The sequence below is a fragment of the Nothobranchius furzeri genome, chromosome 14 (genome assembly GCF_043380555.1).
Source record: "Nothobranchius furzeri strain GRZ-AD chromosome 14, NfurGRZ-RIMD1, whole genome shotgun sequence".
Lineage (NCBI taxonomy): Eukaryota > Metazoa > Chordata > Actinopteri > Cyprinodontiformes > Nothobranchiidae > Nothobranchius > Nothobranchius furzeri.
Window position 1 is genome coordinate 44,160,986 of NC_091754.1, and position 72,089 is coordinate 44,233,074.

The window sequence follows — 72,089 nt, forward strand, 5'->3', positions numbered from 1 at the left end:
CGAGGATTTACGGAATTTCAGCACAATGTATAATAATTAAAAGTCAATCTGAATATTCAAGCTGGGAAGCTGGATAATGAGCTTGATTAGATGTCTTCCACCTGGTGGTGTGTGATTAACAGCTGCCCCACAAAACAGGAAATCTGAATGACACTTGACTTGCAGATGAGCTCCTTAACAATGTCCGCCCTCTTATATTTCCATAGATGAACAGAATATGACTTGAGGGGACTGGTAATGTGGTGGTCTAAACTTCAGCTCAAATAGAATTGGAGTTTATTGATTGGACAGTCGTCGGAGGAGCTGCTGTTAGAAAGGTTGGCTGTGCTCATGCTCTCAAGCTGGACACAGCTTCTGTCTGCTACGAACTGAAGCGGTTTAAGGTTATCGACTCATGAGACTCTTTTATAAGACAGACCATTGCGTCATTACAGAGTGATGAATCCAAATTTGTGGGTCTCGTAAATGCGGCAAGGAGCAAAGGGGAAAGGTGATAAAACTCGATTCTGATGCGCTTACCTTCGTAGTAATATTGCCGCATGAGCCTCTCGCCTCAGATGGCTAAAAGCATGTCCGCCCCGCTAATCCCTTTAGAGCAACTTCTGTCTTATTACTCACAGCAACAAGTAAACATCACGTAAAACGTTGCCTCGTGATTTCTGCGTGCTGCCATTTATGTGTTTTATGATCACAGCAATTAACCGGCTAAGCTGTATTTAATTTTTAGGCAATGGCTGATCAATTGTCAGACACTTAAAAAGCACTTTGGATTGCTGTTATCTGTCTCACCGAGACAGATCTCAGACAGATCCTGAGACGCTCCTGCCTGACATATTTGTTTTATTCACGGAAAAAAAATCAAACTAGTGATTTCTCTTGGCGTTCAGTTTATATATTCAAACAGCACAGCACTCTATTTAAACTACTTACGTGTAAATCTGTTATTTGTCCATCCATCCATTTTCATCCGCGTATCCGGAGTCGGGTTGCGGGGGCAGTAGCATCGAGAGGTCCTGACTTCCCTCTCCCCAGCCACCTGAGCCAGCTCCTCCGGGGGAATCCCAAGGGGTTCCCCGGCCAGGTCCAGTAAGAAGTCCGCTCCGACAGCTTCTGGCGTTTTTAAAAAGTATCCCAGGGGCACGGTAATGTTCGGAGATGTTTAGTCTATTTAATTTCTGACTATATAAAATGATTTCTTTGGTTTTAAAGTGTGAAGTAAACTCCGACGAAGTAAAATCCAAGCCGATCCCGTTCATGTTCATGATCCGTGTTTGTTTACCTTTTTTCCTGCCAATATGGCGTCTACTAACTGAGAGTCACGTGGGGTCTGGAGCTCTATAAGTGCCAGTATCCTCCCCAGGGAGCCGCGGCAAATCCCGTTTTGCAAACTCTATGGTCCTGTAAAAACAGCTTTAAAGTCTTTTTTTTCTGCCATAGCCACAGTGGCATTTGGATTGTAAAGACTTTATTGTGCAGTACTTGCTCATGTGCACCACCGTTACTTTTAGCAGTTAAAAGACTCACAAAAGAAATAATTTCTTTAAGAAAATGGCGTGCACACGGACTGTGTGACAGCCCCTCCTGCCCTCGGTGGACTAACCTCCCAGCCTCTGCCTCCATCATGAAGCTTGCCAACTGCCGGGCCCAGCACGTGGGAAGCCTCTGATGCAGGAAACCACGCAATCTAATGACGAAAGGCACCCGAGAGTGTCACATCTGCTAATTACAGCAAATATCATCGACTAAAATGTTACACAAGTGAACCGACACAACGCGAGACTCATGCTCATGCCTTCAGCCCCCCTCCTGCTAATGAAAGCATAATCAGTAATCAAGCCTGAGAGAAAGATTTCCTGTTTCACTTGGCTTCTTTAATGTCCTTCCCACATCACACCATCAGGTCTCAAAGTTGCATCCTGAGATGGCCGACTTTGGAAGTTGTTGCAGGAAAGATGTGTTTTGGAAAATTCATATCCAGTGGAATAAAGAATCAAACCCGAACAAGAAAAGAGAGCCGGTCCCCTGAATGGGCGAACACTGCAGCTATTTTCTAATGTTGACATTACTAACATCTGTTCTATTGTCTGGCTTTCTTTGGGAATGTCTATTACCATGATAACACAAAAAATGGAACTGGGCTTGGCAAATGTACGGAAAGCAAAGTAATTCTAGCCTAGTGAACTAGACCAAATTCTTGCTTTGCAAAGTTCGTAAATAATACATTTATTTAGTCTGGCTTGCCAGGCTAAAGTAATTCCTTTTTAGAAGAAAATAATTATTTTGTGTCATGCCTTATTATTGTAGCACAGAAACATTTTTCTCTTTGAAAGAACATTTTTATTTAATTAAAAACAAATAAAAAGTCCGGTTATCTCCCACTGAAGTTATGAAACACTCAAGTTGGCTCATTTTTCCATCACTATGAGCTCGAGTGGCTGTGGTTGAAAGGAAAAGTGGCTGTTAGCCATTCAAAAGGTCGCTGGTTGAAACCCAGCTTCCCTGCTATTTAAAGAGCAAGTAACGTCTAAATTAACTTTTTTTGCTGATGAACTGTATAAATGAGTGTCTAATAGTGTTTTAAATGTGTGCATTCTTTATTTTAGCATTTTGGTACATTTTCTTTAAAAATTTAAAATTCTGTCTAAAAACCACAGTAATGCGCCACCTTCAGCTGAAAACATAGAATTTGAGTCATTTTGAATAAATTTTAGCCAATGGCTAAAGAGTAAAATACTACGTAAACCAGTAGAGTACTACGTAGCAGCTCTGTGTGAACGTTATAAAAGCAACGAGCGTCTCGGCCACGCCTTGTGGCGAGTGGGAGTTGGATTTGCAAGAGAGCGTAGGAGGTCAGCGGTAGTTCAACATTAGCATATAGCATTAGCATATCCTAGTCTTTAGCATATCTTTAAGTGTTATAAATACTTATTTAGTGTTAGCTTGGCTGTTGGATATTGTAGTTTAGTTAGTGTTTGGTTGTTAGTGTAATTGGGAAAGTAGTTCGGGTTTAGTGTTCCATATCGTCTAAGTATTGGTGAGTAGGTGTAGTGTAGTATGGTTGCGGTGACTCTGTGGGCATTTTACCCGCGATTCTGCACGCCTCCGTTTGAAGAGGGAGGCTGCCCACCGTGGTTCTTCCGCGATTTAGATGCAGCCCACCGACTCTGCTCCCCCACCACGGCGAGCTCCAGTCTGAGGTGAGTAAGCTAAATAGACGTTTTAACATCTTCTAAAGACAATTCCCTACCTAAATGCAAAGTCTGAGAGACGTGGTTCACTTCCTTTAGCTAGTCAGTCGGCAATTCTGCAACAGTGGCTCTAACTGACGCAGCACTAGTTGACAGACAGCATTACAGCGTGAAATCCAGCTTGTGACCCGGTTCTGTAAGGAATTCTGTTCAGGAGGTCACATTTCAGGCTCTCCACATCATGTGTGACTGACTTTTACGTTATAACAACGATCACACACTAGGAATGTTATAAAGCGCCTATATAGGAGATTCTTTTGTATATTATCTGACTTTATAAACTCCCAACAACAATGTGCTTATATTTTTTTTTCAGGCTAAATCTACCCAAGACATAGGCTGTCAGACTGATTTAGCTGCAAGAATGCACTTGTCCAGGCTGACGTGAAACCTTCCCTGTAGCAAAGGTGAATTATTTTTAATAATCTTCTATGTAAACATTTTATTATTACCTTCTAGTTTTAATTTGTTTTACAGATTATTGTTACACGTGATTTTATGCTCTTTTAAACATTTATAAATGTGCTGCTTCTTTGTTTTTACATAGCCAGCCAGAATGGAGTTCACAGCCGCAGTGTGTCTGGTGACCCACGGGGACCATGATCAAAATTCATCTTCCAGAAGGTCCCAGAGCAGCGGCCACACCCCCTGAAAAGACCAAGGTGTGAGGTGTCTGCTGTTGATTCCAGCTTCCACCTCAGTGACAGTGCAAGCTCAGTGAACTGTTCAAGGTAAAAAAAAAAAAAAATTAAAGCATTTCAGAATTTTTAAGATATTAACAATTAAATAAGTATGTGATTACATCATGACGGAGGCTACTGATTCTGCCCCCGTGACACTTGGTGGTGACGTGTGAGCTGATTCACCTGGAAAATAACTTTTACATTAAATATTTTGTTTTTGCTATCAAAAGTAAATTAACTAATAACCTGCATTATTGCAGGACACTCAGCAAAATATAGACTCTACACCATGAGGCAGGCACACGTTAATATTCTATAAGAGCACATAAGGTGAGCAACACCACATATTGTACACTGTCCTGAATTTGTTTTCTTTCTGCATCTCATTAGCCTGGCTGATCACCTGATAACTCCTGTAATCTGGTTATGACAGCATGAGGATGTCCTCACACACCTGTAACCTATCAGCTCATCTGGCAGAATAGAGAGAGAAGAGACAACACCACATCTCCTGTTCCTGGAAAGCCTTCAGCCGTCCTTCGATGACTGAGAACCTCCATCAGCTCTGTCTCCTGTCTGCCTACAATTATTATAATAAATATTGTGTTTGACAAGTTTTTTGTGCTGCCAAATATCTCATTTAGATTCCAGTTTTGATATTTTAATGGATATTTATAAATTACATTAATTGAATTATCACAATGCATGTTTAACTAGCTCTATTGTGCTGAATTAAACAAGCACCTCACTGTTAAAAGCTCGTTTTAATTTCAAGCATGTTTAAGTATTTATGGACATGAACAAAAACAGAAAATATATAAATTGAGATTTATTTAATTAATATAACAAATAAGGGGGAAAGAGTCATTGAAAGGCACATTCTTCTGGAAGCTCCTGATCCTGACGACACCAGACCAGCTGCAGACACCAGAGGACCTAGAACCAAGAGAGCAGCTGTTATCAGTAAATAAATAAATCAGGGCAGTTTTAGTGAGCTGAACACATTACAGAATAATTTTCTCATGGGGTATTTTCATAACTTTATATGCAGCAGACTGTAACTTGAGCCCAGGGCTACCGGAGAGCTGCTATCCAGCACGTTTCAGTGGATTTTCCTGCTTTAACAGGTTAGATTAGCTGTTAAGCAGCTCAGCTATTTGTTGCTGATTAAATCCAGGTGTGCTGAAGCAGATAAACCTCTAAAACATGCTGAATACTAGCTTTTTAGGGCCGTGGAGCCAAACACTGCAGCTAATCCAATGCTATGGCTAATGGCTACTTACCATTCAAAGATGGTTCTGTTGGGTCGGTTCTGGGAGTTTCAGGCTACTCACAAGCTCAAAACAATAAGGCTCAGGTCCGCTTGTCTCCTCCAAATAGACTTGGTCCCTTTCTTCTCGAGTGTCTGGGTAAGGAGGGGGAGAAACGTCCTCCACTTCTAATAACTGCATAGAGTGAAGGGAGCTAGCATCGTCTAGTTAGCTGTCGTCTTCGTCACTGCCGCTGCTCTGCCCTCTCGGTCCTCCAGGCAACGCCTACTAATCTTGCATTTTTTAAAATTGATACGTGGGTGGAGAAGGACTCCGAGGCTCAATTGACCCGCTCTTTAATGCAGTGTTCTTGGGCAAGACACCATGTACAGTGAGGCAAATAGAGTATTTGGCAGCCACCAATGAGAATGTTGTTCCACTTAAAAGATGAAAGATGTCTGCAATTTTCACCATAGTTACACTTTAACAGAATATGAAAAACAGGAAATCCCATTGTGTATTGGTCAGAAAATAAGTATTTAACTCTGACAAACTAAGCCTTCACAGACCTGTTACGTCTTCTATTCTACCCACCACTCACTACCTGTACTATTGTGTGAACTTGTTATCCATTCAAAGGACACCTGTCCACACCTACACACAGTCAGACTCCAAAATCTGTCAGTTCCATGACCAACGAGCTGTCTAAAGACTCCCGGGATGAGACGAGACTGGGATGAGCCAGTCTACATAGACTAGCAGCTGGGAGAGAGGAGATCAACGTTTGGAGCAATTATTAGAAAATGGAATAAATACAAGATCACTGACAATCCCACTGCACTTGGGACTCCATGTGCCAGAAATTAATACACAGCTCCGAACATATGACATGATACACACGAGTATGTGTGCAGAGCAGCACACACTCATCTCTCTGATTGCTAAAAAGCAGGGATGAGGTTGGCGCGCGCAAATTGTCTCGGACAATTATTACATTCACATGACGGGATCTGTATGTACTGGTGGGGACGGATCAGTAAGAGAGGCGGAAGTAAACAGCACTTCAGAAAGGTGAGGAGATGAGTGAATACAGTACAGGCAAGACAATACCAAGGAAACGGGAAGCCGTTTAAACTTTAATCAACAATCGGACCACTCTAATTTGGATAATTGAATTTGTCCTAGTACTAACTGTATTCGTATTAGTCCAAATAGCAGATGAAGACATCAACAGCTATATTGTTACCAGTAGAAACGATAATCCACAATAAAAACTGCATAGTATGAATTAAGTTTGCGACATCTCAGAATACCTAAAAACTTACGGTGCTCTTTTTAACGTTAATTAGGCAGACTGGATATGTATTCCAGATATCTATAGGAAATTTCTCACTGAATGAACTTTTCAGATATATGAAATGTTCATTTTAGATTGTGAGAATCATTCAGTTAAAACATCTTTCACTATAGATGTTATAGAACATAACTACATTATGGAACAAAAAGTAACGTTACAGCTAAGCTAGGTAACTAACTACTTTTACAATGTGATAACTGATTTACCAACTCCATAACTTTTTGGGGAAAAAGTAATTTGTCACTATAACTAATTACCTTTTTAATGTAAGATGCCCAACACTGCTGATTAGGTTTATGAATAAATACAGGTGAGTATCATCAGCATAACAGTGGAAGTTAATCCCACACTGTCTAATGATTTTACCAATTGTACGCATATTGGAAAGGAGGATGTTGGGGAAGATGTCCTCCATCCTAAAAACCCCTCCCACCCACTGCATTCTACTGTGAAAACCATGGACAGCTCCTTCAGAGGCAGACTGAGACATCCCAGATGTAAAACAACGCTGCAGTGGGTCATTCATCCCCTCTGCAGTAAGAGTGTAGAACTCCTCAGTTTACATTATACTGGCATTATCCTGGTACACAATAACACCAGTAACAGCATGTGTGAAATACTTGTACAGTATTGGATTTACAGTGTTATGGCCACCAGCCTGCCCTCTTCAGTTCCAGGAGCCAGGATCACTCAGCCCCTGTGACACCGTCCCTCCTCCTTCTCTTCTCCAGGCTGCTGATGAGCACAGCTGAGCTGAATCCGTCAAATGACCCACATCGGAGATAAAAAGGCGGTGCCATCAGCAGTCTGAGAGGCAGCGGTTTAGGGTTTCGGCTGTTCTCCGGGCCTCACATTCTGTTTTAACCCCTTTGTTGGTAGAATTCTGACTTTTAAAGGCAGGGTCCGTAAGTCAATGTCATCAGGGTGAGGAGGAGGAGGATTTTAAATTCGAACGGCTGTTGCTCACTCCCTCGCCATTCCCGAAAGAGCCTAAAGCCACACCTCCTAACATGCACCTGCGGGAAAAGCTGTGTCAACAAAGACACAGCTTTTCATTGTTAGCAATGAAGTTATCTGAGGTAAGAAGGTTGTTTTTGACCAACACATTAGACATTTACTGTTTACAAAAGGTGTTTTATAAAGATTATCTATAAATATATACACTCAACAAAAATATAAACGCAACACCTTTGTTTCTGCGCCGATTTTTCATGAGATGACTTAAAGATCTAAAATTAATTCCAGATACACATTATTACCATTTCTCTCAAACAGTGTTCACAAATCAGTCTAAATGTGTGATAGTGAGCACTTCTGCTTTGCTGAGATAATCCATCCCACCTCACAGGTGTGCCACATCAAGATGCTGACCTGACATCATGAGTAGTGCACAGGTGTACCTTATACTACCCACAATAAAAGGCCACCCTGGAATGTGCTGCAATTCATTTTCAGGTACTTTCTCAGCAAAGCCTTTCGATTGTTCATGAATGCAACATAATCAGCATAAAACTGCTCATTATTTAGACTTTTTTTCTTCAGTTGTATTGCACGATACTCCACCAACTTCCTGTTATTTGACGTGTTGAATTACTTTGTTCTCAAAGGCAGAATGATTTCATAATGTCCGTCAACCAGCTTTGTTGAAATGATGACCAGTTCCATGACTCTTTGATCCTCTACAGACATTCCAAGCTTTTCGTCAGTGCTGCATTCAGGAAAGTCTGTCCTGAACTGTTTCTGCCAGAGGTCATCCAGGTTCTCAACAGAAACTTTATTCGCCATCGACTCAGGCTGTCGACATTCTTCTTCATTTCCAATTTCTCCTGTCAGTGGTCCATTCACAGTCCAGCCTGTCATGGTTCTGCTGTCTTCTGCTGTGTGTTGTCATTCATTGTTTGCAGGTGAGTGTGTTGGGGAGCTGCAGCTGAAGCCAATTAACTCCAGCTTGGCCAGAGGATTTAAGGAACAGCGCTCCCACACCTCAACGCTGGCTGATACTCAATTGTTGGGTAAATCCTGTCCTGAATCAGAGAGACCTGAAAACTAGTTTGTCTGTTCAACCTGTTCTGCGTTTTTGTCTGCCCCAGTCCTGGATACTCTCCGCCTGCCTGAGGTGTGTGTTTTTATCTCGACGCTGTTCGATTCCCTGGCCTCCGCTCTCCACCGCTCACCTGCCTTTCTGGATCTAATCGTTCTCCTGCGACAACCTCCACCCCTGCATCAGCCTGACTTGCCTCTCCCTCCAGCTCGTACCCTGCTCGACTCAGTAAGACCGTTCCTCTTATCTTATACTTTCCTGGTTCTCGGTTTCTGCCACTCACACCATTGTGTTTTTCTTATAGTCGGATTCGTCCCGGTTCCCTGTCCTTGTGGATCTGCGCCCGTATTTATTATTCTTTGGTTTCTTTGTTTTTCTTAATAATAAAGACTTTTATATCATCACTCACCTTTTCCGTGTGTGATTCTCTCATGCGGGTTAAGAGACTTCAGCCCACCATGACAGAATCAGCCAGCCAAAGAACTCCCGATCCCATGAGTGAATCACTTCCTCCGACGTTAGTATCCACGTTAACCCAACATGAAAAGTCCATACAGTCTGTGATCGAACAGTTGAATCTCACTAATCAACGGTTACTTCACCTCGACACCGAAAACCGGCAGCTGCGGGCTCAACTCGGCGCAGCAGCCTCATCCATTTCCTCCCCTCCACCTGCGCCGCCTCTTCCGGTTCCGCCGGCACCAGGTCATTTCCGGGTTGCCGATTCGCCCACACCAGACACCTTCTCAGGTGAGCCTGGCAGATGTCGTAGTTTCCTTTTGCTATGTGATTTGGCGTTTAAACGATCTCCTGACACGTTTTCCAGCGATCCTATAAAGATTTCGTTTATTGTGGGATTGTTACGTGGGAAAGCGTTATTGTGGGCTGAGGCTAGAAGTCGCCAGCCTGGTTTTCTACTCGGTCCTCTCCATGAATTTCTGTCAGAATTTTCTCAGATATTTGATACACCCGACAACCCTGCGGAAATAGCAAGAAAAATCTGGAGTCTACGCCAGGGGAGATTAACAGTATTAGATTTCGCCATAGAATTTAGGACCTTAGCTTCCATATCTACACTAGATGACGCGTCACTCCGAGCTGCTTTTTCTCAGTCCCTATCTGATGATCTTCAGGATCAGTTAGCCTTCTGTCCAGATTCTGAGAACCTGGAAAGTCTCATCTCCTTGGCCTCACGCATTGAGAGACGTCTCAAGGACAGACGTAGGGTTTCACGGCATCTACCTTCCATCTCCGCCCCTGAAATGTCCTCCCGCACCCCGGTAGCGCTAGTGTCGCAACCTGAACCTATGCAGCTGGGAAGGGCTCAACTTACTCCTGAGGAGAAACTGAGGCGGAGGACGGCTGGCCTTTGTCTCTACTGTGGTCAAGCGGGTCACATGATTTCACACTGCCCTGTCCGGCCAAAAGATCGCACCCACCAGTAGGTCCAGGGTTACTGGTGGGTGGCACCACAAATCCAAGATCCCTGTGTTCCGTGAACTGTTTGGTCTCATTTAATAATCAAACCTTTTCTGCAGACGCCCTGGTGGACTCCGGTTGCGAGCGCAATATTCTGGATCTGGCTGTGGTTCAACAGCTGGAGATCCCCACGGTACGTCTCACCACACCCCTTCGTGCGTCCTCCCTGGACGGCTGTTCTCTGACCACCATAACCCACCAGACGGTTCCCGTTAACCTAAGGGTATCCGGAAATCACCATGAGGTACTCTCCTTTTTTGTTTTTCCTTCCCCACAATCACCTGTTGTTTTGGGACACGAATGGCTAAAAAAGCACAACCCGCAGATCGACTGGAGAACAGGGAGCATCAGTAACTGGAGCTGTTTTTGTTTGTCTAACTGTTTATCATCCGCATCGATTCCTATACTCAACCCCAAGGCCAAGATCCCAGAGCCTCTCGACTTGTCGAGAGTTCCCACTGAATACCATGACCTCCAGCAGGTCTTCAGCAAGGATAATGCCTCTACGCTACCACCCCACAGACCTTTCGACATGTGCATAGATCTCCTCCCAAACGCAAGATTACCCACCAGCAGGTTGTATAACCTTTCTAGACCTGAACACGAATCCATGAAACAGTACATCTCTGAATCTCTTGCAGCAGGCATAATAAGACCCTCCACTTCTCCACTGGGAGCTGGTTTCTTTTTTGTGTCTAAAAAAGACGGCTCTCTACGTCCTTGCATCGACTACCGGGAACTAAACCAGATAACTGTCAAGAACAAATACCCTCTTCCCTTGCTCTCATCTACATTCGACCCAGTCAACGACGCTTCCATATTTACCAAACTCGACCTCCGTAATGCATATCATTTGGTCCGCATCAGAGAGGGAGATGAATAGAAGACAGCCTTTAAGACCCCTCTCGGACATTTTGAATATCTTGTCATGCCTTTTGGTCTTACAAATGCACCCGCGGTCTTTCAGTCTCTAATCAACTCTGTCCTCAATGATTTCATCAACAAATTTGTCACAGTTTATCTCGACGACATCCTCATTTTCTCCAGATCACCATCCGAACACCGTCTACATGTCCGTGCAGTTCTCCAACGTCTCCTAGAGAACCGTCTGTTCGTTAAGGCAGAGAAATGTGAATTCCACTCCTCATCTGTCAAGTTCCTCGGTTTTGTTCTAGAGAGCGGAAGGCTGAAGGCAGATCCAGACAAAATCAGAGCTGTGGAGGAGTGGCCCTCACCAACGAACAGAAGACAGCTGCAACGATTCTTGGGGTTTGCTAATTTCTATCGTAGGTTCATTAAAGACTACAGTTCCATAGCCACCCCTCTCACTCAACTAACTTCTGTTAACAAACCTTTTTCCTGGACCCCTGAGGCAGAAGAAGCATTTCTCACCTTAAAGAACCGTTTCACTCAGGCACCCATCCTCACCCGACCAGATCCGCTCCGGCAATTCACCCTGGAGGTGGATGCGTCTGACACCGGTGCTGGTGCTGTATTATCCCAGGTCTCCTCAGTTGATAATACCCTGCACTCGTGTGCCTTTTTCTCTCGTCGTCTGTCCCCAGCCGAACAGAATTACGACGTTGAAGACCGGGAACTGTTGGCCATAAAACTGGCACTGGAGGAGTGGCGTCACTGGCTTGAGGGGGCGGAACATCCCATCCAGATCTTGACGGACCATAAGAACCTAGCGTATCTGAGGGAGGCCAAGAGGCTTAATCCCCGCCAGTCCCGCTGGTCTTTATTCTTCTCCCGATTTAACTACCTCATCTCTTACAGACCCGGAACTAAGAACACCAAACCCGACGCCCTATCCCGCCTTTACGCCCCGGACAAGGAGGTCGAACCCACCACTATCCTTCCTCCTTCCTGTGTCCTCGGATCTATCACCTGGGATATTTCCACCAAGGTCTTGGAGGCTCAGCAGACGGATCCCGACCCAGGTACGGGGCCCCCTAACAGAACCTATGTCCCCTCCTCTGTTCGCAGTGCCGTAATCAAGTGGGCTCACACCTCCAGGTTCTCCATCCATCCCGGCGTAGGTAGAACGCTGGCCCTCATCCGTCGGACGTTCTGGTGGCCCACGCTCTACAGGGACACCAAGGAATACATAAGCGCATGTCAGGTTTGTGCCCGAAATAAGTCCAGCAACCAGCCACCTCAAGGTCTCCTGTGTCCCCTGTCTATTCCTTCACGCCCCTGGTCCCACATCGCATTGGATTTTGTCTCTGGTTTACCGGTCTCCAAAGGTTTTGACACCATACTCACCATTGTCGATCGCTTCTCCAAGTCCTGTCATCTAGTTCCCCTTAAACATCTCCCAACCTCTGCAGAGACGGCCATTCTCCTCGTCACTCAGGTTTTCCGCCTACATGGAATCCCCTCAGAGATCCTCTCAGACCGAGGCCCTCAATTTGTGTCACGAGTGTGGAAGGAATTTGCCAACCATCTGGGTGCTCGAACCGCTCTGAGCTCTGGCTTCCATCCCCAAACCAATGGCCAGTGCGAGCGGATGAACCAGGAGCTGGAGGCCATGCTGAGATGTGTCTGCTCTAAAGATCCGTCTGGATGGAGTGACCAGATTGCGTGGATAGAGTACGCTCACAACTCACACATTTCCTCCACCACAGGCCAATCCCCATTCAAGATCTCTCTGGGTTATCAGCCACCTCTGTTTCCCTCCGACTCCAATCCTCCGACCTCAGCTCTCCAGTTCATCCGCCGCGCTAGACGCACCTGGACCCAGACCAAGGCCGCACTCCAACGGACCGCCGACCGCAACCGCCGGCTGGCTGACCGGCGCCGCCGTCCAGCCCCTGCATACGCTCCTGGCCAGCGGGTCTGGTTGTCCACCCGGGACATCAAACTGAAGGATGCTAATAAGAAATTCTACCCCCGGTTCATCGGCCCCTACGCCATAGCTGAGGTCCTCAGCCCAGTTTCTGTGCGTCTGTCCCTGCCTTCCTCCATGAGGGTCCATCCGGTGTTCCACGTCTCATTGGTCAAGCCCTTTGTGTCCAGCCCTCTGTGCCCTCCTACTGAGCCTTCTCCTCCTGTCCGGCTTGCTAACGGCGGTCTCTGCTACCGGGTGCGGCGCATCCTGGGTGTTCGTCCCCGGGGTCGTGGTCGCCAATTCCTGGTGGATTGGGAGGGGTACGGTCCGGAGCATCGTCAGTGGATTCCCTCCTCCTGGATTGATGACGTCTCGCTCATCAGGGATTTTGAGTCCTCCTCCTCCTCCTCCTCCTCCTCCTCCTCCTCCTCTTCGGCTGGGCCGCCGGGTGGCGTCCCTTGAGGGGGGGGTATTGTCATGGTTCTGCTGTCTTCTGCTGTGTGTTGTCATTCATTGTTTGCAGGTGAGTGTGTTGGGGAGCTGCAGCTGAAGCCAATTAACTCCAGCTTGGCCAGAGGATTTAAGGAACAGCGCTCCCACACCTCAACGCTGGCTGATACTCAATTGTTGGGTAAATCCTGTCCTGAATCAGAGAGACCTGAAAACTAGTTTGTCTGTTCAACCTGATCTGCGTTTTTGTCTGCCCCAGTCCTGGATACTCTCCGCCTGCCTGAGGTGTGTGTTTTTATCTCGACGCTGTTCGATTCCCTGGCCTCCGCTCTCCACCGCTCACCTGCCTTTCTGGATCTAATCGTTCTCCTGCGACAACCTCCACCCCTGCATCAGCCTGACTTGCCTCTCCCTCCAGCTCGTACCCTGCTCGACTCAGTAAGACCGTTCCTCTTATCTTATACTTTCCTGGTTCTCGGTTTCTGCCACTCACACCATTGTGTTTTTCTTATAGTCGGATTCGTCCCGGTTCCCTGTCCTGTGGATCTGCGCCCGTATTTATTATTCTTTGGTTTCTTTGTTTTTCTTAATAATAAAGACTTTTATATCATCACTCACCTTTTCCGTGTGTGATTCTCTCATGTGGGTTAAGAGACTTCAGCCCACCATGACACAGCCGAGCATGGTTCTGATGGCAAAAGGTCCATTTCCTGTGCTGTAGATTACTTCTAATGGTTCCAAAGCTTTAGAAACATTGGTTACAATCAGCAACTCAATGTCGGTGTAACAGAGATGAAAATGTGAATTTCACCAAAAGTAATGTGCAGTGATTGTTTGTGTTTTTGGAGCCGCCTACTGGTGGTTAGGCGCAACTGCATGCAACGGGTCCTTCAGGCGCATTCACAGCCCCTCCCACCAAAGCAGTAATGAAAGCTGGTGGAGGTAGGTGTACTGTGAAGCCACTCTGCACTTTAAGTCATTTTAACCTTTAATTAATATATCAATAGGACTTGTTACAGATATTTAAGTGTTGTTAGAGCATATTTTGAAAAAGACCGTTGTATGCAGTTGCAGCGCACACACACTGATGTATTATTGTGTGCTTGTTTTTACATCAGATCCTGCCAGTAAAAAGCTCTGAAGGACAGTCCTGTGTCTGTGGCCTGATTGTATGTGTGCGGTGATTTGAGGCAACTCCAATAACCCTGGACGGACAACAAGAGGAAGCCGTCACACTGGTGCCGTGACTCCCGGATTGCTGAGCAGCTTGATGCGGTTCACCGGAGGTTACTGTGTCGTCTACCTGCAAGTTACCTCTTCACTTCAAGACCTCCACAATTGGGTCACAAGGTTTATGAACTAAGGGAAACAGTAGTTCTATTTCTAATTACCACTGGATTTTAATTGAGTGTGTTTTATTTCTGCTTTATCTTAACATGGCAAAGAGATTTGAACCAAGTGGTAAAACTGTGAACAGTCACCCCTCTTTTGGGAGAGGTAGAGGTGTAATGGGACTTACTTTTCAGCCCGGTTGTGCTGTTGGGTTTGATTTGGGTGCATCACCTATACTACCTGCGAGTAGTAGTAAACCCCAGGGATTAGCTCGGGATCCAGATGAGACACCTACTGGTCAGATGTTATTTGGGGGCCAGAGTCACTCAACACCTGTTGTTGGTAATGACTTACACCAAATAAGTGACATGATTTATCAGTTAGGTTCACAGATTGGGGAATCAATTGCAAATAAACTGTTATCTTCTGGCGTTGCTGGGGAAAAGAAGCCTGTGGTACCTGTCAGAAACAGGACAGTGCCAATGTTGAGGACGCTTCTGTCTCAGATGGTCAAAGGTTTAATGTCATTGTAAAATCAGAAACCTCACCTGCAGTTTTCAAAGGTGACAATTCTGACAAGTACACTGTTACTGAGTGGGTTGAAATGATGAGAGGTTACCTTAGACGGCAGAACTATGATGTTTCTATGCAAAAAGAGGAAATTATGGGGAAGTTGATGGGTAGAGCCAGAGATGTAGTTAAGATTGGCCTTAGAAGTAATCCTGCCTTAAATGCTACATCCTCCCCAGATGTAATTTATAACATGCTGATACAGTACTTCAGTAACACATCCTCCTGTCTGCCTCTACAAGATTTCTACTCCACACTGCCACTCCAGAAAGAGGATGCTGTTGATTACTGGATTCGCCTTAATAAGGCTGCAGACATGGCTGAGGAAGGTCTGAAGCGTCAAGGGAAGCGCATTGAGGATATTGGTAGCGAAATTGCTAAAATGTTTGTAAAGCACTGCCCTGATACAGAACTAGTTTCAGTGTTTAAGTACAAACAGATTCATGAGTGGACCCCCAAAGACATTCAGGAGAGGCTAGATGAACACCAAAGAGAGCGATTGTCCAGTATTAAAACACCAATGCACAAACCATCTGCAGCCCAATTACTATGTTTTGAGACACACGTTGAGCCCAGAGTCTCCAGTAATGTACATATGCCTGATGGTGTTCTGCTCCATCATGTTGTGCAGCCAACCACTGAAACTCCTTTATCCTATGCACCTGCAATGGTGCAGAACCAGCAGTTCCAAGGTGATTCAGTTACTCCAGCTGCACAGACATGTTTTCCTTCCCTACAGCCTATGAAGCAGCAGAGTAAATGTACAGAAGTGCAATGCCAGTTCCAGTCTCCAGCTTCTGCCCCACTCAGTCAGCCACAAGAGGGTGCCATGCTTGGTGACATAGTGTCGATGCTCAGGGAGCTTCTCACCAAAGTTCAGCCTAGTGGTCAGCCCTCATATGCTCGTCGTGGGCGCACAAAGGGCCGGGCCAGATCTGTTATGAACTGTCGGGTGTGCAATGATGACAAGCATACAACAGAAACCCACTGCCGTTCAGACCGACTCTGTTTCACATGTTTCAGCCCAGACCACACGAGATGGTCCTGCCCAACCAATACTTCCCCTACAGAAAATATGCAGGGAAACTAGGTGACCTATGTCTGGAGGGAGGTCACATGGGTCAAGGTAAAATCTCCCACACATTTGATGCTGCTGAATTGTACCAAAATATACAGAAACTGAATGAATCAGAAAATGTTATTGTTCAGGACACACAAAGGGTCAAAAAGAGTGACAGCTTGTTTTATATGCATGTTAAAGTCGATGGCAAAGTGACTCTTGATGCCATGCTGGACAGTGGTTCGATGGCATGCTCACTGAGTGAAGTAGCCCTGCAGTCGCTAATTAATGCGGGTGTTGTTATCTCTCATCAGGAGGGTACTGATGTTGTGTTTGTGGGATGTGGTGGTGCCAGAGTGAAACCAACTTCAATAATAGATCTGGAGATGGAGATCTATGGATGTAAGCTATTGGTCCCCACCTTTGTTGTAAATAACCAACAGGCTGATCTGCTCGTGGGCTCCAATGTCATCAGGCATCTGTTACACCAGCTAAAGAATGACTCCTCCTATTGGGAAGCTATTTCCACACCAAACCTAGATCACCCTGAGCTTGAGGAGTTCCTCTCTCTGCTTGCTGGCCTGGATCGTCGTTCTGGTGAGGATGTCCCAGACAAAATCGGAACTGTGAGATGTAACACAGCTGTCACTTTGGAGGCTGGAACTGAATATCTTTTATGGGGCAAACTTCCCAAGGATACAAGGTTATCACCTGGCTTGACTGTGATGTCTGAACCCACAACTTCCCACTCTGCTCCCAGAGGCATATTGGTGGCAAGAGCGTTGACACAACTCTGGGGAGACAGATTTGTCCCTCTCAAGATCCTAAATGCTTCCAGTTGTCCTGTAACCATTCGTAGAAATGCTAAACTGGCCGATGTCTACACCTGTCTTGCTATGGAGGACTTGGTTATGCAAGATGTAACATGCTCATATCAAGCTACCACTGTAAAAAGCACTGTTGATCCTACAGCGGAAAACAATGACTGTGTGCAGGAGAGACTGAAAAGTGTTGGTCTGGGTGATCTGGACCTGCAGTCTTGTGACGTGTCAGATGGTTGGCGGAGAAAGCTGGCTGACCTTGTGATCAGCTATGAGGATGTGTTCTCCCGCCACCACTTAGACTGCGGAGAGGCAAAAGGGTTTGTGCACAGGATTCAACTCACTGATGAGAGACCCTTTCGGTTGCCCTATCGCCGTGTGCCGCCTGCTGAATACCAGAAGCTTCGTCAAGTCCTAAATGAAATGGAGGAGAAGGAAATAATCTGCAAATCCACCAGTGAGTTTGCCTCACCCCTCGTTCTAGTTTGGAAGAAGAATGGTGACTTGCGGATCTGCACAGATTTCAGATGGCTCAACAGGCGAACACTGAAGGATGCCCATCCCTTACCACATCAAGCAGACTGCTTAGCTGCTTTGGGAGGGAACACATTCTTCTGCTCAATGGACCTCACATCTGGTTTTTACAACATGCCACTACACAAAGATGACCGAAAATACTCTGCCTTTACAACACCCATGGGATTGTACGAATACAACAGGCTCCCCCAGGGACTGTGCAACAGCCCAGCTAGTTTCATGAGGATGATGATGTCCATATTTGGTGACCAGAACTTTCTCAGTCTATTGTGCTACCTTGATGATTTGCTGGTGTTTGGCCCCTCTGAAGAGGTGACTTTCAAGAGGTTGGAGATGGTGTTCGGCCGCCTGCGGTTCCACAACCTGAAGCTTGCTCCAAAGAAATGTTGGCTAATGAGAAGATCTGTGAAGTTTCTTGGACACATAATCAATGAGTCTGGTGTATCCACAGATCCCGCTAAAGTTGAGTCCATCAGTAACATGTCAACTGCAGATCTCATGGAACCAGATGGCGTCACCCCTTCCCCATCTCGTGTTCGCTCGTTTCTAGGCATGATTAACTACTACCAGCATTTCATCCCCAACTATTCCTCTGTAGCCAGGCCACTCTTTAATCTGCTTGCTGGTGCAAAACAGAAACGCAAGTTGAAGATACCCACCAAGCGTAAGCTTGTGCTTCGCAAATTGACTAAAGCTGACTGGACAGATGAACACCATTCTGCATTCATGGAGCTTAAAGCAGCTTTGGTCAACTCAGTAATTCTGGCCCACCCAGACTTCACTCGCCCATTTGTTCTGTTTACAGATGCCTCATTGGATGGTTTGGGTGCAGTCCTATCACAGGTTCAGGAAGGTGAGAGTGTGGCCCGGCCAGTGGCATTTGCAAGCAAGTCTCTCACACGTGCTCAAAGAAAGTATCCAGCCCATCGCCTTGAGTTTTTGGCACTCAAATGGTCGGTGTGTGACAAATTCAGCCATTGGCTGAAAGGACATATGTTCACAGTGTGGACGGATAACAACCCACTCACGCACATCCTCACCAAGCCACATTTGGATGCCTGTGAACAGCGATGGGTGGCAAAGCTGGCTTCTTATGCCTTTGACATTAAATATATCCCTGGCTCAAAGAATTTGGTGGCGGATGCCTTAAGTCGCGAGCCATTTATTAAGTCGACTGTAGTAAGGAAGCTGTTGCAAAGACCGTACAGCCAGCTCCTTAATGAGGCCCTCCCTGTCTCAGTTGGCTCAGTCCAGGAGGCTTTTAGGCAGTCGAACGCCAAGGACCAGCACTCCAGCATGTCGCAACTCCCTAACAGCACAAAGTTTCAGTCCTTCACAAAAGATGATGTCCATGCTATTCTCGAAACACAAAGTGCATGGGAATCTGCTGCTAGGCTACGAGCTGTTAACACCCTCGAACACCTACCTCAGCTAATCCTTCCAGTTCAGGATGACCTACCTGTCTTTTCAGAAACCGAGTTGCGTGAGAAACAACAAAACGACCCTGTCCTATCAAGGGTGTTGTACTATGTTGCCCGTGGCCGTCGCCCATCCAGAAGAGAGAAACCCAAAGAGCAAGCCATGGTCACCAGGTACCTCAAACACTGGGAAAAGTTTACAATGTCCAATGGAATCCTGTACAGACTTTCTAAAAACCCAGTAACCAACAAGAGGCGTCACCAATTTGTAGTTCCTGATTCTCTAAAGGCTGAGGTTCTCAAGGGGATTCATGACAGTGCTGGTCATCAAGGGCAGTTTAGGAGCTTGGCTATTGCTCGTCAGAGGTTCTTCTGGCCCCACATTGACCGTGATGTTAAAGACTATGTTCGCCAGTGTCCCCGGTGTGTTATTGGCAAATCCCCTGATCCAGAAGGTCGAGCACCTCTTGAAAGTATCAAAACATCTTCACCATTGGAGGTCGTGTGCATTGATTTTTGGACTGCAGAGGACTCCAATAACAAGTCTGTTGACGTGTTGGTTGTGACCGACCATTTCACACGACTTGCACAGGCCTTTCCTTGTCGTGACCAATCTGCAAAGCAGGTGGCGAGGCAGCTTTGGGACAAATTTTTCTGTATATACGGGTTTCCTGAAAGGATACATTCGGACCAGGGTCCCTCCTTTGAGAGTCAGCTCATAAGGGAACTGTTGGAAGTTGCGGGTGTGAGGAAATCCCATACAACCCCTTACCACCCGATGGGCAATGGTAGCGCAGAACGCTTCAACAGAACACTGGGAAACATGATAAGAGCTCTCCCACCTGATGCAAAACAGAACTGGCCAAAACACCTTCAGACATTAACCTTCATGTACAATTGCACAGTCAACGAGACTACAGGCTATGCCCCTTTTTATTTGATGTATGGAAGAGTGCCACGCCTCCCTGTTGATGTGCTTTTTAAGAACATTCTTAGAGATCCTGAACTGTGTGGCTATGACAAGTATGTGCTATCCCTGACAAAAGATCTCCAGGACGCCATGGCCATAGCTCTAAGTCATGCCGACAGGGAACAGGAACGGCAGGCCTGCCTCTACAACCGCCGCACAAAAGGAAAACCTATTGGTGTCGGAGACCGTGTCCTAGTCTCGAACAAACGGGAGAGAGGGAAGCGTAAAACTGCTGACCGCTGGGAGTCTACAGTGTTTACTGTCGTGGGCATGAATCCTACAACCCACACATATCAGATACAGCATCCCAACACTGGTCAGGTCAGAGTTGTGCATCGTAACCTCTTGATGCTTGTGAATTTCTTGCCCTTTGATACAGCCAGTCAGTCTGTCGACTCTTCTGCCCTTTTACCTGATGGATCTGATGTTACTACTGCATCAGATACACCGGAACCGGTTGTTGAAAAGAATGATTCAAGAATCAGAACCCAAGAGTGGGTCAGCTCCTTACCTGATGCATCCCGTAATGCTGCTCACATGAACAACTCCGTCAGCGAGATGGTCTCTGCAGTGGAGGGAGACGAGGGGCTTCTGTTGTCCCCTAGTGTGACGGGCTATGACCCTTATCCCTTGCTAGTTCCCTCTGCTGATAGACAGAGTGTTCTCTCACACACTTCACTGGTTGCTCAGTCTGCTATTGGCACTGACTCAGTCCACACAGTCAGAACCCGTGTTGGTAGGACAGTCAAGCCTGTCAATAGGCTGATTCAGGTGATGACCAACATGGCTATTAGTGACGATGCTGGTCAGCTTATGGACAGTTTTTAATTCAGTTTTTCAAATGTTTCAGTAGAGGCATGTATAATAATATGCCCTTTTCTAAACAAGTTGTATCTTGTTCTTTGTTCTGTGTTTTGTATTTTATAATAGATATATACCATAACTTAGTACTAGTCCTGGTTTAGGGGCTTCTTTTTGTTTTACACGTGGGTTATGTAGGATGTAGGCTGCATCCTGCTTCCAGGAGCTGGTAGGGAATAGGGCGCCATTTCCTTGCCACTTCATCCTTTATAGAGGATACTGTTTAAGTTGAACTGTGTACACCCACGTTGAGTAATGTGAGGTTTTGTGTCATGGTGATGGTATTTGCACTTTCATAATTTTGGCTGAAATTCAGCAGGGGTGGGTGTAACAGAGATGAAAATGTGAATTTCACCAAAAGTAATGTGCAGTGATTGTTTGTGTTTTTGGAGCCGCCTACTGGTGGTTAGGCGCAACTGCATGCAACGGGTCCTTCAGGCGCATTCACAGCCCCTCCCACCAAAGCAGTAATGAAAGCTGGTGGAGGTAGGTGTACTGTGAAGCCGCTCTGCACTTTAAGTCATTTTAACCTTTAATTAATATATCAATAGGACTTGTTACAGATATTTAAGTGTTGTTAGAGCATATTTTGAAAAAGACCGTTGTATGCAGTTGCAGCGCACACACACTGATGTATTATTGTGTGCTTGTTTTTACATCAGATCCTGCCAGTAAAAAGCTCTGAAGGACAGTCCTGTGTCTGTGGCCTGATTGTATGTGTGCGGTGATTTGAGGCAACTCCAATAACCCTGGACGGACAACAAGAGGAAGCCGTCACATCAGCATCCATCTCTGGGAGCTCAACTTCTTTCAGATGAGGTCATTTCACCAAATCTGTTTGTTTGGTAATATTTCCTTTGTGAACAGGCATGCGCTCTTGTGTGTAAGTCTTGGGTAACTGACAAAAATTATCATGTCCAAGGCCAGCCACTTCCAAGCCTGTTATCACATAGCTGCTGACAACCTGTTGTCCTCAGGAGTATTCGGCCCTTTCTTCCAGTAAGTCCAAGCTTATGCATTAAGGCATCTGTAGAAAAGACCGCTGTACTGCCTTGATCTAAACATGCATACGCATGAACAGTCATGTTGCCTTTATCCACCTTTAGTTGAACAGGAACAATAGGAAGCTTACAATCTTGATCAGTAGCCCCAGTGAGACCGCTTGACACCAGTTTGTTGTCAACTGCAACCTTTGGTTCACTTTCTGACTGATTTGAATCACTTGCATTTTGTCTGGGAACAATGTGCAATATGGTTGGATGCTTGAGTCCACATTCTTTGCAGGTTATCTATTTTTTGCAATCTTTGCTGATATGTCCAATACATAAACAGCCAAAACAGACACCTTTGTCTTTCAAGAAGCCAATCTTCTCTTTGTGAACATTCTTTCCAAACTCCGAACATAGTGACAATGCATGTTTTCTTCCACACCACAGACAGCCTTTCTGCACAGTCCAGTCATGCTCATCTCCCTTTTGTGCACATTTTTCCTCCCCAAAGGTGCAACAGTGGTGGCAAAACTGCTTCCCTTTATTTTCAAATGAGATTGTGTTTTGGGTTTGCTTGCAACTTTACTCAGTGGTTGTGCAGCATCTTTAATCTTTCCAAACACCGGATCAGTCAGGATTTTCACTTGCCTCTATAAAATTCACAATGTCAATAACGGTCACTCTCTGGTTGCATCTCTCCTGAAGCTCACAAGCTGCAGTCCTCCATCTATCCCTGAGCTTGTATGGAAGCTTTTTGATGACTGAAATCATATCTGCTGGCATGTCCAGTTCATCCATATATTGTACTTCCTCAATCACGATGGAGCAACCTCTGAGAAAAAGGCTGTACTCCTCCAAGGCTTTGACATCATCAGCTTTGATTGGAGACCATGAGAAAATTATTTCCATATATGCATGAGCAATTTTCCGTTCATACCCAAACTGCTGTTGAAACAGTACTTTAGCTTTATTGTAGCCTTTCAAGATCTAGGTGCTGACAATTTTCAACCAGCTCCTTTGGATGTCCACTTGTATACTGTTCGAGGAAATACAGTCTGTCACTGAAACTGTTGGTGTTTCTTTCAACTCCATTCTCAAAGGCTTTCATGAATACATGATATTTCAATGGATCTCCATTAAAAATGGGAATTTCTCATGTGGTAAAGAAGAAATACACTGTTGTTGAATAAGATGTGTTGTGATTTCATTCCGCTTTCTCACGATATCCAGAATTTTATGCTGGTCTTCATTTCCTGCAATGGTATTCATGTCAGTGGGAGGCTGTTGCTGATTTTGAGGTCTTTCTTGAGAACGATGAAAATGAAACCTCTGTGAAGCTCCACGACCTTCAAGAAACACAGGGGCAGAATGTCTAGAGGGAGCTGCCCTGGGTTCTTTAGGCCTTACAGCAGGTGCACATTGTTCCTTTTCAGGGTCTTTTAATTTCTTTGTTTCTGGGACAAACGACTTTGCAGTGGGACTCAACATATAGTCTTTAGTCTTTTCCACATAGGAGTTCATCCCATCTGAGATTAGCTTTGTTCTTGTTTTCCACTCGCTGAGCTCCTTATTTTTAATACAGATCATTTGGCCATTTGAGCAGCAATTTCCTCGTCAATTGTTAATTGTTCTTTCCTTTTCTGCTGTCTTTGTTCTTCCTCTTCCAGTTCATGTTTTTGCTTCATTAATTTTTGTTTCACCATTAAAGCTGCCAGATCAGCTTCAGCTTTAAGACGAGCAAAAAAGGTAAATGAGGCAAATGAATTTCCTCCAGTAGATGAAGTTTGTCTTCCAGTTGCTTGGCTTTCCACATTTGACACACTGTCACTGTGGTTTGGGAGGGGGGGCATCATCTGGCCTACACCAGCTGACACCACCACACAACCCCACTTCCCCACAGAGCCCTCAGTGTCTAGGTGCAGCTGAAAATTGGAAGTGGGCACTGGCACTGGGAGTGAGGCTGAGAGACCCCCCCCCCCACCCCCACCCCACCAGGTGCCGCTGAGTGTGCGCTCTTCGAAGGCCCTATGTGTGCATTTACATGGAATGTAATTGGTGGAAGTGTTAAATGTGCAAATTAAAATTAGGACGCATGCCACCATGGGACTGCGGAAATGGGAACCATACTCGCACCCCCTGACTTACCCACCACCTAAGGCCCTATGTGCATGTTTGTATACTGATGTGAAGGAGCAGGAGGACGAACATGTCTGAGGGTGGGAAGGTATGGCTGGGGGGCCTAGCTCCTCCAGGAAGCCAGCTCCCCCACTGGCCCAAATAGACACCCCCACTCCCAAAATCCTCCCCGAGCATGAAGATCCCAGCCTATCTAGCCAGGGCCCAAAGCAACAGCATTGCAGAGCCCCACATAATACTTAAAAAGTTTTAACAAACATACAAACTTTCAAAACAAACTTCTGGACATGAGGGACCTGCTCCAATAATTTATTAAATTATCAAAGTTACATACTAACCTACAGTACAAGTGTTAGATAAATCATTATGAAGCCAAACAGAAATGGAGCAATTTTCCTAATTTTGACCTACATGTAAAATTCAATATATATATAAATAAAATGAGTGACCTTAAAGGGATATTTCAACCATATTACAGTTCAATGATGTGTAAAGCTTTACACACATGTAATGCCTTGTACATGTCATGGCATTAAAACCACTAATTTCCCCAGCAGCAAATGTAGCCCATCCGGCTGGACTTCCTTCATATCTCTACAAAAATAAACAAAATCTTTGTAAAATAATGCTTGAGTCACTGGCTGACTAAAATTGTTTTGCTACTTTTACTTACCCTTTGTATATATATACATTTTTATCACTTCTGAAATATACAATCCCAGAAACACCTCATCCAGTTGTGAAGTCCTGTTCTTAATGACTGCTTCCTGATTCACCATCAAACTGATCTCAGACCATCCATCACCTCTCTGTTTGCACAAATCACACATGGGGCAGAGGTTGCACGCTTTAGAGGAGAAAGTGGAGCGAGGGAGAACCTTGATAATAAACCAAGAAAGCAGAAAAGTGCCTCCTTTTTCACCATAAAACTCTGCATGCTACATTAGCTAGCACGGTAGATTATTCATAACATATAAGCATATTAATGGCAGAACAAGGGGTCAAAAGTATGAGTTAAAAGGGTTGTTCAACAGTTGCGTCTGGTGTTGTACCATTTTCTGTGACCATCCGATTATGTGACTCCAGTGAGAAGCCTCAGGAAAGAGGCTTTCCCTTTATAACTGTTATTTTTCAAAATGTAGCTTGTTTGATTGCCTTTTTATAAAAACATCGACCGTACCTTTAAGGTACGAATTAAGACACAGCACATGTTCTATATCTCACCTTCTGAGATGTCTTCATTAATGTATAATGTGTTTTACATGAACTCAGCTTCACCCTGAATTCTTGAAGAACACAAGTCTGTTCTAATCCACCGTCACAGCCTAACAACTGCAGAAACAGGAAGCACATGTGTTATCATCCTCATCTGTAATCTAATGAGTCAGATAGGATTATGTCACATAATCACTGCAGAGCCTGCAGCTTCAGAGTCCAGCTTCAGTATTGGTGTGGTGCTCTTTAACTTCACTTTGACGGTTTCGAGAAGCAGAACTGAGAAGGAGCAATAAAACCAGGCTGGCTCTTCACTAAAATTCGGTCATTGACAGGAAATGAACAAACAAATCAAGCTCTGGCTGCTTCCATCCTTGTTTCACCAGCTCAGTTCTTTTGCTTGTGCTGCCCGTTCCATGTGAAGCTGTTCTCATCAAAAGCCACTTTGTTCATAACAAACTAAAGAGGAGGCTTAGGTGCAGATGTCAACAAAGAGGTGTTTGTTGGTGGAGCTAATGGCACCAAATTAGCATATCTTTTAATCCTGGCCAGTTGAGGGTACGCACCCTGCTGAGGAGAGGGCTGGTCTGTTTGACTCTGCCCAGCTGTAACTTAGAGGCTCCCAGTGTGCTGCTGCATCACATCTAAACTACACAGAGCCACCTGAATCCAGAGTTGGTTTTAACACCACAGCTTCGAGGCCTTGCTGCAAAAAGCTTCTCAGAAAACTGACTGAACTGATTGAAAATTGTGGCTTCCTTTTTTTAGCTATCAAGCACAGCTGTTGAAGATTTTATTGCATTCGAGCCCTCCCATTGGACTCTAGAAGTCAAGCCAACATGTATGCTGTCCACTGAGGTGGAAATGTAATACATTATCTGTAAATTAACAGTTTTAGTCTAAATGTGTTTCATTCATACCTAAAGATTCATGAAAAATTTAGTTAGAACAAATCCTGGTTGAAGATTTCTTAATTCCTGTGTAATGGGGTCAAAACCTCACACACACAGCTCTAACACTGTGCTATTCAATGCTAAAACTAGGATGACACAAACTAGTTAATATATGAAGCGTCTATCATATATCAATATAAAATATTAATATAAGCGATAGAAGATCATGCACCAACGAGCTTGGTCTATGATTAATATACGGATTAATACTTAATTTAAGATACTTAAATAGCTTCACAGGTAGAGTTGAACAAGTTTGTCAGGTCCTCAGTGTTATGGGAACTGGATTGGTTTATTTCAGGGTCATTAAAGCAGCCAAAACAAAGAAATAGTAACCATGAACCATAATTGAAAATATTACAGGAAGGTGGTCAGACATTTGCAGGTTTGGAATGTCACTCATATAAATTTCCAATCCAAACATCTGCACCAAATCCAATGTGTGTCCTTCTTCATGAGTGAGGCCAGCAACCCACTGTGTTGGGTTGAAGGTCGTTGATCAAAGGGTTAGAATCACAGACGATCAGGCTTGAGAACAACACCAGCCAGATCCAACCAGCACAAACCAGATTGGTGGTAGATTCCTCCTGCAACCAACATTTAAGTGACTATTTAGTTTCTGTATTTAGCATTAATGTACCTAGTGTTTTAGTTTGAGCTCAGCTAGCTGCCTGTTTTAAATGTGAACCCTGAGCCATAGCACTGAGTTTATATAAAGTACTTTTAGTAAGAATGGAGCATTTTGTATTTTAGATCCTTTTATAAAAAAACTGTTTGATTTTCACCATCTTGCCCACACCTCTGTTACACCACGGGTCGTAACACTATGTGGGATATTTTATGCACCTATTCCACAGACAAATATCTCTTCTTTAGTGCTCTCCTCAAAACCAGCTATCTTGTATGTAATTTCTGACCTCTAGTGGAGGATTTAAGTATTACAGGGGACAAATATTACAACTGTTATGTAAATACACAAGAAAAAGTAAAGTAGAACACTTCATGACACATGTGACTAGTTTTATAACAAGATATGGGTGTTAGATGGGTTTGTTTCATTTTTTTATAAGAGGAAGAGGCGCTTTGTCTAAAATTGAGAAGTCTAGGCAGTTTAGGCTTGCTTTCAGCTCCCCCTAGTGTCCAAAACCAAACCAAAAGCAAAACCCATCTTGTTGCTGTGTGTTCATCTTTTTAACACCTTAATCTAATGACTGAAACATCTCCCCAGCCTTCAGTAGTGTCTACACAAGTGATTCATTGCTAAAATAAACAAATCTGCTGTGTTCATGATCTAAAACATGCAGGAAACGTGCTGGAATCATACTGCAGCACCAGTTGAGTCAGCTCTATTTTTTAGCTCCCGACAGACTGGACCGGCACTCTGAAGTTGCCAATGGAACATTCTGGCCACAGGGTAAGGGTGGCCTTTCATTAACCCTGTAAAGGGTCATTTAAGGGCACACTGGCTCAACAAAATGATTTAAAAATATGGAAAAGTTGCTAAGTATCCCTTAGTAAATTGGAGCCTTTCCTTAAACATGAGGGATTTAGTTGAAAGAAGTAGTGTCCTGGTTGAAAAGCAACGAGGTGTCCATTTTAATTGCTGCAAAACTTCAAGCACCAATTTATTTTGTGGAAGATACCACTTAAACGAATACCCTCCTCCCAGAATCGAGTGAGCTGTAAAGCCTGTGGTGAAATCAGGCATCATCCTCCACACACCACCACCACCACCACCACCCCTGGAGGGACTGGGCAGAAATGCACTGGTGTGGAACTGGATGGTACTAAAAATACAGGCTTGTTCACTGCCTTTTGTCCTTGCAAAAGCCAGATGAGCTCTTGTTGCTGTATACCGGATGTTCGTCCGCCGCCTGCCACCATTCTTGCCTCCTTATATGTGTGGTTGCTCAGCCTCGTCATGCAGGTTAGATGTGGAAAAACATCCCTCCATCAACAGCCACAAATGTCCCTTGAGCAGCGAGTGTGGCTCTCTGGCTGAAGTTGTCATATCTCCCTCCCAGCCTCCTTCCCGGGAAGCAGTACGACGGAAAGCTGCAGAACGTGTGTGCCAGCCCATAATGTGCCGAGGGAAATTATAAGCATAGAAATGGCAGCAGCCCCCCGTCATTCACAGATTGGAAGACAATAGACAGGTGATGAACGATGAAGACGAATGTCATTCCATCCTGCCAAATGTCACGTTGAACAAATGAATTCCAGTGCCGCTTCTCATCATTCCAACGAGCTTTCCTCCTGCTATATTTCAGCATAAATCATGTTAACCTTCACATTTTCAAGTTCATTCATTTTTAAGGTGCTCTCCCTCCTGTCTCTGGGCCTTGTAGAAGAATCAAAGGGGTTCTGATAGCTGAGATTATCTTAAATCCCATAGACTGGAGAATTGTGTCACTTTTCCTGGGAATGCCAGCTCAACTCTCCGTCATAACTCAGAGCTGTCATTTCAGGGCTCCATGCAGCATGCAAATGATTGCGGTGAGTCTGTGGAGTGAAAATAGGAGACTAAGCTGCAGAGTGGCAGGAACACCCACAGATCACACTCAGAGTTGTTTTAGATGACTTTGTTAAAGGAATAATTTCATTTAAACTCAGCCTTTTGCTCTGAAACCCTCTGAACTTTAGCTAACTTTAGTGGAGAAAAGCTAGTAAACCTTTTGGTTCCATGGAAATGTTCAGATGGTAAACAAAACACAAAAGAAAGGCGTGAGTGTGCGCATCTGCTGCTGCATCTTCAGCGGTTCTGGTTCTTCTGACCCTACCGAACCAGGACCAGTAAACTCCAAATCTTCTCCGAAATGAAAAGCGTCTCTGAAAATTCTCCTTCGAGAAAGACGGAACACGAGAGCTGCATTTCCCCTCTACCATCAACAGGTTTGCTGATTAGGTGAGTTCAGTTTCTCTGCTGGTCAGGTTGTAGCTGCTGGTGTGTGTGTGTGTGTGTGTGTGTGTGTGTGTGTGTGTGTGTGCGTGTGCGTGTGCGTGTGTGCGTGTGTGTGTGTGTGTGTGTGTGTAACAGGAAACACTGACAGATGAATGACAAATGTATACTTCATTTTAAGAAACCTGCAGACGGACTCAATCCACAATTATTCAGAAAAACTGTAGGGTGGACACACACACACACACACACACACACACATAAGCGTATAACTATGCAAATACTCTTAATTCAATTCAATTCAAAAATACTTTATTAATCCCAGAGGGAAATTGATTGCTGTAGTAGCTCAGAATAATAATAATAATCAAGTCATCAAAGAGTTATTGTATATTACAATGGCTGTTGGCAGGAAGGATCTCCAGTAGCGGTCAGTGTTGCAGCGAAACTGAAGAAGCCTCTGACTGAAGACACTCTTCCGTTGTCGGACAGTCTTGTGAAGAGAATGCTCAGGGTTGTCCATAATTTTCTTGATTCTCTGGAGAATCCTTCTTTGCATTATCTCCTCCAGTGGTTCCACAGTCGTCCCCAGAACAGAACCAGGCTTTGTTATTAGGCTGTTGAGCCTTTTCAGGTCCCTGCTTCTGATGCTGCTACCCCAACAGACGATGGCTGAAGAGATTACACTCTCAACAACAGACTTGTAGAAGATCTGCAGCATCTTGCTACAGACATTGAAGGACCTAAGTGTCCTCAAGAAGTGCAGTCTGCTGTGTCCCTTCTTATAAACGGCTTCACTGTTCTTTCTCCAGTCCAGTCTGTTGTCCAGATGAACTCCAAGGTATTTGTATTCATCAACCACCTCCACTTCTTCTCCCATGATGCAAACAGGGTTTGATCCACCCTGTTTATTCTGAAGTCTAAAATCATCTCCTTTGTTTTGTTCACATTCAAGGTCAGATGATTGTTTCCACACCATGCCACAAAGCGCTCCACCAGCTCTCTGTACTCAGCTTTCTGTCCATCTCTGATACACCCGACAACTGCAGAGTCATCTGAGTATTTCTGTAGATGACAGGTCTCTGATTTGTTCTGGAAGTCTGAGGTGTACAGGGTGAAAAGGAATGGTGAGAGTACAGTCCCCTGTGGTGCTCCCATGTTACTGATCACCTGGTTTGATGTGCAGTTCTTCAGCCTCACAAAATGTGGTCTGTTTGTCAGGTAGTCTTTAATCCAGGCGATTGTTGAGGCCCCCACCTGTGTCTTCTGGAGTTTCTGGCAAAGTACATCAGGCTGGATAGTGTTAAATGCACTGGAGAAATCTAAGAACATGACCCTCACAGTGCTGCCTGTTTTGTCCAGATGACAGTGGATTGGTTGAAGCAGCAGGATGATGGCATCTTCAACTCCAACTCCATGGCAATAAGCAAACTGCAGCGGGTCCTGATATGTTCTAGTTTGCTTATTCAGGTGGACCAACAGGAGTCTCTCCAGGACCTTCATGATGTGGGATGTCAGGGCAACCGGTCTGTAGTCGTCATTGACTGATGGGCGAGTTTTCTTTGGAACTGGAACAAGGCAGGATGTCTTCCGCAGGACTGGAACCTTCTACTGGGCCAGGCTGAGGTTGAAGAGGTGCTGCAGAATCCCACAGAGCTGCTCTGCACAGGCCTTCAGTAATCTGGGGCTAACACCATCTGGACCTGCAGCCTTGTTCCTGTTCAGTCTCTCCAGCTGCCTCTTCACCTGACTTCTAGAGACAGATAGGTGGGAGGGGGAGGTAACTGGGGTAGCAGCATCTCCTGACTTGGTTGGACAGATTTATAGAACCAGAAGAGTCCATAACTGCGTTAGAGGACAAAAGAGCTGGCGTGTGACAGGAAAATGTTGGATTAGAGGAGGATGGGATGTCTGATTGGCTGGGACAGGCGAGGAGGATGCTGGGTTTGTTCCTGAACTGAACCTATTGAAGAACTTGTTCAGTTCATTGGCTGTGTCCAGGCTGCCATCTGTGCAATCCTTCCTCTGCTTGAAGCCTGTGATCTTCTTCATCCCTGACCAGACATCTCTGATATTGTTCCTCTGTAGTTTGTTCTCCAGCTAATTACCTTTTTACTTGTTTCGACCGTCGTCTGCAGTCTTCTTCAGAAGTGTCACAGGTGTTTGTGTGATGCGTCATTATCAGCTGTTCTTCTGGTGGGCGGTTCAAACCTTGGGTCAGGAAGGCAATAGAAATAAGGAAACGGGAACATTGGAACATGAACAGAGACGAGGGGGCCTATCAGCTGTCTCGCACCTGGGATTCCCTTCTCCAAGACCAGCCAGTGGAGGTGGGCGCGACCAACCCGGAACTGACAGATCCGGGTTGGTCGCGCCCACCAGAAGAACAGCTGATAAAGACACATCACACAAACACCTGTGACACTTCTGAAGATATCCGCAGACGACGGTCGAAACTTGTAAAAGAAATTAGAAACACCTTCATGTCCAAAGCAAAAAAAACAAACGTGTTTAATAGAGAACAAAACTGTTGCTATTCTGTGTCGTACATGAGGATTGGCAAAATAACCATACATTTTTTGTGATAAGAGAATTTATTTAAATTATTTTAAATTTTATTTCATTTATTTCTTCATTTTAAACAAATAGTAAGAAAATAACCAAAACGATACAAATTACAAATACCTGAATGAAAAGGAGCAGATTAAAAGAAAATCATATATGTAATCTGCCCCACTCACACCAGATTTGAGATTTCGCTTGGATATTTGATTTCACATGAGCTTTATAGAACAATTGTAGAGTCCTGTAATCAGCCAGATCTCCCAATTTTAATATTTGCAACTCATTAATATTTGTAACTCAGCCAATTATGCCCGGCTGGAGCTCTGTGACTACTGATTGTTTTTGCTCATTTTGTGTAAAATCATGAATGGATTAGTGTATGTTTATATGTAATTCCCTAGATTTCAATGCAATAAGCCATATATGGAACAGTCACATTATTATATAAGACATAAAGTGTTATAATTCAACGACTCATTGAGTCTAGTTACTATAGCAACTGCCTTTGCTATTTTTCTACCATTAATACGTTTATGACCTAAAACCTTAATGTCCCTCATTCTATCAACAGTACTGTCTTCCATAGCCAGTGACATGTCAGTAGTTACTCCTCTCTCTTTTGTACTGATCCAGTCATGAGCTACCAGCTCCCACACCTCCTGCTCGCCGTCTGCGTGCCGGCCTGTCCTCTGGCCAGTGGGATGTTTGAGTGGCTGAGGAACCCACAACCTTCTCCTGCAGCACCTCCTCCTCCTCCTCCTGTTGCTCCAGCACATCTCTCGCCTAAGGATGCTTGGTTTGAGGTGATGATGGCAGACGAGAAGCTTCTGTCGGAAGCGGAGCAGCTGGAGCTCATGACATCTGTCATTCCAAGGTGTTATGGAAATTTTATATCCATTATTTCTTGATCATTAGTCCTATTACTCTATGCCTGAAAGCATTCTTGTTCACATTCAGACACACCCACACATTCTTGTTACCTTGTAACTTCCCACACACACACACACTCTCACTCCCATACACACACAGACTATTATCTTTTGTTCTTGTATAAATAAACTCTCAGAGCAGAATCTCTTGGCAGTTACCTTGAGCTTGTGGCCCTGATTGCTATTTGGTGACTTGTCTGCTTAATTTATCTCCTTTCTCTCAGCTGCAGGTATTGGTTATTGATAAAATCCCTGATACAAGGCGAACGGGGCAGTTTGTGATCTTTAGTGTTTATTATTTTTTAATTCAAGTTCAGTTCATTTAAGCATCAGTCTTCTCTCTCCAAGTTGCAGTTCTCTTCAGGTGTTTTCCTGGGTGAGGTCCAGCTGTGAGAGCCTCTTGGAGGAAACTTTAGTAAAGCTGGGTGTGGAGGTGTTCAACTGCCAGACAGACAGCAGTGAGAGACTTTCCTGTGTACGTGGTAAATGGTAACGTTTTATTTTGTTGAAACCGATGTTTTCTCACAAAATAATAGAATTCATTCAAATTTATACCATTTGATACTCAGAGAAATAAGGAGTGCACGTCTGACATCCAGACAGTAACCAAGCTAAATCGGTTTGCTACACGACCCGTCAGCAGACCTTTTTGGACCAAGCAGAGCTCACGATTAACCGGGTAACTGCCCACACAAGCTGGAGGGCAAACCCCCGTCTCCAACCAATATACAGAGCTGTATTTCAGTGATTTAAGCTAACTAAATAAAACCTAGGGATTTAGATATTACCACTTTAGATCATCTAACACATTTTAGCTGTAGGCTTTGCCTTCATTACATGCAGTTCAGCATTCAGCCACAAGAGGCAGCACAGCACTTGTTTACTGTGGTGTATTCATAGAACAAGTCTATATTGAAACTTCGTTGACACTTGTCACGGAGGAGAAATGGATGCTTGGTTAATGAAAAAGAAAGACACGGACAACAACCAAACTACATCACATGAACGCCAGACTATAGAGACTAAAGAACAATGCAAAATAAAAACTGCTACGCTATTCAAAAATGCATCAACAAAACGGGACGTCAAGGATAGTGAACGAAGCCAAAACAAAGACGAATGCCCAGAAATTCCATCCGCCAACAGCCAACAATATGAGGAGAGTGGGAAACAGAGTCGGAGAACCAGGAGAAGAACCAGCAGCTAAGAAAAAAAAAAAAAAAAAACAGGTCGAGGCCGCATGAAGATTTTTTCTTAAACTATGGATTTGTAAATTTTTTTAAACCAAATCAAAAAGATCGGCCTATGTGTGTAATATGCCATGAAAAGCTCACAAATGAGAGTTTAAAGCCAGCCAAATTAAAGCGACATTTGGAAACGCTCCACGCTGATTTGGTAAATAAACCACCGGGCTTCTTTCAAAGAAAGGCGCAGGAGATTAAATCATCTGCTCATCTTCTTCGCAGAAATGTCACATTAAATGACAAAGCTCAGCTTGCATCCTACATGGTTTCTTACCGTGTGGCCACTGAGAAAAAGCCTCACACCATTGCAGAACAACTCATCTTGCCTGCTGCAATAGTGCAGTTATTGATGAAAAGGCTGCAGAGAAATTAAAATGCATTCCACTGAGTGACAACACAGTTTCCAGAAGGATTATTGATATTTCAAGCAACCTTGAGGAGCAGCTTATTTCTAGACTGAAGACGGCAGGGGACTTTTCCATCCAGCTGGATGAAAGCACAGATGTTTCTGACTGTGCAACTTTATTGGTCTATGTGAGATTTGTCTGGGAAAAAAGAGTTTGTAGAGGACTTGTTATGCTGTTTGAATATTCCGACCGGGACTACAGGTGAGCAGATATTTAGCGTGTTGAACGACTACGTGGTTACAAACTCCGGCCTGGACTGGAGCTGCTATAAAAGGCATAACAACTGACGGAGCTGCGAACATGACAGGCATTTCTCATTTCTCCCTCCCACCTGTCGTTGGAGGATTCAGGATGCCGCCATCGGACTCTGATGTTGTATCTGTGATGTTCGTGCTTCTATGTTGAGGAGTTTTTTTGTATAATAGAGTTACTCCCCGCTGGGTCTAACTCTGCTGTGCCTTTTTTTACCTTACCCCAATTATCCTCATGTTACACCTTTTTCATCTGATGAAATGAGCACCGTTATGGCTGCTCTCGTGACTGCCTGTACCTGTTTATGTCTACATGTGTGTGTGTTTAACCTTGGTCAGGTTGTGTTCGCGGAGTCAAGTTCCTATGCTCTGGGTCGCTGGAGCGCTGGCAATAAAGCTGATTCTGATTCTGATTCTTCTGATTCAAAAACAGCGGAGTTGTAAAAAAAAATTTAGACGCAGCCGGCGAGGACATGGTGTGGAACCACTGTTTTATTCATCGGCACGCGTTGGCATGCAAAGAAATGCCTGCTGATCTCGACAAAACGCTAAAAGAGGTTATCCGTGTAGTGAACTTCATTAAGATCAGTTCCCTGAACTGTTGGCTTTATGATCAGCTGTGCTGCGACATGGGGGCGGAGCACACGCACCTACTGGTTTCACACAGAGGTGCGCTGGCTTTCCAAAGGACGAGTTCTGACCAGAGTATATGAACTGAGAAATGAAATCCACGCGTTCCTCCAGGAGAAGAAGTCCCCTCTTGCTGATCTGTTTACTGATGAGTGGGTTTTTACATCGTCATATCTGGCAGATATATTCTCATTGCTGACTGAGCAGAATTTGAAACTGCAGGGAGAGCACGATGACGTTTTCCACAACTGTAAACATGTTCTCACTTTTCAGAAGTCTCTAAAATTGTGGCTTGCACGCCTCAAAGAACCAAAACCATGTCATTACATCTTTCCAAATGTGTTAAAACACATAGAAGAAAATGATTTCACTGACACACAAGTAAAGCATCTTACTGAACTCATTGTAACACACGCTGTAACTCTTAATAGTTTTGACCGCTATTTTCCAAAAGAGAGATTTGATAAGATGAATGGCAAAGGTGGATTCAAAATCCCTTCGCTTATGAAAATCCAGAATCTCTGCTTGAGTTAGGATCGACCCCTGGAGAAGCAACGAAGATGTAACAACTGAGCAGTGATCCTTTGCTAAAGAAAAGACATGAATGAATGCAGTTGTCCTCATTTTGGATAAGCATCTCATCTGAATATCCTGCCTTGAGTAAGGCCAGCTTTCAGCTTCTCATTCCCTTCACAACAACATACAAATGTGAAGTAGGGTTCTCAGTTCTAACAAAAATAAAGACAAAATTCAATAGTAGACTGAATGCTGCACCAGATATTAGAGTTGCATTATCCTCTTGTAAACCAGACTGGAATGCAATACTGAAAAACAAACAAGCCCATCCATCACATTAGCAAGGCAAAAAAAAAAATACATATATATATATATATATATATATATATATATATATATATATATATATATATATATATATATGTATAAACATTTTGGTAAAAACCATATTTATGACTTTCACCACTAAGCATATGTGAAAAATATTTTCTATGCTTAAAACAATTTTTGGATATTTGCGTGTTCCGAATGTTTTATCTAAAAGTTTTGTGCAATACACCGTTTAATGTCCAAAGATAAAAACATGATCCTTATTCTGAAAATGTTTTGTTTTTCAGATTGTTTCTGAATACATTAAAAATGTACATAATGTTTCAAATGTGGTTTTTCATTTTTATGTTCAAATCTGAGACATTTTTAAGTTAAAAAAAGAAGAAATGCAAAGGATAGTAAAATGCATAGGATTTTGTTTAAAGAGACTATAAGGAAGTTTGACAGCCAAAACATGTATAGAAATAATAAATTTCTTCTTCATACATTCTCCTGCAATGCCCTGGTCCTGTAGAATGAGCCCTGGCATTTTTACTGGGATTGCCTGTTTTTCTGTAAAATCACAGAAAAAGAGAGCTGCTCAGGTCGAGCAGGCTGCTTCATGCGCGTTCACGCTCAGGCATAGCCCGTAGCATTTGCTATCTGTAGCTTTAGCTGCAGAGAGTGAGGTAGTCCCAACTCAGCGACTTTGTCGCTGTTCCTAACGCCTAGTGACAAAGCTAGCTACATTTCTGAGGACACTTAGCTACTTTCTTCTTGATATTTCCTGCAAATTAGCAACAAAATAGCCATTTTCGCTCCGAACTGTTCTTTGGATTGACGTTGTTTCAGCTGTCATCAAGGATATAAATGTTACAGGTGTTATGAATGTTACTAGAGTGTAGCTCACCTTGTAAGATGTCTGACTCTCGTGCAGAAGACTTGGGTTCGATTCTGGGTGTGAATATAGTTTATTTTATTTAGAGTTTCTTTTTTACGTTAATGGTATATTTTCTTACAGTAAGATGCCCAAATTTTTATTTGAGACTCGCCGAACGGCATTGAATTCACAGATAAAAAAAGATGTGGGTTCAACTTTCATTTGGATAAGACAATCTAGCACTGGATTTGAGTTTTTAAATCCATTTTTATGATTCAGTTTCTCACTTTTGGCACCTTGCACCATCAGGTATTTTATTTCGTTTTATTTGTGCCATTTCAAATGTTTTCATCATTTGTCGCATTATTTTATTTTTATAGTGCTGTTAGCTGTTCTCCTATTTTATTGTTTTTGGTAGGAATTTTTATCTCTGACTATTTATGCTTTGTTCTTATGTATTTTGCCTGTTCTTACTGTGTTTCTTGATCAAGCATTTGGCTTTTTTATGTACAGCACTTTGGTTAGCTGCCATGCTATTTTGAAATTGTGCTTTATAAATAAATATGGTATGGTATGGTATGGTATGAAACAGTTTTTCAAGCAAGGGAAGGGAATGATCTGAACATGCAGGAGGACTGACCCATCATAAACCTTTGTCGGCTGTGCTGAAGAGAAAGGTACAGAACAGAACCAAATTATCAATTAATTAGCTGTGTGTTCTCCTGTCCTCTGTCCTCCGGGCCACACACACACACACGAGACTGTCAGCTGTCATTTTCTTTAAGGAGTGTGCACATACAGCACATGCGCTTCGTACACGAGCCTACTATTGAAGCTGCCATTACGCTTTTGGCCTGAGGGGGCAATCGCAAGCATAAAAATTCAAAAGTCTGAAAAGTCCCTTTATAGAACAGCTGCATTTACAATGAGTAATTTTTTTAATGGGGTCACAATGTTTTGTCTTTTTCAAAATGTGGGTCATCTGAAAAAAAGATTGGGAACCACTGATCTAAATAACAGAGCCAGGGAAGAAGACATGAAGGGATGCAGGAGACGAGAACACGAGACGCGACAGGAACAGGTTTGGGATGCAAGATGAGTTTGGATCTGCTTCCTCTATAACACAAACACAAAAACTTTATTGAGTAGAACTAAAAAGTCTGCATGTATCTATTTTACATTATTTGCTGAAAGTGATCATCTGAAATATTTAAATGCCAGAGATTAGTTATTTTTAAATATCTCTAATATCTCTTTAGAAACCGTGTCCTAATTATTTTTTCACCTCTTATAAATATTTGGAACCACTGGTTTGAAAATAACTCAGATGGGTCATTCTACTCTGCATTTCTGAGGACCCTTAACTTTTCAGGAGAGCACTTGCTATTGATGGAGCTTAATGTAGTCTGTGGCCAATGAACCACAGCGAATCTTATTGACTGTAGCAGAGTTATCGGGTAGCTGTCAGACTCAACAGAAGCAGTTCTGGAAAAGTTTCCCTGGAGAATCTATCCGTGGCTTCAGTTGAATTTATCTGTAATGTATTGGATCTCTACATGCAGAGTGTGGAAGCCAGAACTTAGATTATAGTGCAAGAACAAAGCCACGTTCACCCAAAATGGTTTTTTCACTCCTCATTTTCATGTAAGGCAGGTTTACAGTAATTGTGTGATAAACACTGAATTTATTTCTTACATTATGAATGCAGAATCCACCTGAAGTGCACCAACTTGGTGCAACAATAACATTTGCCTTAAAAGTCTTACATGTAAATTTTCACTTTAGCATCTTCTGTGGAACCAGATCACAAGAACAGCAGCTCCGGCAGACACCCCCTGTCCTGTGCCTCCCCAGGTGTCTCTTCCAGAGGTAGCAAATGCATTTCAGTGTGTTCCCAGGTGATCTGTGACTATGGTGCCCCTTTGGTGACACTGAGGGAAAAAAAAGATTAACTTGTTAAATTAATGTTTTATCATGAGTTAAGGCATTTCTATGAGTTATTAATGCATTGCTACGAGTTATTAATGCGTTACCACGAGTTATGAATGCATTACCATGAGTTATGAATGCATTACCATGAGTGATTAATGCGTTACCATGAGTGATTAATGCGTTACCACAACTTATTAATGCGTTACCACGAGTTATAAATGCATTACCATGAGTTATGAATGCATTACCATGAGTGATTAATGCGTTACCACAACTTATTAATGCGTTACCACGAGTTATGAATGCATTACCATGAGTTATGAATGCATTACCATGAGTGATTAATGCGTTACCACAACTTATTAATGTGTTACCACGAGTTATGAATGCATTACCATGAGTTATTAATGCGTTACCACGAGTTATTAATGCATTACCACGAGTTATGAATGCATTATCATGAGTGATTAATACATTACTACAAGTTATTAATGTGTTAACACGACTTATTAATGCGTTACCACGAGTTATGAATGCATTACCACGAGTTATGAATGCATTATCATGAGTGATTAATACATTACTACAAGTTATTAATGTGTTAACACGACTTATTAATGCGTTACCACGAGTTATGAATGCATTACCATGAGTTATTAATGGGTTACTACAACTTATTATGTGTTACCATGAGTTAATAATGCATTACTACAAGTTATTATTGCGTTACCACAAATTTTTAATGCATTTGTAGGGGTAAATATTGTTGCTTTTAAGCTTTATATATTACCTTTACTTATGACCAATAATCTGTGATATTCTATATAAATATATCAACCTGCTTGGTCTTTGGATGTTTAATCAGAAGATTCTAGGATTCTTTGCTTTTTCAGGGATCAAACACACTTCATATCAATTCAGACAGAGTCAAATTTATAAAAGGTAAGAATTTATTTTCTAAACAATTAAAAACATGACATGTGTTTATCAGAATCTTGTATCTAGAAGAACGGAGTTCTGGGTGTGAAAAGAATTTGGTTTGCATTAAACTATGAAGTTGGTTCCTATCAAAACGGCGTCAGACGCAATCTTGCTGTGTACTACGTACCCCTGAGAAGACTTACTTTCGAATCCGAGATGTCGGGGGGGTCGGGTGACCCCAAGGTACCGAAGTTCGTAGAAAAGACCGCAGTATGACCAGGTCAGTCTAGAGTCGTCTCCCAGATCACAACAGATAGATGAAATCATTTGCGTCTAGAACAGCTGTTTCTGAATAGCTGAAGGAACCGTTTTGCTGTGTCAGCTGTAGCTTGTAACTGGTTTTTGACAGCTTGTCAAGAGATGCGATGGGAGAAGAGTTTCCCTCCGATGGCCAGTCAGAGTTAGCTCAACTAACAGAATGCTGAATCTCACAGAATGCTGGAATGCCGAAACACTCTGCAAGTGATCCTGTTTTAATATTCTCATATTGTGATTTATTTGGCCAATCGGGACGTGCCGTGTTAAGAGGTGTTAACAAACAAACCCTTAGAACATCACGCATTCTCAGACACAGGGTGCTCTGATTTGTGTGTAAGAAAATATCTATGTGAAGAAATTACTTTAACTTTATCTTATGAACATTATGTCTGAGTGTAGATAATGATTCACTTGTTAAATCAAACATTACTGATCAAAATATCAAAATGTTTCATTGTAATAATAAAATTCATTTCAACCACAGTAATTTAAGCACAGATTAATAAAAAAAAATTCATTAGTATTCATATAACATTTGTTCATTCAACAATATTATTATTTAATGATTATTTAACTTGTGAGTTGTAAAAATGTTCACTTTATTCAGAGGCATGAATAATCATGTAGAAGCGATAAGGGAAGCTTAGGTCTTGAAACGGGAACCGTTTGTTGACAATATGTTACCACGTGTTCAGAGCTGCAGAACCTTGTGGCATGTTGGGAGATAGAATGTAAAATCCACCTTAGAGGGTGGAATTAGGTCTGTAGATGACCCGTGGCATGTAGGTCGATATGTACATGAAAACTGACCATTTCTGGACAGTACACATTACTACAAGTTATTATTGTGTTACCATGAGTTATAATAGTTTTTCTATGAGTTATTAATGCAGTCCTTCCATTTGTGTCCAACATGGGAACATTAGCTTAGGACAGGGGTAGGCAACCCTGGTCTTAGAGAGCCGCAGTCCTGCTGATTTTCCAACTATCTTTGTTATTCCTGCTGTTGATTACCTGGATCAGGTGTGTTCAGCCAGTTAGAAGCTGCATGGCTGGAAAACATGCACTACTCTCTAGGACCAGGGTTGCCTACCCCTTGCCAACGGATTTGAGCAGATTCCTCTGTGAGTTGCCCTTAACTAAATCTAATGGGGCCCATGTGGGAAAACATAAATGGGCCTCATTCATGCAACCATACACAAGATCCTTGTGGGTGAACTCTGTGTGTCTTGCCCACACAACCCGCAAAATCCCATGGTGGGCCCAAACAGGCAGATTTGCTGGGCTGTGGAGCATGTCATTCCTCTAAACGTCTTTCACCCTGCACCTGTGGGTCCAGTCTGCTGCCAGTTCAATGATGTTAAAACAGTGTCTCAGTCGCTAGGAGCTCCAGAGGTAAAACCCAAAAAACACTAAAGTAGTGGTTCTCAGTCGAGGTTCTGGAGGGCTGGTATCCAGCATGTTTTAGTTTTAACCCTACTTCAGCACCTGATTTCAGTCAGCAGGTGATTAACAGGCTTTTGTCCGGCTGATGAGCGGCTGCACAGGTGACTCAACCACTGAATCACGTGTGCTGGAGCAATGGAAAAACAAACGCATACAGGAACACCTTCCCTCTGGGACCAGGTGTGAGAACCATTGCACTAAAGCATACTGCACAGTCAAAGCAAGGTTGCCAGAAAGCCTACTGTTACTACCACGCTTCCTTCTAGCGGCACCACACAGACACAGGGTGAGCTTCGGAGCAGCAGAGCGATCAGCAAATATAAATAATTGAAAACATTTTAAAAAGTGGTCAGATGGAGCCCCAGATGGCAATCATGTTATGGTGTGCAAATAGATCAGAGTGGATGTTTCTCCCAAGCACACCCCCTTCAGTGTAACCATTGCCCATGCAAGCTTTGAAGTCTTCCAGAAAAAATAAACAGAACCTCGGGATTGTACCCCCTCCACCCCCCCCCCCCCCCCCCACACACACACACACACACACCCCACCCCACCCCGAATCCTTCTATCCTTCGATCCTCCACTTTAAAGTTGAAGAGAGGTGGCCCTGTTATTTACTGGAGATTCCTACACCACGGTATGAGGGTCCAGATGTCTTTCACAATAAGTAACTAAGGTTCTTCACCCAGACTAGAGGTTTCAGCTGGGCCTTGGAGAACCCAGACATGTATCCATGATAAAACCAGTCCTACCACCAGCAGGAGGAGTCATAAGTGAGACCTTCATGAGCCCAGCAAGAGGACCTGGCTCACAAATCCCTGAAAGTCGCAATATTTTTAAATTTGTTTTTATTTAAAATAATAATTTAAAAATGATAAAATACAAACATGTTCTGCTTCTTTTTTGAAGACGAACATGTTTGTATTAAAACAGAGACATTGTTGAAATAATTCACCTCTCTCGACGAATTGTGACTTAAATGCTAATTAAAGGCACAATGTGTGATATTTCATCTTATAAGTTATCAAATTTCTTGTATCACATTCTCAAATTTGTTTTTTTTTTTAAATGATAATTCAAACAAGCATTTATTCTAAACAATATTATTAGCTTTATATTTTAATATTTTAGACAAAAGAAGCAGACCGGTGCTCCATATGGCATGCGCCATCTTAAAATACAGTGACCTTTTAGGGACATACAACATATTAAGCTTCGCATTTGATGTTTGCGTTTTTAAATGATGTAACCTCAAAGAAACAGCAGGGGGCAGAAGTGCGCCTTGTAAGCATGCAGTCTGACAAAGTAACTAAGAAGAAGAAGAAACTAGCCACACCGTACTTCTAGCGATGGAGGATCACACATATTCTACAAGCAAACTTGAGAAACGGGATAGTTTGTCTCATCCAAGTAAAAGAAAAAGGATTTTGAAAAGTGAACAAGACCGGCGTCATGAGAAAACCAGAGTAAATATAGGGATGCTTGCCCTGCTTCTGTCGCATGTCTAACACCTCTGCCTCTCTGTGCGCTGGCACATGTCTGTCCTCTCCCTCTTCCTCTCCCTCTTCCTCGTCCTCTGTCTGTCTCCACTGATGAACCATCGTATGATATCTGACTCTGTTTACGGAGAGAAAACAATTACAGACTACACTACCTTGTATATTTCCAAAATGGCAAATAGAAATATAACATTTCTCAAATAAAATGAACAAAATATTGTCATTTATTGTAGTCAGAAGTCATCACTAACTAGCTGCCGTTTGCTATTAGCAAACATAACTGACATAAAAAAGTTTTTCTTATTCAAAACCTATTTAGATTAAATTAATAAAATAAGTTAGATGAAAACAACTAACCTGTTCGCTGACTTGAAAGCTGGAATTAGATGATGACATGCTGCCGTTTACAGCAACACGATTTTGTATTGTATTTGTTATATTTGTTAATAAAGTTTTAAATAATGATAAAAAAAACCTTTTTGATCCTCGGGGGCTCCAATAGCTGCAATACCGACTCTAAACTGCGTGGTGCTAAAGAGTCGGATCTTTTTACTATGATTTCTGTGAATTTCACACACGGGGCCTTTAAAGCCAAAACCAACATGTTTGTGCTGACGTTAATCATCAGTTAGTTATCCACTGAGGCAAACTCACATCGAATTGGGACATTTGAAGGCTCTCTCTGTAATTTACAATTTAATTTAATTGGTACTTTTTTATTGCATGAGCTGAGATTAGTTATTCATACACAGCATTGCAATTAACATCCCTGTTAGAATCTACACTGCTACAGCAGCTCCACGGTTGGCAGACAATTAGCAGGAATGAATTAGCCAGAACACTGAGGGGTTCTGGGAGAACCAGAATTAAAACTGAAGCTAAAAAATCCACAAACAATGTGTTTGATCACTGAAATGTATTTACAGATCAGCTATGTGTTAACCTACATTTTCACTATGGAAAATCCCAAGTGCTTTCAAAGACTGACTTTACAATAATTACGCTAAAGTGGTTCTACTTAAAACTGGAAAAGCATGTCCCCAAGCTATACCTCATTTATCAACCACACTTACGCACAGATATGTGTTTATTTCATGCTAAGGAACAATTTTACAAACTGTATGGTATTTACCATCTTGTACTTGTGTAGAAATGTTCATACAGCTCTGACCTTTCCGGAACTGCGCTGCTCTGGGTGGCTGCATGTTGGAGTAGCTCTGTTGACTATATGTAAGTTTTGCCTTTTCTTGTGCATTTTTTCTTCTAGTTTCTCAAGCAAAACTGTATTTTTGGACACTTTACTTTTCTGTTTCTGGTGCTGTGAAGCTTGGAGGATTTTTACTGCTATTTTTTTTTTGTTTTTTTTTTTCACTTTTTGAGCATTTGTTATGATGCGTAACCATGGCAACAAACTGGTTTACAATCGAGAGCAGCTGATTAACATTGGAAAGGCTGACATAATACCTCAACTGAAGCCACAAATCCCAAATGAGCTAAAACGCAAGAAGCGTGGATGCAGAGCGGGAGCAAAACGGAGACAGAGAAAGAGGAAATTCAAACCATCTCTTCCATCGATCATAATGGGCAATGTGAGATCACTGGCCAACAAGATGGAGGAACTCCAAGCCCTTTCAAGGACTCAGCCAGAGTTTCGGCAGTTTCGGAACCGCTGGAGGAGATAATGCAAATAAGGATTCTCTAGAGAATCAAGAAAATTATGGACAACCTGATCATTCTCTTCACAAGACTGTCCGTCAACGGAAGCCGTTTACAAAAAGGGACACAGCAGACTGCACTTCTTGAGGACGCTTAGGTCCTTCAATGTCTGTAGCAAGATGCTGCAGATCTTCTACAAGTCTGTTGTTGAGAGTGTAATCTCTTCAGCCATTGTCTGTTGGGGTAGTAGCATCAGAAGCAGGGACCTGAAAAGGCTCAACAGCCTAATAAAAAAGGCTGGTTCTGTTCTGGGGACGACTGTGGAACCACTGGAGGAGATAATGCAAAGAAGGATTCTCCAGAGAATCAAGAAAATTATAGACAACCCTGAGCATTCTCTTCACAAGACTGTCCGACAACGGAAGAGTGTCTTCAGTCAGAGGCTTCTTCAGTTTTGCTGCAACACTGACCGCTACTGGAGATCCTTCCTGCCAACAGCCATTGTAATATACAATAACTCTTTGATGACTTTATTATTATTATTATTATTATCATGAGCTACTACAGCAATCAATTTCCCTCTGGGATTAATAAAGCATTTTTGAATTGAATTGACCACGAACAGCATCTATTTGTAGAATAGGGGAACCACAAACTGAAGGTCTCAGTTGTCCATAATGCTCCTCATTCACAAATGATTTACCCAATCATTAATGATTTTTGTGGAGAAACAGCGGTATCACATAACTAATGTAAGAACACCTGTGGCTGACAGGAGGCTGACAGTGTGGCATGGCTAATTGGTGAGAATCCAGAGTGGAAGCAGAAACCGCTTCCAGAAGGAGATCCTTTGTGGAGCGACAGGACCAAAAACTACGGAGCTGATTCCAGTTTATATTTAATTACTGATGTAATGTCCAGTAATGGTCAGTTTTTAAGTACAGTTTGACCCTTCAACATCTGGTCAAAATGGAGACACAAGACTGCATGTGTTCCCTTTAATCTGTTTGTCTTCATCCCGTCAGCTGGGGTTCAGAGCCTCTCTGCAGCTCTGAACACATGATAACGTATTGTCAACAATGATGTTCCCTCCTCAAAGCCTCAAGCTTCCCTTATCATCCTAAAGGATTCTTCATGCCTCTGTATAAGTGAACACTCACAGCTCGGATTAGTTGCTAAATCAAAGAATGAATTCTTAAATATACTGTGAACATTTAAAACGTATTAGTTAAATGATCATTAAATAAACGTTTGTTTATTGTCACTTATACTAATTATAATATAATGAAATGTTTTAATTAATCTGTGCTTGAATGACTGAAGTTTGAAATGAATGTTATGTTATGATTACATTGATCAGTAATGTTGACATGACAAGGCCATCACCATCCACACTCACACAAGGACAAGGCAAAGTTAAGTCAAACGCGTGACACACAGATATTTCTTTACCCCAGAGCAGAGCATCCGGTATCAAAGAAGGCGTGTTTCTGCGGTTGTCTTGGTAATATTCCTCAACATGTCAACCTCTGGTTGGCCACACAAATCCTAACATGAGAACATTAAAACAGGATCACTCTGGTGATTCAGCAGTTCCAGTTCCAGCTCTCATCACTAAGCTCAGTTCTAGAGGAAGCTAGGGAACGGTCGTCCGTTGTGAAGTCTCTTTAACTAGGTAGCAGCCTTGACACGCCGTCCAGGATGTTGCAAAGCTGGCACAGCAGACGGTTCCTGCAGAACAGGCTGATATTGTTCTGACTCCGTAAGAGTCTAGACACAAACGGTTCCATCCAACCTGTGGGCCTGGCGACATCTCTGGACTGGAGAAGTCGGCGCTGTGGTCAATCTACTGGACCTGGGTACTAAGAGGTCATCCGACCTCCATGACCTCTGGATCCATCAAGAGGGTCTCCAAAGGGTGAGGTAGAACACAGTGTGATTGTGTCTGATGCTTTTTGATAAGAATTAACTTCATAGCTTAACACAAACCAAATTCTTTTACACCCAGAGCTCAGCTCCCCTAGATACGGAAGTTCTGATAACATTGCATTCACACATAGGCACCATATACCACATCTACTCCATCTAGATTCATCCATCACAGTAAATATTAGTTTGCTTGACATGTTCTAATTGTTCGGGAAATAAATTCTTACTTTTACAAACCTGACTCTTTTCTTGAATCAAAACAAAGTGTTTACAATTCCTGAATAAAACAAAGAATCCTAAACTCTTCTGATTAAAAACACAAAGACCAAGCAGGTTGATATTCTATATTTATATAGAGTATCACAACTTATTGGTCATAAGTAGAGGTAATATATATTGAGCTCTTAAAGCACTCAATTTACCAAACCCTACACTGACAACTATGAGAAGCCCCAGAACCTCCTCCATGCTCCCCTAAAATAAGTTGCCATGGTAACCAAAATGATTGACAGCTCTGCACTCAGAAAACAAACATTTTCAAGCAAGAACAAATCTAACTAACAGAAATTGTATTCTAATCCTTAAATGTAAACTGTACCTGGCAACTGAATGGACCACCCTGTCTGTTACTCTCTGATTTATCATATTCCATTTTACATTGAACCATTTTTTCTTTATTTTCAACAGGAACCTGTCCCAAACTGCTGTAACGTGTTTGGTTCTCTTCTATTTCGGCAGCCAGTGCCTCAATCATACTGTCCACAAAGGGATTCCCCTCATAAACTGAGGATGTGATGAGACTAAATATGGTTAATTGAGTGTGTTTCGGGACACTAGCACTTGGGTACACAGGAGTGGGATTTTGGTGTTTATCCAGCTTCTCGTGTTCTTTTGGCTGATGTTCTTTCATTTGGGATCACTACGCCTATCTCCACAGTCGTGTTCTGCAGGTTATTGACCAACATCATGTCTGGTTGGTGAGCCAGCACCTGTTAGTCTGGATCTACATCTACATTAGAGACGTGTGTATTTGTTATTTGAATTTATGTTTCAAATCTGATCAAAAACAATACTCATCCTATCTTTGAGACAGCGTTATAAAGCTTAAGTCACAGTTGAGCTCAGAAAGACCCATAAGCCATGACTGAGTCTACAGATTCTTGAGCGATTTTAATCAGGAACTCATTTTGTCTCACACACAGAAGCCACTCAGTCACATCAATTGATTAATTAAGTGCCATGAGCGTTTGGGGACCCAGGTAACAATATGATCCTCGGGGACACCACGAAGGTCTGAAAGCAATTGTCATTATATTAAGGATACTGTGCGGTCAGTGTCATTGTCAAATGTTACTACTTCTACATCTAATTAAAAACCAGTTGGTGTTCCAATAAAACCTACCCCACTCACTTCAAGGACACGTCCTTTCCAGGGTTTCTGTTGATGTTAGATAAACACTCAAGTAAATCAAGAGAGAGGAAGAAAAATGATTAAAGAAGGCCAGCCAGATCGGTCACATCTTATTTATTGACTAACACTTGGTTGGATTAGTTTTATTAAAATAGAGTTCTTTGATTAATTAAAAGAAAAGAGTTTATTCTTCATTATTCTGCTGAGCTGAAAATAAGCAGGTTAGAAGCGAATGCATGAGACCTTGAGACCATATCTCATGCAGTCTAGTCCTGTGCAGAGGAGGGGAAAAAACAGTCATTTCATTCTGTTACTCATCTTGTGTATCTCAAGAGACGTTGACTCCTTCATCAGTTCATGGCCAGGAATTCTTCTCCTTCAACTTCCATCCTGTGCTACTCAGTATTGATTCCAGATCTTCCCTTTCTTCTGGAATATTCATCTTTACTCTGAACTCACTTGATCCAATTGCAGCAGCCTGGGGATCATTATCTAGTCACACTTTCCCATCCTCACAGAAGATCTTTAGTCTAGCTGGAAACAGAATCCGTGACTTAATTTTCCTTTCATTGAGTATTTTCCGCACTTCCTTGTATTTTGCATGCTGCTTAAACACAGCTCTTGTAAAGTCCTCGTCGAAGTAGATCTTTTGGTCCTTCACTTGTATATATATTTTTTTTTTCTCCAAGCAGCTTCTAGTACTTTCCGTTTCATAGCATATGATTGGAACTGAACCAGAATTGCTCTGGACCGCTCCTTTCGTCCTGTCTTCAGCCCAACTCTGTGTGCCTTCTCAATATTCAATTCAATTCAAAAAAACTTTATTAATCTCAGAGGGAAATTGATTGCTGTAGTAGCTCAGAATAATAATAATAATCAAGTCATCAAAGTGTTGTTGTATATTACAATGGCTGTTGGCAGGAAGGATCTCCAGTAGTGGTCAGTGTTGCAGCCAAACTGAAGAAGCCTCTGACTGAAGACACTCTTCCGTTGTCGGACAGTCTTGTGAAGAGAATGCTCAGGGTTGTCCATAATTTTCTTGATTCTCTGGAGAATCCTTTGCATTATCTCCTCCAGTGGTTCCAAAACTGCCGAAACTCTGGCTAAGTCCTTGAAAGTTCAATATGCAGTTCATTAGCCACTTCCAGCTTTTCCCGAGCCAATTTGATTACAAAATCAATGATGTTATTTCCTTCACAATCTTCTGGTACCGAGTAGATTCTTATATTTTTACTGCGGGTTTGGCTTTCAAGTTCTTCACATTTTATTTGTAATTGTTTTTCCACTTGAAGCATTTGTATTAGCACTTTGGAGGTTTTCATTGCATGATCTTCGTTCTCAGGAATTCTCTGTTCAGCTTCCTCCATTATTTTTTTAATGTTCATGAAATCTACATGTAGCTCGTTCATTTCGGCTTTCAATGCTCCAAAACTGACTGATGTTTCAGTTTGAAATTCCTTCAGTTCTTTAAGTATTTCAGCCAAACCTGATGAATTGATCGGTGACATGTCCTCAGTTGTTTCCTCTCGATTATTCTCCATTTGTTTTTGCACATCCACCTCTATTTGTTTGGAAGACTGCTTTTGTCTTCCCTTTGACATCTTTCACAACTCCAGTTGTAAATTTATCAAGTTGCAGTTGTCTTCCTTGTTTCAAATAGTTTTGCAATGTTGTTGATCAGTTTAGTCCGAATTTAGTCCAAGTTTTAGATTTAATTGTTTGCAGAGACTCACACCAGCACAGCTTGTCCAGCGGCCATCTTGACACACTTGTCTTCTTTGTTACACTTGATGCTTTAATTTATTCCCCTTTTAACTGAATTAAAAACTTGATTCATTAAATGAACTTTAGTGACTCATTCATACCTCAGTTTATCTATTCACACTTGTAGTTTAGGAAATTCATTGTTTTGAAATATTGTATAAGATATGATGTTGTGATGTTTAACCCTCTGGATGCAGGCGTTGCAGATTAGCAACGTTAAAACCTACCTGGTTACTCCACATACGTATTTCATGAGCATTTTTAACTCGGAAGTTCCCCTGAAGGACTTAGTTGTTCGTCCTTTTATCAAAACCTATTTTGAGCCTGAGAGGGCATTTGTGCTTTGAAGGTTATTAACCTGATGAGCCAACATTAATCTCTAAACTGGAAAAATAAAGATGGATGGAAAGTGAAAATGGGAGATGTCCCAGAGTGTCCCTTTGGAGTGTAACTAGAGTGGGACTTAACAATAAAACAATGTAAAAAGGTATGTTTTAACCTTGGTAGAGTTTTCTTCACTGTACATCATCTTTCACTTAATGTTCAGCACTCCCAGTTTAAGAATGGCGCATTGCCATGCAGGAAACAGACATTTCTGCATGTTCTCCTGTGAGGCTGCTCCTCCTGGCATCATAAATATTCCCTGTCCCCTGCAAATACTCTCTCGCTGGGAACAGAGGAGGGAGGTGGACAGAGGTATTTCCATGCCAGTGGTGAAAGTAGGTGGAGGAGGGATGTGTTTTGCTTCCACCACTCCAGTGGCTGACCAGTCTATCAATCAGTGGCTCACAACGGTACTGATCCAGCTGCTCAGAGAAGTGATGACTGTCACTCATTTGCAGGGTAGGTTTTCCATGAGGCCCTAGTATGTTTGCTTACATTTTTTTTTCAAGGACACTAGAGGGACCAGGTAAGTCTTCGTCTTCCACCCTTCTCCGTTTTGGATCTGATCCATGGTCATCAGTGGTGGCTGTTTTCAGTTGCTCTGAAATTAAATATTTCAGCATTTTCTTGTTTGTGATGTTATATTTGCTAGATGAGTAATCATTTTTATTGGCTTCTGTTTAGTTTCAAAAGATAAGATTTAAATTAAATGAATTAAAGAAGACTAAACAACAACAGATAACTTATTTTATTTACCACAGAAGTATTTGAAACCATAAACTTTCGATTTCTTTTTTATTACAAAACCATTTTAAACACATATAAACTTAAGATTTCATACAAATACACATTTAAGCTTGACATAGGAGTTTAAAAAATTATTAAGAACTCATCAATTGAGAAATTAATCATAACTTTCTTTATTGCAAAGGCTTTGTAAAGGTACCACATCTCAAGCCCTCAGAAGGGCACAGCATCAAGGGGTAGGAACGGGTTTAATATTGGGGGGACAGACTTTGGAAATTTAACAAAACTGTTATAGGTGTTATAGGTCACTGAAAAAAATAATTTAATGATTATTTCTGATTATAATTGGTCACTCTGAGTTTTTCATGCAGGCTGAACATGAAAACAGTCTCCTACACCTATCTCCTGCATTAGCTTCTGATAGAAAACAGACGGTGAAACTCTAGGATTAAAAGAGTCTGACAGATCTACGTCACACTGTCACTTAACATTCATGGACTCACCCATCATGGCTCACGACAGGGAAGGCAGTTTTTGGTTTAGCGTCCAGGAGACAGCAGAGAATGCATCGGTTTGTAGAAGCTAACCATTAGCATTAGCAACTCCACCACAGCAGAACTCCTCCAGGCTTGTGTTATGTGAGGAGAAAAAACATCCACATTGCAGGGCAAACAGAGTTTGTGGCAGAGTCATGTTGATGCTAGCCAATCAGAGGCGAGATGTCCAAATATCAGGAAATGAGACTCCAAATCCTGCAGCATTCTGCCACTCTCCTGTTGCCTTCTCCATGCTCAATTAGACAAAACCAAAGCCGTTTTCCCCAGAGTATAACTTACAAGGCATTCATTCCTACTAGCGACCACTGCAAATATATTAAAAATATGACTGAAGTTGACCCTTTCATGCTTTAAACAAAAATGTCTTCAATTATGTCTTAAATTAAAAACACAATAACCAGTATATTTTATTCTTCAAAAAATATACATTTATGAAGGTAAACATTTTAAATGCACCAAAAAAATAATAGTGTCATGTGATTCTTTTGAGCGCTGTCAAACGTGCAATGCCAAACAGTCGTGAAACACTGACCTAGGTAAAAGAGCCAAAGTATTTTTCCGCTTGTCATTTGCAGCCACAAACTGCTTGCAAATTGATTTCTTGTCAAGTAAGTCAAGTTTTTCCTGATGAACATGACAGACAGCAACATGATTACGTCCTTTTTGAGTCACTGTGGATCGGAGCCATGTTTTAAGCCTGCAAAGAACACTGAAACTTCTCTCTGCCTCAGAGGACGAGACAGGGACGACCAAAAGCAACCTGACTAGGTTTTCCACTTGCCCAAAGAGCCTACGTACTTCCACAGGCAATCCACGAATGATCCCTGCAGCCTCTGCACTGTTGCTAAATGAGTAGTTCAGGCAAAACATAGACAGCTGCTACAATGTTGATTATATATTTTCTTCATCAAGTTGATGCAGTGATAGCTAGATCTTGTTGTATTGTTGTTGTGTCCCTTTTTTTTTGTTGTCTTTTACTGCAGGTCTAGAAGCAGACTCTTGTTCATTGTTTATTTTTGTGGAACCCCCCCCCCCCCCCCCCCCCCTCTCCCCACCTTTTCTTTTCCTTTCTCTTTCACCTCTGTCTCCGTGTCTGGTCGGAATTACAATGCATTCAACAACAATAACAATAAAGTTTTAAGTATCAGGCGTGACATTAAAAGCAAATGCTTTGATGCTCCACCTGAGAATAAATCTGTAAGGCTTGTCACCAGCATTCAGACATCAATTCTGCTTGCTTCACAGCCAGACAGGACACGGTGAAAATAAATAAATAAACATAGACAGCTGCACTGAAAGTGACTCTTTGTTCAACTCTGGGTATTTCCCAATGACCTCAGCATTAATTTCTCCACTTAGAAGTGTCTCTTCCAACTTCTGCAATGTCAGCAAATCATCTCACTGAGCTGTGCATCTACAATATCCAGGACTTTGTAGAATTCCCCTCTGTAGTGGTCTTTGGCACTTTTAGGCTGATGTGCCTCAGCTCCATCAATGAAGTGTTTTGGGGGTGGTCTGGTCTGTGGAACGGTAATGGGTTAACACCTAAAGACTGAACCACAGCTGTTGCCTCTTCAAACAGTTGTAAAACTTGCCTCATCTCTTTTGGCCTTGAGTGAGGTCCTAACAACTTGGCAGCAGCTCTCATGCCAGCAATGGTCTCAGTTTTCTTCTGAAAAGAGATGTTCAGGCATTCAAGCTCAGAGATCACTGGAGAGGCAAGGATGAGACCTAAAACTGTTTTGCCTTTCCTGAACTGCCCTAGCAAGCCATTAGCTGTAGATACAGTGTCTGAGGCACCACAAGCCATCTCCTGCAAGCTAGCCAGCACTGACCCATACTGTGAAAAAACAGCTGTGATGGCTTTGCCCCTTACCGTCCATCTGGTCGGACACAGAGGTTTTATTGCAGTGAATGACGGATTCTCTGCATGTGCTATTGCTGCATGGATTGCCTTAAACTTCCCTGAATGAGACAAAAGGACTCCAAGCTGGTTGACCCAATCCAATGAGTCTCTGACCAGAACTGAGGCTGAGCAAACTTTCTGTGTTATTAAATTAGTGCAGTGGGCTCCACAATGAATGTACAGTGCAAGCGGCTGCTCTTGTTTTATTCGAGCCTGTGCGCCAGCGTGCATCCCAGCCATGTTAGCAGCCCCATCAAACGTTTGACCTCGTAAACCCTGCTTAGGTAAGTTTAGTCTCAGCAGCACATCTTGAACTACTTCAGCACGCGCTTTTCCTGTTGTTTCTGGAACACCATACAAACCAATGAATTCTTCATGTGGTTTTAGGTCTTTGTCAACATAGCGAAGGCAAATACTTTCTTGCTCTTGCCCGGAAATGTCTTGTGTTCCATCCATAATAACTGCATAATGAAGAACTGGTTGAGCTCTTATTGTATCGGCTATTCCACGAACAATGTTGGTGCTCATTGTTGACATAATTTCATTCTGGATCTGTGAACTGGTGTACTCTTTCTGGGACCTCTGCAACCATTTGGCTAAAAGGACATCATCCTCTGCCTCATCTTTTAGGAGTTGAAAAAAATTACTGTTTTCATCATCATGTCCTCTCAAGGCCTGTCCCTGCCATGCCAAATATTTGATAGAACTTACAATTTTCTCTAGACAATGCCTGTTGTCTGCCTGTTGATTTGCCAAAAAACTGGACAACTGTGTATTTATAGGGTGATTTTCTTGTGCAGTCACAGAGACAGCATGACGGTGTGTATGACTACCTTTATGTGCTTTAAATTTCTCTATTGCTTTTTTCCCATTTTTGAATCCAGAAGTGATGAAGGTAGGTTCTGATTTTACAGCAAATGGTGTGAGTTTGTCCAGGTAAGTTCTCATGCAATAATAACACAAAACACCCTTCTGCACTGCATCATAATGTAGCCAGGGGAAGTCCTTGTACCACTACTCTTGGAAAGAGAGAGTTCTTTTAGACAAAACCTGAGTGTCAATGAATTTTGGGTGAGGCTGATATGGCTCTGTCCACTGTCCCTTGACTTCAGCGGCTCTCAGCTGTCCGTCCCTGCTCTGAACATACTAAAAAGGAAAACAGTAACAATGTCACACAAGGCAAAGAGACTGCAGTTGCTACGAGCAGGAACCCCTATTTTTCCTTTTTTGGTAAAATATGAGCATTTGTCTACTCTCTGTGATCTAACACAGATGAGTGCAGGAGTTATCATGAATCTATCTGCAGTAACTGTATGGTGAGCATTACTGTATGTTCACATTTAATCGGTTATATTAATGCCAATTGACTTTCAAAAACAAAATCTACCAAGTGGTGAAAAGGCAGCTTTTGAAAACATTTAGCATACTATTTTCTCATTTTCTCAGTTATCTAAAATCACCTTGCTTCATTGAAGTACCTACCTGTAACTCAGCAGGTCTGGCTCTCCCTGTCTCACTGTCAGCTGTTTCCTGCTTAACTTCATCTGCTCTTGCACTCTAACATGAAAACAGTGAACATGAATAAGAAGTTAAAAAATACTGATTTAATAATTTTTACAAGCTAATAAATCTCATATTATGTGACAGACAGTTGAAAGACACATAAGTATCATTTAAATTGAAGTACAACATATGTGTGACTCAGGGCGTAAGGCAAAGCCCAGAAAGACAAGAAAATAACTTTTATAGCCCTGTTCACTAACATTCTTTTTTTTTTTTTTTTGATCAGGGTAAAAAGTGGCCAAAATTACAGTCTAAAAGCACCATAATGCAGAGTTTAACACTTATTTTTTCAATTATTTCTAAGGAAGCATGTGCACAATTTATTTTATTCTCAAGCCGTACTGCCCAGCCTACTTGTTATGGGATTAAATAAATTTAACTGTGTTCACTTATTATCACATTCAAATCTCTCATCAGCCACCTAAAATCATCTCACTCTTCACTGTAGCGCCCACCTGCACCTCAGCAGGTCTGGCTCTCCCTGTCTCACCCTCAGCAGGTCTGGCTCTCCCTGTCTCACCCTCAGCAGGTCTGGCTCTCCCTGTCTCACCCTCAGCAGGTCTGGCTCTCCCTGTCTCACCCTCAGCAGGTCTGGCTCTCCCTGTCTCACCCTCAGCAGGTCTGGCTCTCCCTGTCTCACCCTCAGCAGGTCTGGCTCTCCCTGTCTCACCCTCAGCAGGTCTGGCTCTCCCTGTCTCACCCTCAGCGGGTTGCTGCTGAACTTGATCTGATCTCTAATATAAAAACTGTGGACATGAATAAGGTGTAGAAATACTGTTGTGGGAATGGTGCAATATTAAAATCATGCTTGTTATAGTATTATTTAGCCGTGTTCAACTGTTATCATGCTTGAATCGTCCTCTCATCATGGCATCAACCATCTAAAATTATCTCACTCTTCACTGTAGCACCTACCTGCACCTCAGCAGGTCTGGTGCTCTCTGTCTCACCTTCTTCAGCTTCCTCTGGTCTCTTACATGAAAAAAGTGACATGAATAAAGTTTAAAAATAAAATTTGATGAGAATGTCACAAACAAGCAACAATCACACTTACAAACTCCATTTTTATGTGGAGATTATTCCTTTTATGTATTTCGTGTCAACTGCTTTTTGTCTGTTACTGTCAAATTCGCCAATTTTTTGTTGACTGGTGAATGACGTTTAATGTGTAATGCTACCTAGCAAGATGTTTACGTTAGTCAGCCAGACTAACGTTTGACCAAAAATAAAATGATTCTCTTGGTCAAAAATTATTACCAACTCACATTTCCTTTCTTTCTTTTGTTGCCCGCGAGAAAGAACTCGCTAAGCTGCTGCTGTCGTCTTATCTCTGACAACTGTGCTGTGTGTCCGTGCCCCGGCTCCGACTTCCTGTCTGACTCCCTGAGGGGAGAGGCTGTGTCGGCGAGAAGTCTGCGGTGTCTTTCAAAATAAAGGCTCGCGAGTCAAATATTTCAAAATCAAATTTTTTTTATCTCCACGTTATTTGGGGGGAGGGGGGTGTACAAATGCACGTTTGTCCAATATTGAAGGGGACATGTCCCACCCGTCCCCCTCCGGTTCCTACACCCTTGCACAGCGCCGTTGAAGATCATCGGAGTGGAAGCTTTAAATGCAGTATCTTTATGGAAGTGTGTAAATATACAGTGTGGTTGCCCTACATGACTTGAGTTGCTCAGACATCATTGACTTGTTGGAGGAAAACACCTCACTCTGGAGGAGAGGGGAAGATGGACATTGACACATCAGCTCGGTGCAGTCAAGAATGATTGTGGTGTCTGGGTAGTCCTGAAAGTCACTGGAGTTGTCTGTTGTTTTAAATGCTTTTATTCAAATCATTTAAACTTACATACAAACTGATCCTCTTATATTATGTGCCTACAGCTGCATGGCACTAGGGGTGGTTGATATGGGAAAACAAAATCATCACTATTTATTTTGTGCCAAATCACGATCACTGTTTAATCACGATTTTTTTTTTCCATTTCGATGAATATGTTTTGAAAACTGTTTACCAGTAAAATAAATCAATGTAAAAGCATAACCCTTCACAGAAAATAAGAAAAAAGATTTCAGAATCAAAAAATCATCAACTTCCTGCCTGCCCGTGGAATTTAGTAAAATGTTGAAACGCTGTAAGATTTACTTTGACACTGAGAGCTGACTGGCATTATGACTGACTCCATGGCTGTAAAAGTATGTTGCAAGGATTTTTTTATGTTGTATTGGAAATATCTATGTTGTTGTTCTTCATATCTTTCCTTTCAGTGTATGATCACGAAATGGATGACCATTGGGATTTCCTGCGACAAAGGAACATTCCTGAGGAAACTATAGAGACCGTGTTGAAAGAGAAGGTACTTTGATGAACATTTAAACAAATTCAAAAATACTGTGGGAACGGGAAGCATGTTTCTTGCAATATCATCTAATTAAATTTAATCAATATCACATGCAATTCTGTTGCTATAATTGTGTTTTTAATCAATAATATTTCACTGTCTTCATTTAGATAGATACCAGCATCATCCAGTTGAGGACAGATGAACAATTAAAGAGTTATTTGCCATCATATGGAGACTGCCTTGCACTGTTAGGTTATTGTAGGAGAAGGGAAAATGGAAACCCAAATTGGCGCAAAACAAAGCTTTTTGAGCGCCTGAAATCAAAACTGCGTAAAAGAAGAAGAACTGCTGATGAAGATGGCAGCAGTACAGAACAAGAAGAGCAATCTGTAACCTGTGTAAAGAAAAATGCTCTTAAGTCAAAGAGGAAAATAGAACTAGGCTGGATGATTTACGATGAAAAAATAGAGGCTTTTAAACAAGCGAGAGCAAAAAGAGGAGGTGGAACAAGGAGGGTAGATGTATCAAAAGATGCAAAGAAAAATGACATAATTCAGATGGCATTTGATCTATTATTTCCTAATGGGAGAAATAGAGAAAGGTCCTTAGCAGATTTTGAGGTGGATCTCAGAGATTATCAGGAAGTGGCAGTTGATGACAGCATTACAGTAGGACAACTTTACATTGATACAAAACTCCGGGTTATCAGGTTTTATCTGACCACACGTAAAAAGATGGAAACCCACTCAAACTGTCAAGATGAAGAGTCTTCACCATTTGCTCAGGACCACAACAGTTCTCACAGTCATCCCTCCTCTTCTTCAGCTTTTAATGATGCTACAATCAGTCAGGCTACAGAATCTGAAACAGTCACCACTGACTTGATATTTTTCGAAAATTCCACAAATGACGAAAATATTGAATTAACATTTCATTCCACAGAGTTCATGGATGAGGATACCAGTAACGTTGTATTTGTGGGAGAGTTTTCTGAAAGTGAGCCACAGATTCTGGATGATACTCTGCCACTGTCTCCACAAACCCTGTCCTTAGCAGAGCCAGTGAAGAAAATACTGGTTGTTCACAGAGGGAAGGTACTTCAGCAGCTCATATTCCACTTCTGTGATGATAAAATCCTAGAAAGTAACTTCAGAATCCAACTTGTCCTGCCTGATGGAAAACCTGAGATGGCATTTGATGAAGGAGGAGTTGTGAGAGACTGTCTCTCTGAATTCTGGAAAGATTTCTTTGAGCAGTGTACATCAGGAAATGCTTATAAAGTTCAATTTCTAAGACACGATTATGGACAGGAGCAGTGGGAGAGTGTAGGCCGAATAATCGCTTTTGGCTGGACAAGACAGAAATATCTTCCTGTGGGGATCACACCTGTCATATTAGAGCAGGCTGCCTTTGGACATGTAAAAAGTGATAAGGTGGAACATTTTCTGAAGTGCATAACTGAATCTGAGCGCACAGTGTTTCAATCATGGCAAGCAGATTTTAGCAGTGTTGACCAAGAAGAATTATTAGAGAGTCTTGATGACCACTGCTGCAGACGACTGCCCACTGCCAGCAATGCAAACGAAATCCTACAGGAGCTTGCACACTAAACACTTGTCCAAGAGCCGGCCTATGTTATTGAACAAAGGGCAAAAATACTCAGCATCACTGAGAACAGCTTGAAGGACGTTTCTTCAGTAAATGAAAACTTGCAACCAAATGTAAGAAAAGTTTTGAAGTCCCTCGACTTTCCAGAGGAAATGAATGTCCATCAGACGGCCATTCACAGGTATGTAACCACATACATAAGGTATGCAGATTTGCAGCATCTGTCCTTGTTTCTAAGATTCTGCACAGGGTCAGACTTGTTCCTGGACAAGAGAATAAGTATCGAGTTCAACAAGATCCAAGGGTTTCTGAGAAGACCGGTGGCTCACACATGTGGCTGTGTCCTGGAGCTGTCAGTCTATTATGACAACTATCCAGATTTCAGTGCTGAAATGAACAAAGTTTTGGATTCTAATGTATGGGTCATGGACATTGTTTAAAGGTTTTTTTCTCTCAAAGAGAAAGGGGAAAAAAGGGTAAGGTGGCTCTTCAAAACAAATGAACAGTTTATTTCTATCAACAAGTGAGGTGTTTATTTTATTTTTTCCCATATTTTCCAATGTCATAGTGCCAGGTTTTTAAAACAACATTAGACCTTTCTGATGTAAAAGGAAATTACACTATAATGTGCTTGCATCATTGTTCAAAATTATGATTGCAACATTTTTGTTATAAATTAAGTCTCTTACATAAGTTGAAATGTCAGATTGTTTGCACTGAACTGACATTGTCCACATTTTTTGTAGCAGGGCCATATTACTCTGCTAAGCTAATGAAAACTTAGATGGGTTTGTAAGATTGTAATTAAACAAATGTTTAACGGTCTTTTTATTTTGCTTGGCAATGGTTATTTGTTTTTGTAAACTATAAAGGTTTTAAGCTTAATAGCTAAAAAAATGCTGTCATTATTATGAGATACTTTCTCTTAATTATGATATAATAATTGTTTTGTTTTTATCTGAGTGGCGGGAATGGGCTTCCACAGGATCTGTACCGAGAGTGAGGAACAATAAGTAGCTCCAGCTCAGCCGAGCGTAGAGATCATGACGATGTATGCCGTGTTACTAGTGCTGCCTAGTATGGTGGAGCACCACCATGTAGAGACTGTTAATGTGGAAACAAACTGTAAAATGCATAAACAATCTTGTGAACATGTCATCTGACATTTAATTTACAGATTACATGGTAAACAGACAAAAAAATCAAGGGCTTGAATTTATACTGTGATCATCTTCTGTTTTTTTGTTTACTGTGTGTGTAATCTGTGGCATATTCAAAAGACTGAGTTATCTTGACTGAACAGATGTTCATTGATTGCTAGCTATGTAATGACGTCAGAACAGCAGTGTGTGAGGAGAGAGTAAAACAGCTTGTCGGAACAAGTGAAGCGCACGTCACCAGCACACTGTTGTCCAGCATATTTGGTTCAAGTAAAGAACGCAACACAATCAAAATAAAAGATGCTGAATCACTTTTTGTCAAATGACACACAACACTGAATGAAAAAAAATCTAAAGTGTGTGTGTGCACACGCGCGTGTGCTTGTGTGTGTGTGTGTGCGCGTGTGTGCGTGTGTGTGTGTGCCTGTGTGTGCGTGCGCGCGTGTGTGTTTGTGTGTGTGTGTGTGCGTGCGTGTGTGTGCGCGTCCTAACTGTAACATCACTCAAAGCTTTGAACCTAGTGGCAGGGACATTTGTCACATAGTCAGGCTGAGGTGTAGCCTAGTGAACTAGACCAAATTGTTGCTTTGCAAAGTTTGGTCTAGGAATGCTCCACTGGAACCTCTCTAGCCCCAACAGCATTCTGGCTGGCCAATCACAGCTCTCTAGAGGGGTTTCAAACACATAAAGATCTGTGATTGGTCCATAATGGTGGGCCAATCATAGTGCTCTATCTGCTTAGTGAACAAATCACAGAGCTTTATCCGCTTTGTGGGCCAATCAGGGCACTCTATATGCCTGGTGGGTGGGATGATGCAACAGAGTGAAACAAGAGTATGTCACATTCATTGTCCAGCAGCATGCGGAGATCATTTGAAAGACAACTGTAGAACCCGCCCCACAACCGAGAGCCGTCAATGGAGCGTTGCCAGACTAAATAATACATTTATTCAGTCTGGCTTACCAGGCTAGCTGAGGTCTGCAGCTGGTTGCAAAAGGAAGAAGCTGATCAGAGGAATGCAGCCCAGCAGGATCAGTTGGGAACAGGGGGATTGGTAACCAAGCACAGACTCAAAGGGGGATCTTCCCGTGGCCGTTGATGTGTGCTGTGTGCATACTCCATCCAGGGCAGATGGGAACTCCAGCTGGAGGGGTTAGAAGAGCACACACATCTTAACTTGGCCTTCAGCTCTTTGTTCATTCATTCACATTGACCATTTGTTTGTGGGTGGAACCCAGAACTCAGGGCCACCTGGACCCCCAGGAAGTTAGCAAACTCCTTCCAGAGCTTAGATGTGAAGTGGGGATCACGGTCTGAGACGATTTCCTCTGGTATGCCATGGAGCCGGAAAACATGTTTAACCAAGAACTAGGCTGTTATTGTGGAAGAGGGGAGAGTCCTGAGAGGGAGTAGATGACATGATTTTGAGAACCTGCCCACTATGGTTAGGTTGTCATTGAAATCATGGGAAGTAGGCAAACCAATAAAAATTGGCAAAACCAAGGAGGCGTTGGAGTTACTTACATGTACAGGGGGTTGGCCAATCCAAATGGCTTGTACCTTTTCTGGGTCTGGTTTTAACTGCCCGCTTTTGTTGATGAAGCCGAGGAATTTCACAGAGGGCTGGTGGAACTAGCATTTCTCTGCTTTCACATAAAGGGGATTTTTGAGGAGTCGCTGAAGAACGGCTTGGACATGTTGTTGGTGCTCAGAAAGATTTCTGGAAAAGATAAGGATGTCATCCAAATACACAGTTACAAATTTATTCATGTAATCTCCCAGGACATCATTGACTAGTGACTGGAACACTGCGGGGGCATTTGTGAGTCCAAAGGCCACAACAAGGTATTTGTAGTAACCGATGGGTGTCTTGAATGCTGTCTTTCACTCATCTCCCTCCCGAATGCAAACCAGATGGTAGACGTTCCTAAGATCCAACTTTGTGAAGATGGATGCTTCCTGGACAGGTTCAAAATTAGAATACAGCAGGGGTAAAGGATATTTTTTTAACAGTGATTTGATTTAGGCCTCAATAATCAATTCAAGGACGTAATGAACTGTCTTTCTTTGCACACCCTTAGGTCTGGTGGGAGTCCCTACCCCTTGAGGGTAGGGATGCCAAGTGGAGGAACGTGGAAAGACAAAGCAGGCTTCAAGCTTCCACTCAGTTGGTCCTCCAGTCAATGTGTGGGTTGTTAGCTACTAACCAAGCATGGCCAAGAACCACTGGAGACTGGGGAGAGGGAAACACACGGAAGATCAATAGTTCGTGATGGTTACCTGAGACTCATGAGATTGACAGGCACAGTCTGATGTGTGATGGATGACAGGGTGTTACCATCCAAGAAGGAGGCCTGGAGGGGGGTTGATAGCGGAACTGTACGAATGATTAGCTGGGTGATGATAGTACTGTCCAGAAGGTTCTCTTCACTCCCCGAGTCTAGCAGAGCTTGAGATGTTGCCACTTTATTGTTGAAGGAAATGGCACAAGGAATGGTACACCGAGAGTTTTTATCTTCGGTACAGCCATTCCTAATAATGGGCTGGACCTTTTAAATGAAGGGGACATTAGGACACATAATGACTGGACCAGCCGCAATAAAGACACAGACCTGACCTTATGCCTCGCTGACATTCCTCGGGGGAGAGTCGGGTCTGATCAATTGGCTCATCCAAAGTACTGGCGGCTGAAACCTGTGGGGAGAATCTGGGAGCAAGAGGGGGTAAAGAAGGTGGTCAATGATTTATACCTTAGTTCGCTCCCATAACTTCTTGTCAATCTTAATGGCCAGACTGATGTTTGTCAAGCCTCTTATGCTTGGGAACAAGTGATAGCTGGCCCTTAACTCTCGTTGAGGGCTTGAGTAATTGCTCCCACAAGGGAGTCCTCGTTCCAAGTTGAGGAGGCTGCCACAGTGTGAAAATCAAAAGAAAACTCTGCTGTATACTGCCATCCCTGCTGCAGGTCCAACAGTTTTTTGGTAGTTTCTGCTGGCATTTCAGAACAACAAAATGTTAATTTAAAATCAGCCAGAAATGAGAAAAAAAACTCCTTAAAAGGTGGGGTTATGGCTCCTTGCCTCTGCCCATCTCAAGGCTTTCCCCCGCAGGAGTCCCAGTATGTTTGAGATCTTCAAAGTGTCAGTGGGAAAATAGTCTGGTAATCGGTCGAAAGCCAGGTTGCACTGTAGCTAAAGGCCGTGACAGTTCATAGCTTCTCCGGAGAATCTCTCAACTGGTGGAGAGTCAGCAAATTGGAAGTGTGTTGACGGTATTGCCACTACGGATCCAGGTGGAAACGCTGAACCAGGGATGGAAGATTTGGGGGTTATACCTTATCATTTATTTGTTCAATCTCAAAGACTTGGAGAAAACTAGAGAATTAACTCGGAAGTGGCTAGAGACACCCAAGGCAGGTAATACCCAGGTTGACTAATCATCCGGCAAGGTGTGGTTGTCACACTCCTCCTTTTATGCTGAACCAGTTGATGAAAGATTAGCAGCAGCTGCCCGCTCCATGTCACCACCCACCTGTAATTAAGCTCTCAAGGAAGAATAGAATAGAAAGGAAGCCACTCACCAGATCATGGCACTGCTCTGGCCAGCAACTATATTAAAGATGAAAGTAAAAACTGGCCGGAAATTTTGCTTTTATATACAAAATCAGCTAAGATGATCATATGGAGCAATGTGGCACTCCTGGAGCTTTTCTCTGTTACCCTGGTTTCACACTGGAAGCTTCAGCAATGCAAAATGGCAGCGGAATGGTTTACATGCAAACTTCAAAGCGGTCCTTTTCACACTGGGCCTTGTTCCACTCTTCGATTGTTGAGGTGGCTGTTGCGAGCTGTGGTCGCAAGGTGGCAACCCCCATACCCGCTGGTGGACACCAGAGGTTCGGGGAGCCGTCAGGCTGAAGAAGGAGGCCTACAGGGCGTGGCTGGTCTGTGGGTCTCCGGAGGCAGCAGACAGGTACCGGATAGCCAAGCGGGGTGCAGCAGTGGCAGCTGCCGAGGCAAAGTCTCAGGCGTGGGAGGAGTTTGGTGAGACCATGGAGAAAGACTATCGATCGGCTCCAAAGAGGCTCTTGCAAACTGTCCGGCGCCTCAGGAGAGGAAGGCAGCAACTTGCTCTCAGGGGCAGAAGATGCTGAGGTAGTCAAACAACTACACAGCGGCGGAGCCCCGGGGGCGGATGAGGTTCGTCCTGGGTATCTCAAGGCTATGGATGTTGTAGGGCTGTCATGGTTGACACGTCTCTGCAACATTGCGTGGTCATCGGGGCAGTTCCTGTGGAGTGGCAGACCAGGGTGGTGGTCCCCATCTTTAAGAAGGGTGACCTGAGGGTGTGTTCCAACTATAGGGGGATCACACTCCTCAGCCTCCCTGGAAAGGTCTACTCCAAGGTACTGGAGAGGAGGGTCCGATCGATAGTTGAATCTCAGATTGAGGAGGAGCAAGGTGGTTTTCGTCCTGGCCGTTGAACTGTGTACCAGCTCTATACCCTTAGGGGGATGTCGTGCCTCCCTGGCTATGTCTGAGGTTGTTTTTTTTTTCTTTTGGTGAGGTGCTCGTTTAAGTAGACATTTGTTCCCTTCAGCTTTTTCCCTTGTCTCAGGATAGCGTTTTTTGGTTTTCTGTTTGTAAATCTCATTATTACAATTGGTGCATCACTCTTCTTTTTCCGTGTAACATTCAGAATCAGAATCAGAATAAGCTTTATTGCCAGCGCTCCAGCGACCCAGAGCATAGGAACTTGACTCCGCAAACACAACCTGACCAAGGATAAACACACACACATGTAGACAAAACAGGTACAGGCAGTCCACGAGAGCAGCCAGAACGGCGCTCATTTCATTAGATGAAAGGGGTGTTACATGAGGATAATTGGGGTAAGGTAAAAAAGGCATACCAGAGTTAGTCCCAGCAGGGAGCAGCTCTACTATACAAAAAACTCCTTATCATACATACATAGAAGCACGAACATCACAGTTACAAAACATCAGACTCCGATAGGGAGGCGGCGGCGGGGGGGGGTGGGGGGGGTCCTGAATCCACCAACGGGAGCTGCCAATGTACGGCGCTCAGCCAGCTGCAGTCAAACAGGTGGGAGGGAGAGAGGAGGGCCAGAGAGCACATTGTGTTTCCTGCAGGTTGATGACCTCGAAGCAGAAGTCACAATCTGAAGCCAGGGGGGGAAGATCGGGTCACAGCATTTGTCTGCATTCCTCCTATCGTGGGGGTTGATATTGATGGCAGCTTTGGAAGCTGCCTTGGCGTCAGATTAGGACAACAAGACTTTGTTTAAGGCAGACAGAGATAATTTTCCTCTCTGCCTTGGAGTCTATTAAGTGATCATTCATGTCCACCATCGAAGCCAATTATACGTTCTAAACATCCCCACACCGTCCGGCGACCCTCTCCGAGATGACATCCATCTTGCGCACTAACACAGGCAACACCGAGAGGACATTGTCCAGCTTACGATTCCCCTCGAGTAACGTCCCAGTCTGTGAGGTCACCGCACGAGCGGCACATTCCGTGGGTACGGGTCGCACTCCAATCGCTCCCGTCTTCCCAAATTTCCAGAAAACCAGATATCCACCCACTCCAATCAGAAGAAATCCAGTGATCATCAGGCCGAATATCCACAAATCTTCCACGTTCTCGATGGACAACTGAGAGAGGCACACGATTCGCCAGACCTCCCAAGAATCGAGTGCATATCCCGCTGCGTATGTCCCTTGAGGACGAGTGGGAGCCCCCTTCTCCGTTCTCATCGTAGAAAAAATCTTATCAATCGCGTTGAATGTCCAGTTAATCAAGCCCATTTTCCAAAAAGAAGTAGTGATTTTCAGGAGAAATGCAGAGAAGTGCTCTGTAGGCAGACAGGACAGAGAGCCTTGGGAAAAGCAGATAAGGGAGCTGGAGCAAAAGCGTCTGTACTCTCTGAGAGCCGGATAAGGTTTTACATTGTTATTGTTTCAGCATGAAATAAATATGTCCTTAAAATGTTCTAATTAATTGTAATGGTGCAGGAAGGGAGGACTCAAATGCAGGGTGCTGAAGGCGAAAACATAAGATCCTTTAATCTGTTCCAAGGTCAGAGACATAGACATTCAAACCATGCAGCACTTGGCCAGGCTAATCCAGACTACATAAAAGGAGGTCCAAAAATTACAAATGCTGGAGTAACAAACTCAGGTGAGGACGAGGCATTTTATTTTAATTATTGATTTCTTTGGAAAAAAGAATAAATAGTAGAATGCATTTCATAATAAATAAATAAAACAAAATGTGTGTGCTTATTTGGTGTTTGGTGGTGAAGGACTGGATGTGCTGTAAAGCCCCTTGGAGGTTTTAGATCTCTAGAAGCTGTTATGCAATACAAACTATTTACCAAAACCAACAATCAAAAAAAGATTTAAAAAATGAATAATGCCATAACCTTCCTAAAAGTATTTACTAGTAGTTACAGTAGTATGGACTAGAAGTTACAGTAGTATGTACTAGTAGTTACAATAGTATTTACTAGTAGTTGCAGAAGTATTTCGAACAGTATTAAAGTAGTGCACAGTGGGCACGTGAATAGTTCAAAAGCATTGCTTATTACCACTAAATCATTGTCACACACATTCAATATTTGTAAAAACTACATAAAGTACAAAAGCACTATAATAACTAACTAAAGTATAAAACACTTTGTTTTGTTTCTGTGTGAGGTTTGTGATCACAGATTTCCCCCAGAAAGGTTTTCCATGCTCCCGTTCTACCTTGCCTACTAATAATAAACATAAATAATTCTCACTCCCCCTAGGCCTTTCAGCTGGCACCATCTGTCAGGAGGAACTTTGACCTTCAGTCTCCATGTAGTGAGTATTCAGGTCCAGACATTTAAAGCTTTAAAAAAGAAAAGGGAGAATTTGAAGATAAATGTATTTTTCTTTCTTCTTTTTACTGGAAGCCAGAGGAACAATCTGAGAACATGTGTGACATGTTTCTGCCTGCTGGTTCTAGTTAGGATTCTGACTGCAGCTGCCATGTCCTGCGTTCTGTCCATGTCCTCCCTGTCCCTTACGGACCCCATCTCCCTTGTCTCTGGTCCCCTCAGACTTCACTCATGTTTCTCACTTAAATTCCTTTTCCCCAGCATCCATTTTAGTTCTCCCCTGTGTCCCCAGTGTAGTTTATTATGCCAACATTTAGTTCTGTTATTCTTATTAATTATCTTCCTTGTCCAGTTATGTTCTCTTAGTTTCCAGTTCCTATTATTTGGTATTTAGTTCAGTTATTTGTTTTTATTTAGTATTTGGTTATGTTCAATTCCCTTCCTGTTGTCTCAGTGATCTGCCTGGGGGGGTGGGGGGGGGGGGGGGGATAAAGCAATAACTCAGGTACACCTTGTAGAGAATGTCAGCTAAATAGTATACTGTGCTTTTCTGGTGCTAAATCTGGATGTGAACTCCTCAAGCATCAGAGTCCACTGCATCAGCCTCTGGTTGTGGTTGTACATGTTCTGAAGGAAAGTCAGAGGGTTGTGATCTATGTACACCAGAGTGGGCAAGGGGCTGGAGCCAACATAGACATAGAAGTGTAGTAATGTGAGTAGGAGCGTTACGAGGACTTCGGGCTGCTGGTTGGACAGGTTTTGTTGGTGTGTTGTTCTGATGGTGTATTTGGCGTGTTTCGTTAACTCTGGTTGGCTTTTGGGGAAGTTTGGGTAGTTGGCTTTCCTACATTGGCTACCTGTTAAATTCAGAATAGATTTTAAGATCCCCCTTCTCACATATAAAGCTCTTAATAATCAAGCTACATCATACATCAGTGACCTGATTGTTCCATACGTTCGTAACTGAGCACTTCGCTCTCAGACTGCAGGTTTACTGATGGTTCCCAGAATATCTAAAATAGGATGGGAGGCAGATGTTTTAGCTATCAGGCTCCTCTCTTGTGGAACCAGCTCCCAGCTTTAGTCCGTGAGGCAGACACCTTGTCTACTTTTTAGGCTAGGCTTAAAGCATTTTATTTGATAGGGCCTATAGTTAAAATCTGATGTTAGCCTAAATCTGGACAAGTGGGGGAGTAGAGGGAGGTGGAGTGTACAGTCGGTAAAGATGGCTCTCCCTTGCCCTGCCTCCAACATGCCTCCATCTGAAAGGCTAGGTTATCCAGAGTTATCTCTGTAGTTATGCTGCTATAGGCTTAGACTGCTGGAGGACATACTGACCACTTTCCACACTCGACTACTTTCTTCTACAATCTGCTCTTTAACTGTATTATTTCCTGCTATTTCAGCTGTTAACTTTATTTTCTCTCTAAGTGTTTTTCTCCCCAGAAGAAGCTACAATGGTGTTCTGCTGAGCTGTGGTGGCCTCATGGAGGGGGCCATCGTCTAGCACACTGCTGCTAACCACTTAAACATTCTCCCTCTCCTGATAATAACTTTTTACGTTCTTTGACATTAAATGTGCTACTGCTAGTGTGTGTGTGTGTGTGTGTGTGTGTGTGTGTGTGTGTGTGTGTGTGTGTTCTGTCCTCTCCATATCCAGGGAGTCATGGTGGATGACTGCTTATACTGAGCCAGTGCTGTTGTGCTTTGGCGCTATATAAATAAACTGAATTGAATCAATGGTTATGATATAAATGTGGTAGGGCTCATCTGTAAAATCCTCTCTGAGAACATTTTCAAAGTCAGATGGAAGAGGAGAGTTCATTTGTATTTAGAAAAAATCGGTCACCCGTCCCATGAACTGATTAGTCTTTTACCATCTGGTAGAAGTTATTACTTCATCAAGTCAAGAATAACTGGAAAGGGATGTAGCTCAGACATTTAGAAAGTTCAACATGTCCAACATTTTCTGTCACTAATCTGGTTGACAGGAACTCAATTTTGTTTCAGCAGTGACAAATGAAGTACTTTAACATCAACGGGCTGGTTGTAAGGTAAAATTGACACACTTCTGTTCATAATATTTACTTCAAAGGCCAATTGTTAATGTATAACCTGCTATCAAACACCTTCAAATGGTCGACATATTTTTAATTTTTCTAACTGTGAAAAGTAACTTAAAAAATGGAAAGTAAATACAAGAAGTGGGAAGAATTCAGGTACATCATCAATGTGAATGATGACCAAGTTTGACAGAGCCTCAAAACCAAGTAACACGACGAGGGCTGGAAACTACCAAGCTGTAGCCATCATCCGGCGTCGTGGTGTGTTCTCCATCCACCTTATGTTGAAGGACCCGCTAATTGCTGACCAGGTGCAGCTGGGAAACTCCCTGTCCTGCAAAACACAACTCAAAGGTGGAAAGTTGAGAGGAGTACTCACCCCGCCTTATGACAATCATTAGCCATTGACATTTTAGTTTCAGTGTTATTTTTTGGAGAAAAATAACTGAAGAATATGTTTTGGCCAATAACTGTTAGCAGAGTACTGATGTTGCCATTTCAACTACAGAAACCTGCCATATGTGTGGAGGTAAACTCTGAAGGTAATGGTGCAGCTGTTGTATGATAATGATAATTACTGTGCTCTTGTTTTCACACTGTCACTATACAGAGCTGGTATTATTTTCACCATTAAAATAAGTTCTGCTAAGTTAAGTCATTAGAATTTCCCAAACTGGGGATGAGCAGCCTATGCATTATGTATAGTGTAAGACCTGGTGAGTCTCAGTTTTGTTTCTTCCTGTTTGTTTTGGTTTAAATGTTATTTCCCTTCAACAATCAGAGAGATAAGATGTATATCATTCTCCACCGTTTCCTTGATGCTTAAAGCCCCAGTGTGTGATATATTTACCAGTTTCCTATCAAATCCTGTTTCCAGTTCACAAACGTGTCCTTTTTCACTAATATTTCTCACCAACATCAATTCTAACTATTCCTCTTAACTTGAAATTATATATTTTTAAATACATAAACTGTGGTCAACCCTCCAGGGTCATCCACCATCTTTAAATACAGTAGCTGTTTAGGGACATGCGAGCTCCATGTTACCCGTTTGGACTATGACTGTAACCTGAAAGAACCAGCAGAAGGCAGCAGTGCACCCTGGAAGCATGACTTCTGCTAATTCAACTAAGAAATGGAAAAGAATAGCTACACCGTTACTATACTTGTTAGTTTCAATAAAAAACAATTAACTCAAAAGAGACATCACATTTGTCAGTTCATCATCATGTCCAACACAAGGAAGCCGCATATGTTCAGACCCCCGCCTGCTATTAGCTGGACGCCAGCCTCCGATTAGTGTCTCTGACTCCCAAATTCACCTCAAGTTGTTCATCTGTCTTTTCCTAGTACCAGAACTCCTGATCCGGTCCCAACGTGTCAGCACCAGAACTCCTGACCTGATCCCAACATGTCCGTTTCAAAGTCCTTCTACTCAAGTCTCCTCTCTTCCTGCAGCCTGCCGTCTTGTCCAACACACTCCAGCGTTAGCCGGTGGCTTAATCAGCGTTGTTTACTTTATCTCCACAACACTTTACTAACAGCGATGTAGTTCTATACGCATTACTGAGATGCTCCGACTCAGAGGGCTTCTTCTCAAACGTTATCTTTAGACTTGGGTCTCCTTTAGCTGGTAATCCGTGGGAGTTTACACACAGCATCTCCCAGGCTCTAGCCATGGCTAACTAGTAGCTCAGTAGCTCGTGATGCCCATCTACACCACGTCAGCCATGAGCCACGATTAGCTGGTGGATAAGTCAGCATTGTTTACTTGATGTCCAGCATGTCCCCGGCTCACCAGCACTCCTTCACCAGCCGTGGTTAACAAGCGGCCAGTGATCACTCCATAGATTGTAGCGGCAGCCAGTTTGTTTACATCGAGGCGCCATGATCCACGTGAAACTGGTGTTGTGGGAAATTATGGTCCCCTGAAATATTCTATTTCCCTTAGGCAGTCTAGAGCAAATAGTTCCAAATCCACAGAACTTATTGTCCATTATGAGGACTAAACTACCTCAAATAAAAGATGGTTAAACTAAGTGAGATGACATCTTTTTACAAAAATGATAAATAAGCTTGCTACAAAAGAGTGAACAAGAATGTTTTTACTGTATATTTTTGTTGTTTTTAGGAGGAAATACAGATAAAAATCACCAGCATAACATTACTACATTACATTACATCATTTTCCCAAAAAAGTTTATCACAAATGTTGTAAAAATAGCCTGAAGTGCGATCACCCAACACGGGGGGACAGAACATTTCAGGGGAACAAAATTTCTCACAACACCTGACCTCCCGGCTGACATCACCCCTCCTTCGTGTGTGAATGTTGACAGCTTCAACAAGATAACAGAACTAGCTTGCTTCCTTCAGAACTGGTAGATTGATAAAACAGTCATAATTATAAATACTTTTTTAAAAAGGTCGAGTAGCTTGTTTTAAGCTTCGTGTGGGTTAGGCTACACAGGTTGGAAATTGATTATACAGTCAAACTCATGAGTGAGCTACCGTAGCTGCAATACTGTCTCTGAACTGCATGGCGCTAAAGAGTTGCATTTATTCATCATGATTTCAATGGATTTCACACACGGGGCCTTTACTGCCAGTAAACATATTTCTACATGCAGGACTATACTCTTAAGCTCTCTTCTGACCTTTTCTCCAAATCACAAAGTGACATCACCTTTGCTGAATAATGCATTTCCCCATCCCTCTCATATACCAAGGCCATTTTTCCTTCATGGGTTTTAAATTGGGTTTTAATCAACATGTTTACAGACTCAGTGTCCCCTTATGACACCCCAGGAAATGAATTTCAGACTCACTGACTCGCAGAGCAGAAGCACAGGTTGGACCACATTTTTCCTGCTCCTCATCCATCTCCTCACAGGGAGGTGCTAATCCTCATCCCTGAAGAATCACTCTTTCACCAGCTGTGAACTATTTCAGTGCAGATGGAGTTCCTCATGTAATCATGTCAAAAGGAGAACATCCTGACAGTAACAGATTTAGTGCCCTGAAGAAGAAACACAATACACGTTTTCCTTATTGACATCTACTATAAACACTTTATCCACCTTAATTCTTTGTGCCATGAATCTAACAAGATGTTGAAACGTGTCCTGAGAGGTTCTGGTCCATCCTGACATGACAGC

General features: G+C 42.8%; 1 long non-coding RNA gene and 1 pseudogene across 1 annotated transcript; both read left to right on the top strand.

Moving 5' to 3' along the window:
* The first annotated feature begins 14,127 nt into the window (after window positions 1-14,127).
* LOC107380896 (uncharacterized) lies at window positions 14,128-21,601 on the top strand. Its single transcript, XR_008563714.1, has 3 exons — window positions 14,128-14,283; window positions 14,396-14,691; window positions 21,573-21,601. It is a non-coding gene; the product is annotated as an uncharacterized lncRNA (long non-coding RNA).
* Window positions 21,602-32,302: 10,701 nt separating this feature from the next.
* LOC129163966 (protein FAM200A-like) lies at window positions 32,303-35,985 on the top strand (annotated as a pseudogene).
* The last annotated feature ends 36,104 nt before the right edge of the window (window positions 35,986-72,089 follow it).